Raw genomic sequence first — 70,578 nt, forward strand, 5'->3', positions numbered from 1 at the left:
GGATGTGCAGCCCCCGGGGCCAGGGCGGGCGGAGGGTGGACCCAGACGCCCACGGGGCGGAGGAAGCTGAGGCAGGAGACCGGTTCCAGGAGGAGCCCCTGGTCCAGGCGCTGAGAGGGCGGAACTCGGGGCTGCTGCGATCCAGGGAGGTCCTTTTATTTATTTAAAATACATTTTATTGATTTCAGAGAGGACGGGAGAGGGAGGGAGAGAGAAACATCCCTGATGAGAGAGAACCATGGATCGGCGGCCTCCTGCACGCCCCACCCCGGGGATGGAGCCCGCCACCCGGGCCTGTGCCCCGACCGGGAATCGAACCCTGACCTCCTGGTTCCCAGGTCGATGCTCAACCCCTGAGCCACGCCGGCCGGGCGGGGGTCGAGTTTCCGTTACGGTTGGAATGAAGCGCTTGCTTCTCCTCGTTGCCTGCAGGAACTCCCACTCACCCCGCCCTCCACCCGGCCCCGGGAACCTATTGATAGGACCCAACGCGTTCCCCCCGCCCCGTCGGCCTCGCACACCCAGAGGACGTCCATAAATTACTTTAAAGGCCTCATCGATCTCCAAGGCCCCCGCATCGATCGAGTGTCAGGGATGAAATACTGCATTCCAACTCCTCCGGCCTCTCGCGGGAGACGGGGGGGGGCGGTAATTGAGCCCCTGCAACGCGCAACGTAGGACCCCGCGGTTCCGGGGGCCACCCGCTTCCGGGAACCACTGGGTACGACGTGGGCTGGGGCCCCCAGAGTGGCCTGCGCTCCCCACCCTGTCAGTCACCCGAGGGTCGTGCCCCCCACAATCCGATTCCGTTTGTGAAGGCAAAGGGTTCGCCTCGGGGAGCTTGTCCTGCAAAATCCTCTCCACGTCAGCGAAGCCGAGTATTTGGCCAAGGATCTCAGCTCTAAATAAAAGGGTTCCTGCCCTGGACGGTGTGGCTCAGTGGGTAGAGCATCGGCCTGTGGACTGAAGGGTCCCGGGTTCGATTCCCGGTCAAGGGCACAGGCCTGGGTTGTGGGCTCGATCCCCAGGGTGGGGCGTGCAGGAGGCAGCCGATCAGGATCCTCTCCCATCATCAGTGTTTCTCTCTCTCTCCCTCTCCCTTCCTCTCTGAGATCAATAAAAGATGCCGTGGTCCATGTGGCACCTCGGATGTCACTGGGAGGAGGAGTCAAAGGAGAACCGAGGTCCGTGCCAAGCGCCCGCCCGCCCACGAGGCGGGGAATGGGTGCGTCTGCTGCACTGTCCCGTGTCCCGAATGCACAGCAGACAGAGCCCGCGGCCTCGGGCAGCGGGGGGCAGCGGGGGGCAGCGGGGGGCAGTGCGTGGCCTGTCGGGTCGTTTCTGCTGGAAAGGCGTCCGCACGGCGCTCGCTCGGGGGCGTCGCAGCTTCTCCCGTTTGGTGCGATTTGGGGGACCGTCCCCTCAAAGGCCTTTCCCACGCCGGCTCCGAGGGTGGGAGACGGGAGGAGAGGGTTTTCTTTCTTTTTTGTTATTGATGTCAGAGAGGAAGGGAGAAACCTCCATGAGAGAGAGTCATGGATCGGCTGCCTTCTGCACGCCCGACACTGGGGATCGAACCCGCAACCCGGGCCTGTGCCCTGACCGGGACTCGAACCCTGACCTCCTGGTTCAGAGGTCGCCGCTCCGCCCCTGCGATGCTGCCCAGGCCGATCATCCCTGGAGCCTCGCCGTTCGTATGCATTTGGGGGAAAACGGCTTTTATCGGGAGTTTTACTGGAAGAAATCCACCCCGGACGGATGACTCCACAGAAATACACGTTTAAAAAAACCCTCCTCCCCCCTCGCCACCACACACACAAGACGGGAGGGGCGGCCTTGAGGGCGCGGGCCAGTCTAAGCTCCTGCGTGTGACATCGCTGGCACGAGGGGCGCGATCTGCCATTTCAGGGACTGATCGAAGCTCTGACTGAAAACACGCCTCCCACTTCTAAGGGGCAGGGAGGGGGGGGCTTTCCCAATTCCTCGCTGTAAGTCAGCGGGTGAATTCCTGTGGTTTAACTACGGAAAAACTGGGTCTGAAGAGTACAACGCGCATAAACACGCACACGTGCACACGCACATTCGCACGCACACACATGCACACACATGCCTACACGCACACATGCATGCACGTGCATACTGCACACCCTTGCACACATACACATGCATATGCACACAAGCATGCACACTGCACGTGCTCACATGCATACACACGCATGCACGGGCACGCGCACACGCAGGCCACGTGTCCCCTTTGCCCTCAGGAAAGTGACATCTGATTCCCTGAGCCCGTGGACAGTTGGCAACGGACATCAAGCCGCTGTCCGCTCCCCAGCACCCGGCGGGAGGGTCGTTCCCGTGACTGGCCGCCCCGGAGCCGCGAGGAGCGGAGGGAGGACACGTGGTGGCCCAGCCGCCTGCGCCCCCGCCCGACCCAAGGTCAGGACAGCGGAGGGCAGGCTGGCGCCGACGCGCAGGAAGCGGAACCGTGGGAAGACGGGATGGTGGCCCCGTTTCGTGGTACACAGATCCCCATCCGCCTCCTGTGAACGCGAGAGCCGGCTTTCCACCTCGCCTGGCGGGGCGCGAGCGGGACGGGGCTCAGCGGTCTGGCTCGCCGACGCCCCAGCCCTGCTCCCGGCTTTGTAGTCAGGCCGCCGGCTCCCCGCGATGCGCCCCGTTCCCGGGAGAACGCGGTTTCCGTGCGCGCGCTTCTGTGACCAAGTGTTTGAAAAATCCACAGAAGCCGGAAAAAAATCCCACCACGCGGATCCCATCACCACCTCGTTATTCTGGGGGGGCTCAGCAGGGCTCCCCCAAACGCCGTGTCTGGCGTGCGCTGGCGAGTTCAAGGGCGCCGTGCTGGAGAGAAGGGGGCGGGAGGGCACAGCCAGGCTCTCCTGTCACCTGCACAGGCCCGTCGGGGGCGGCTCCGGGCTCCCCGTCTCCTGCACAGGCCCGTCGGGGGCGGCTCCAGGACGACAGAGCGAGGGGCTCGCGGAAGAGCCGTTTCTGGAAGTGGGACGGGCGGGCAGGAGAAATATCGGCAGGCGTGAGGGGGGACATCAGCTCCACAGACAGTTTACTGTGCTCGTCTTAACGGTACGTCTTTATTGATACGAGGGTATGATACAACGCTCCAAGCTAACGCCCGTTTCCTCAGTCTGTGTATCCGAAGCTTTAACAAAATAAAAGATTTTCACAGAAGAAGTCCGTATGACAGGCTGTGGGCATACGGGGCGGGGTGGGGGGGGGGATTATGCGCTTGCGGGTTAGACACATAATACATTCACTGTCGGGGGAAAACATCGCATATGAGTAACATTTTGGCCAAAATAAATATGTAAATGTGAACAGCCATACCTGGAGCACATCGATACAGGACGGGGCTTTGTAACGGGGACCGGGTGGGTGGGGACACACGGGAAGCGCTGTGACATCACTGAATTCACACCCATCGCCCGCGGGGGCGGGGGCGGGCGCTTCACTTCCACAGGGACGCCCTCGGCCACCCCCCGCCCCTCGGCGCACACCGGCGTCACCCACGTCACCCAGGGAACCGTGTCTCCACCAGGCTTAGGACCAGAGGCGCCTTTCATTCCACTGCCCCTCAAACCCAGTCAAACGTTTGGCTTGATCAATACGCAGCTCACCGAGGAACGGACGGCCTCTGACGGGCGGTCATAACACTGGAAACTCCCGATCGACGCTCGACATCACAATCTTTTTTGGACACGGTGGTCTCTTCAGGAGAAACACGGACGTGACGCAAAGTTCCCTCGTGTAGGAAATGACCACGGGTTTCCCTGACCGTTCGACGCCCCCCCTGCCCCCCGCCCCCCCCCCCAACCCCCACGATTTCCTCCCGCAGACGGAGTCGCTGGGAAGAGCAGCTCACACCTTCGCTCGGGAACTTTGAGCACCGTGAGGGCTGCAGCCGATGCGTTTCAGACCCGGGGGTTTAGAGACTGCAAGAAAAGGGGGGGCACGGGCTCCCAGCGAAGAGCACCTCATCTCGCCAACCCCGTCGCCTTCCAGTGAACACCAGCCCCTGGGGGACCAGAGCCCCCTCCGCCCCGTGGCGGGGGGACAAGTCTGTGGGCGCTGGGATCTGGGAAGCAGACAGCCGGCCCACCGGGCCCCGTGCACCTCTCCCAGGACCAGCCCCTCGCTTCCAGGTGAAGATGGGGGGGCTGGCACACTGGGGAGAGGCGGGGTGTGTACGGGGCGCCCTCTGCACAGTTAAAGTTCACACGTGACTTGAATGTATTCCAGCGGCCGCCAGAGAAATACTTACATGAAAACACGGAGCCAGCAGCTCCATCCGCTAGAGGGCGCTGTTCTCCCAAGACCGGGCAGGAGGGAGGGTCCCAAGGTCGCAGCAAGGTCGCAGGGTGGCACCGCGGCCCTTGGCGGTGACGGCCACTCTGGTCACCGCTCACACGGGGCACGCGGGGAACAGATGTGCCCGCACAGCACCCACGAGACCGTCCACGCCCTCGCCCTCCACGAAGCGCCGCCCTCGCCCTCCTCACGCCTGGATGCAGCACGCGCTCAGAGCCTCCAACGGAAATGTCCGCCTCCCCGCACCCATCCCACGCCGGCTCTCCTTCCTTCACACACATGCTGAGTTACCGCCTTGTCGCCCGCACACAACCGCACACGCCTCCCCCCCCCACTCCCCTCCGACAACCGACACACACACGTGCAGACAGGGCCGGCTGGGCGAGGTCCGGGGAACGTCCTCAATCCCAGGCAGGTGTGGGGACACCGAATGCTCTTGGGGGCACAGGCCGCCAGGATCTGACACACCAGGGTGAGAGGCACAGAGGACATAAATAAGAAAGCAACGTGAAGAATACGACAGGTTTTCCGACGGGGACGGTGAAGTGCCCACACAATCCTGAATAAACGTGTGCTTACGCTCCAGAGCACAGCTGTGGGCTAAGCCTTCGGTGCACAAAGGAACCGGAAGACAGCACTGCGAGCTCACTTAACGGATATCTTCCAACGTACAAACGATAATAAAGACACAGAGAACCCTCAGAGCACGCCCCCTCCGAGGCACCCCACGCCAGGCGCCGCTCCTAACCACTTTCCAATGGGCTCGGGGATGCCATGTGGATGCAGAGCGGACGCCACGGTGGGACACAGAACGCGGCGGGACCCTTCAGTGTCGGACTCACACTTTGTCCCCAGATGCTTTCCCGTTTCAGAGGCGCCTTTTGAATGTGTGAGCCGAGAACCTTAAATGTTTCCCCAACAGCCCACGTCACCGTTTCCCTTACGAACTGTATTGCAAAGACCACAGTGCGAAGAACGAAAACACACATTCCAACTTTTAAAGCGAAAACGGCCCCACACGTTCACAATCGTGTTCACGTCGACGTCCGCGGCTGACAGGCCCGCGGCCCCCGACGCCCGTGCAGGCGGCGTCTCCCGTGAGGGCCCGGGGCGCCCACAGTTTGGCACTGAGCGTCGATCCCAACACAATTCCTCACGAGACCTCTCCACGAGGCTCCGATCTTCGGCCACCAGAACCGTCCTGTCCCGTTTCCTCTCCCAACATGCACTCTGATCATTCCAAAGTCACCGGGTTTTGAAGGCGGCGGCGGACACGGGGACAAATGAAGCTTATCTGAAAACTGGGGAAGGGTTCCAAGCGCATGAGCTCTGAAGGAGTCACCTCGCCCCCCGGACGGACGCCGGGAGGTCTGGGCGGCAGGAGATGCTCTGGAGCGTGGGGCTGTCCACGGCCCGGGCGCTCAGCTGCTCGAGGCGCACGCGTGCATCCTCTTGGCCACGTCGTACACGTAGGTGACGTCCGGCCGCTTCTCGGGGTCGGGGTTGATGCACATGTTCACCAGCTGCCGGAGCTGCGGGGACAAAGGCAGGACACTGAGAAGCCGGTCCCTCACCGAGACGGACGGGGCCGGCGCGGCTGGACGCAGAGGGAAGCAAGCACGTGCGGTGGCTGCATGCTCATCTGACCCGAGACACACGTGACTCGTGGAAGACTTCACCGCAACCCGGCGGAGGGCCCAGGAAGTCCTTCCTCACTGGTGAGCGTCTGTGGCAAGCAAAGGGCACTTTCCACGCGAGGTGCTGCCCTCTGAGGCCACAGGATGGACCTTGAGAACATCATGCCAAGCAAGAGGTCGGACGGAGAGAGTCAAGAAGCGTGTGGTTGCCTCAGAGGTGGGACACAAAACTGAAAACTACAAATGAACGAAGAAGAAAAACAAACAAAAACCACAGACACAGACCACAGAATGCTGGTTACAGAGGGAGGGGTGGGGGCCGTAGAGGGTAAAGGGGGTCAAATCAACGGTGACGAAAGGAGACCCGACTTTGGGGGGTGGGCACGCAGTGCAACAGGCAGATGACGTGCCATGGCATTGCACCCTGGAAACCAAATGGCCGTCCTAACCAGTGTCGCCCCAGTACACTGAATTTTAAACGGAGGCCGTGTCCACAATCAGCAGCCAGGTTCTTCTGCCTCGTACATATGCCTTTAGGGATAATTCAGATTTTTCGAAAACTTGCATTAACTCTTTCTGGTCAGCCTATCAGCGCTTGTGAAATCACCAAATTACTATAATCTCTTCACAGTCATCACGTCTACCTCTCAGGAGCTCGGATGCCCACGGATGCTCCTGAGACAGAGCGGAGAACAGCACAGAAACCTTATCTTTTCTCCGCGGTCACCCTCCCCCTTCCTCCGTCTCCCCTGAGCCTCGGTGCCCAGGCCCTGCAGGCCCACGGGCGGGCGGCCGAGGCCGATGGCCAGCAGTGACCTCCAGGAGCAGGGCCAGCGGCCTGGAGGGGGAGCCCAGGAGGAGGGGCTGGGGGGCAGGCGGGGGGCAGGCAGGACAGCCTCCTGCAGGAGACACGCCCAAGTTTGGTTTAAAGGGAACCTGCTGGCCTGGTAAAGACGGGGAAAGCGTGTTTCAGAAAGAGGCAATGGTGCCCATAAACACACGGAGATCCACTGGACTCCTAGCAGAATCGGGGCCGGGGGGGGGGGGGGGAGGGAAGGGGGGACTACAGAGCCGTTACCGTTTAGCCGTAAAACTGACATCTACTGGCCTGGTCTGGATGACCAGCTCCGTTTTCATCCTGTCCGGCACGTTCCCACCCTGGAAACTACCCCGACGTGGACTGGACCGACCGAAAGCCCCATCTGCCAGCAGAGCCACCTCAGGGTGCCCCGAGCGTGGCTTCTCGGACAGGAAGGCGGAGTGACTATGGCACAGGCCGCGTGGGGAGCCCCCAGGAGGGAACACGCTCTGGCCCCCGCTCTGAGCCCCGCCCGGAGGACATGCCTACACGCTGCCCAGAGCCGGTCCTCCTCGGTCGCACCTCCCGTGTCCGGAAGGAGCTGGCGTCCGCGTTGACCCGGACAGCACAGCCGCCTGCTCACCGGGCACGGACCTACGGGGCCGCGGGAGGGACGTGCTGCCCGTGGGAAACCACGCGCGGGGACCCCCGTGGGAAACCACGCGCGGGGACCCCCGTGGAGTGAGGAGGGGGCCGGAGCCTTCCACGGGCAGACTCCGCCGACTTGGGTACCTGCCCCGTGGCCGGCGCCGGCCGACCTCGCACTCAGCGGCCAGAAGTGGCCCCGCAGGCAGGCGGCTCCCACCACCGGCTCCATCATTAAAATCCTGCTGGAGGTCACCATGGCAACCGCCCGCTGCGCCCGCATCTCCTCATCAGCAGCATGTGAAATGCAAATGCGGCGCGGAGATCAGTGCAGGAGGCGGCGGAGGAGGCAGGCGCGTGAAATATTCATGCCTCGCGGAGGGGAGGCAGCGTGAGTGACACAGCACAGGGCCGGCCCCGACATGCCGGCGGCTCCACCATCGCTGTGCCCACGGCCGTGCGGGCGGCGCCCCGTGCTCTGTGCCAAGCCGTGTTGATGCTGTTCCGGCCCCAGCAGCCATCAGGAGCAGCTCCCGGGGCCGCACAGCGTCCGACAGAGACGACGCTTCCCAATGAGCCTCACGGCCCGCACACGTGTGCGCTCCAACGGCCTCAACGCAAACGCTGTGGACACGAAGCAACGCCCGGAAAGGCGCCGCAGCACCGAGGCCGAGGCTCCGACGGCAAAGCCCCGGAGGGTTCCCCGTTCACGCACGCGGGCTCCCGTTCCCGCACGGACAGAAACGGAACGCTGGCGGCCCAGCCACCAGCGAGCTCCGCAGACCTCGTGCTGCTCCTGCCCCTCGGGGCAAACAGGACCCTGCTCCTGAGGAGAGGCCCTTGCGCGTCCTCGGGGCCCCCACCGGCTCCCGCAGGGACGGCAACAGGCCACACACCAGGCTGGCCGAGGCCTGCCGCTCCGTGTCTCCTTCGCGGGTGACATCACGCCGGGGCTGCTGACGTCATGCGGGAATGGCTGAAGCCGTCACGTATGAGGCTGGCATGGGAGGTGCTGAGCGGAGCCCCGACAGTTCGTTTACGGGGGCCCAGCCAGCAAGGCTCCGACTCGAGGCTCCGAGAGGGACCTTCCACGAGGTCCCTCCAGCCCCATCCACGTCTCACAGGGCCGCAGCGAGAGCCGACACCCGCCCGTGGGAGCCCGCGGGGGACGGGACGGGGGTGAAGAGGGGGGGAGAGCCGACAGCATGAGGCTGAGGGACGGGTGGCCGAGAGATGCCCGTTTCTGTTCTGGGAGGACAGACAGGAGGGGGTTCAGCCAAAGGGGGGCGTGCTGGCTGCCGGTAGCTCTGGGGGTGAGGAGGGCGGAGCTGCCCCTGAAGAGGGCCCTGGGGCCACGGGGACACGGGGACACGGGGACACAGGGACACGGGACCACCAGCCTGGGCCTGAGCGGGGGCTGAGCCCTGACTGCCCCTGGCGGGTCCCGTCGCACCCAGGTGGCCGCGTCTACACCACTCCATCCACGAATCGCAGGGCAACTGAGACAGGAGCCTCCGGGGAACGGAACGGGGAGAAGGGCCGCCCGGCCGCCTGCACGTGCAGCCCGTGCTTGGGGAAGGGAGCGCCCTCCATCGCACGGACGCTGGCGGGCGGACGGACGGACGGGCGGACAGACGCTGTGGGGGCCGAGCACTCACCTCCTCCGAGTAGTGGTCGGAAGGCAGCGGCGGGTAGTCGCACTGCTCGATCTTCTTGCACAGCGAGTACAGGTTCATCTTGTCGCCGTAGAAGGGGCTCTGCAGGGCGGCCATCTGCAAAAGGCCCGTGACACCGGGTGGTCAGAGGGCCGTCTCCCGGGACCCCTGCGCGTCCCCGGGGTCGGACAGTGACAGACCCTCACACAGTGCGCGGGCCTCGGGCCTTCACGGGGACCCCTTTCTGCCACTATCTGGGAACCTCTCAAACCTCACTTCCGTGTTTGGTTGTCAGTTTTCCACGTTTAAAACCCCCAAGAGGGAGAAACGGTTATCGCGTATTTATTTACGTACATACACAGCACAACACTGAGAAAAAGGACGTAAAGTAATTGAAATCCGTTGTAACTAGTTGTCATCAAAGCAACTAGTACTACCTCAGGACTAACTAGACCTGACGGTCTACACTGAGTGGCCAGATGATGATGATCTCTGAACGCATAATAATCTGGCCACTCAGTGTATATATATATATTAGAGGCCCGGTGCATGAATTCGTGCATGGGTGGGGTCCGGCCAGCCTGGCCAGGGGGAGGGGACATGGGCGGTTGGCCGGCCTGCCTGCTGGTCGAACTCCTGGTCGAGGGGACAATTTGCATATTAGCCGTTTATTCTATAGGATGTACACGGAGTGGCCAGATTAGTATGCGTTCAGAGATCACAATAATCTGGCCACTCGGTGTGTATGGAACACTAACGGCCGAACAGAGCACACGGCGCTATGGCTAACGCTGAACTGGCACCGGCCGCGGCTCAGGGACGAGAACGGGCGTACGGCTCTCGCTCACCGCTCCTGTGGGAAAGGCTCCCACCGCGTCCAACACCTGATCCTCAGGGCTGCAGGGACCTGGAACTTTCCTTCCTATGAAAGCAGCTCAAAAAACCACTAAACACACCCAAAAGCTCCGGCTCACAGGCACCCAAGTGAGGTTTTCAATGCAGGAAGAAAAAAAAAAAAAAAAAAACGACTCAAGGGATGAACACCTTTTAAGAAGACATTACTGAACTCACATCGATTCCCAGGAGGGCTCTAGGCTGGCATTTAAAGTGCACGCGAGGACGCGGCAGGCCGGTTACACGCTCAAACCCAGTTTCGAATGTTCGCGTCCCGTTCGACCCCCTGGCGGCTCGAGGCGCAGAGCGAGGATGCGGGCGGGCGGGGCTGCCCGAGCCAGTCACCCCGTTCTGCGTGTGCTAATCCGCCGGCGTTGGGGGGGGACAGTGTGCACGCTCCCCAGACAGGCGGGCGCGTGTGAAACACGCCGGTCCGTGCTACGCTGCTCAGGCGCGTCGGGGGACGGCCGCGCGAAATGCTCTCCTGCCTGCGGTGCCCGGGTTTAACCCCTTCGGTGCCTCGGGCAGGAGGCCCGGCCTGCATCTTACGTAAGATCCCCGCTCCTGCACGAAACACCTCGGAGCAGCTCCCCGGGGAGAGGAGAGAGGAAACCGAATGTCCCCGATCTCCGAGAACACTCCCTGGGGAGGACATTTCTAAAAGAGGAGCCCCAATCGTCATCACGTGTGTTTGTGTTCAAAGTGCAAGGACAGCCCTGGCTGGTGTGGCTCAGTGGATAGAGCATCGGCCTGCAGACTGAAGGGTCCCGGGTTCGATTCCCGGTCAGGGCACAGGCCTGGGTTGCGGGCTCGATCCGCAGTGGGGGGCGTGCAGGAGGCAGCTGATCCGTGATTCTCTCTCATCATGGATGTGTCTCTCTCTTTCTCTCCCTTCCTCTCCCTTCCGCTCTGAGATCCATACAAAGATATTTAAAATAAACGCAAGGACGCCGCCTGGTAAAACAGGACATCGCAGACGGGGCTGAGTATGCGAGCGGCTCCGTCCACGGGCGGGGCCCCCACACCTGCGCCAGGGGCTCCTCGCAGGACGGAGCGCAGGCCCTCAGGGGTTAACAGGGCCGGCGTGTTCTCACGCATCTCCTGCTCTGACAGATGAAAAATGTCAACTGTCCTGTTTTTATTTTCCAGCTCGTGCACTATTCATCTGGCTCATTAGTGCCGCTCGGCGCGGCCCTGACAGCTGCTCGCCCTCTCCGCCCGGCAGCTGAATTTTTCAGGCTAATTTGATCCTCCGCGCGGAGCCGGCCGCGGGGGTGATTGACGTGCTCCCTGACCTCCGGGGCCCGGCTCCCCTGATTAGTATTCCGGGGGCGTCGCGGGGACGCGGGCCCTGCCTGTCTCCGGGCTGGTGGCAGCTCTCTCTTTTCTGAACTGTAAGCCACCAACCTACAACCCGACGCGGGCGCAGCCGCTGAGCGGAACAACAACGGAGCTGTGTAAAACCGCCTTTTCCGTGTAAAGGTCCCTGTAGCCACGGCGGCATCCTGGTTTTAATTAGTCGTCTACTTTGTTGCATATCAATTAAAACGGTGCTGCGAGGTGTGTGGGTTTATTTATTTTTTTTTTTGAGGTCTCGGGAATATTTGAAAGTCTAATTTCCTGAGTTTTCAGACACATTTTGAGCGAAGGCTCCGACGCCTTCGTGGTGCCTTCGGAGTGGGACGCCATGTGAGAGACCCGTGTCATCGCACGGCCGGTTTTAGGGGCGCAGTCCCCGGGGTCTCCAGGGACGCGCTATCGGCACCTAGCTGGGAGCAGATGCAACATAATGTGGAGGAACTCTCTAGAAGAATGCCAGCTCTCCCGGATGACCTGCTCGCAGGAACTGAGCAAATGCACCGACATGGAAGCTGATGGCGACGGGACACACACCTCATTTCAAAATCGCCCACGGCCGAAAGCCAACGGGCGGAGGCGTGGCCACCACAGTCACCGTTCGTTCGGGTGGTGACCCTTCGGGACACAGAGGGGACACCCCCCGGGGCAGAGCCGGGTGCGGAGGAGGGCCCGTCCTGACCTGAGGGTCTGTGGCCCTAAAGAACCCTGCAAACTCCCCCCCCCCCCCGCCCCCCGACACCTCCGACTTCAAGCGAACTTTCCCGTTTTCACGGAGTCTCTTCGGGGCTCGCTTTGCTGCTCCTCCCGGGGGTGAAAGGAAGGTGCTGCTTGATGACACCCGGCGCTGCGGAAGGCGTCTGAGGTCGAAACGGGCATTAAAAGCATTCGCGTGGCCGTGACCGGTCAGTCACTTCCTAATCAAGCAGCTCTTGCTAACACTGTGCCGAACTGAACAAAACACCCCGAGTGTAAAGTAATAAGTATCACCTGCATACGTAAAATAACTGTTATTTCACCCACTCATAACTGTTCGTGATACACATTACCCGAGGGACATAGCTAAGAACATTTAAAAACCCTCTCTTTGTAAGTCATCATTAGTCACTTAGTAGGGAGAAGAAGACAGTCATCTCAAAACAAACCACCTCTCTAAAAGGGGGCTGTGAACCCGCCGTCAGTAAAACCACAATTAAAGGTCAGGATTCACGTTACAGGGCGGACCGTTAGCCGGACGCCTCGCCGAGCGCGCATCCCATTTAGGAGTGAGAGGTGCACCAGCTTCCCCGAGACGCTGACACGGGAAGGTGAGGCCATGGCTCCCCCTCGATTTGCTTTATTGCGGGAGGTTCTCAGCTGTGGGCTCGTTCTGAAACGGCAGCGCTGGTGCAAAGCCTTTGATCCTAGGAGATGTCTCTGCAGTGCGGGCTGAAGCCCCCTGGGCGCCCTTGCTCGGTGAGGGGAGGTGGGTCCACGCTCCGCCCCCTCCCCGCCTGGGTCCCGCCCGGCAGTGTGTGCGGGACGATCAGCCTGCACGACTCCGTGTTCCGCGGGGAACGGTCAGCGGCCGCCGGGCAGAGAGCATTGCGCCGAGTGGACCGATACAAACTGTTCCTCGTGGAAATGGAATCGAGAGAATGGCCTGTTTGCCTGCCATCCTTAAAGCCCAATTACTCCACATGGAAGGGAAAGAGAATGGTGATAAAGGTCTTTCCTGATGCTTCCATAGCTAAGTCCATCCCATTACCCCTCTCCTGCAATGCACAGATAAGCCAGTCTGTCACAGCTGTTCACATGTGTATTTTTACAAATAAGTTGTGCTGAAAACATCACATCAACATAAAGAAAAACATTAAAAAATAAAATTCTCATCAAAAGGAAGTAATCTGAAAATACATTAAAGAAGTGGATGTGCAGGAATGGACGGTCACCGAATTCCGCTATAAAAGCGGTTACCACACACCCGGATCCGTAATGAAACATTGGTTCTTACTCAGCAGCCAGGGCACCACCGGTGCCTCCTGTGCGGACAGGGGGTGCACGACAGCGAGGAAGACACGGGACACACGAGCGGAGACAGGACCTACCTCGTACAGGAGGCAGCCCAGAGACCAGATGTCCGACTTGAAGTTGTACCCGTTTTCATGTATTCTCTCGGGAGACATGTAATACGGGGTGCCCACTGCAAAACACACCAAACGAGACAGCATGGAGCGCGGGTGAAGGTGCAGCCTGGTCAGAACTTACACTCAAATGTCGGCATTAAACACGTCACCGGGACCTCTCACTACAGTCACAACTCGGCTTCTGAGAACACGCAACTTTCAAACCCCTCTCCTCCCCCCAGACCCGGGAAAGCAGAGCCGATTGGACTCGTCAGCTTTTAGAGAAACCTCCCTGAGAACACGATGGGGCCCTGACCCTACACGCCACCCCACGGGGCACCCTCGCCGCCTGCCCTGCGCCCACTCTGGAAGGACGGGGACAGGCGTGGTGCGTCGCGGGGGGCGGGCCACGCCTGTGCGAGGCCCCGGGCCCGGGAACGGCCGGCGTCACGCCTCGGAGACCTTGCGGGGACTGGAGCTCCAGGGGCCTTGTGGGTTGGCGTGCTCCGACGTGCTGATGCCGTTCTCTCTCTTGTGGCCGCTTCAGATCCTGCTGCCACAACCACCGTCCACATGACAAGTGAGCCTTCGTTAAACGTATTCTTTACAAAATACGCTGCTTTAGCTGGACATTTAAGTTACACGCATCTCACGTATGTGTTCACGTGTAAACCTGCGTGGGCTACTCACCTCTGATGCACACACTTCCAGTCACCTCGGGAGAAGTGGGAGGGGGGAGGTCAGTCACTGACGGGATAAATGCAAAGCTAACTGCTGGGCACAGGCCTGGGGGGGCCCTCGTGCCCTCTCGCTGCTGCCGATGTGTCTGCGTGGGGACCGGGCCGTGCCGGCCCAGGGCTCTCGGGGGAGCCGGGAGCTGGGCCTCCTCTCCCAGTGGGTCCATCCTTCCCTCTCGCCGCCCGGCAGAGGCCGACAAGCCTCAACGCTCAGGAAATCCCAAGCACATCCCACACCGCGATGGGCCTCCCACACGTCCAATGAGCGGACACGTAATTCCGCCCTGAGCCCTCTCCCCAAACCGCGGGCAGCTGTCCGTTACCGCCCCGCCCGGAGAGGGCTGTGACTCTGGGGACAGCTGGGCGGCTGGGCGGCGCCGGACCGGACTCCAGAGCGAGGGTGAGCGCCCGAGGCCGGGAGGCAGGAGGCCTCCCCCCCGTAGCGCGGGAATTCGTGGCTGGAGGTCAAGTGGGATCTATTCTACCCTCCATAGCAGGTACCTACGTCCTTTTAACCTCCCGCCACGAGTGAGAGGAGACATAAACGTCATCGTGAAGAACAGAGGGAGGCTAATGTAAGGGAAAATGGCTAACAACAGAAAACGCTATCTGGCCTTTTTTTTTTTTTAAATTATACTGAGACACTCATTCAAACGGTTTTTAAAGTGTTCATGACACGAACTGACTTATTCCAGCTCCACGAGCAAGTTTTACATGGTATACGTTCTCTCACAGCGATAAAGGCGTCCTAAGATGTAGGCTCCCCAAGATGAAGACGGACTTCAGGTCTACAAAACGTCAGAGAGACCGAAGAAAAGCCCGCCAGCACGCCGCTACGTGGACCGTGTGACTGCGTCGGCTTCCACGTTGTCAGAACAAGTTACACACCTGCTCGTGGCCAGGGAGGCGGGCTCGAAGCAGCTTCATGGGACGCCGCCTCTGCTACCTTTCTGCCGGGAGGAGGTGCGGGGGGGGGGGGGGGGGGGGGCCAGAGACACACAGCCAGCCCAGCGTGGGCCCGCGGGCACACCGGGTCGCTCTGAGCCTGGCACTGAACACACAGCCATCTCAGGCCCCGGCCCCGGAGACACGGCTGGGAAACCCGCGTCCTTCCTCCTGAAGCAGCAGAGGCGGCTCCCGAGTCGGAGCCTGCGAGCCAGGACAGGCCCCGGGGTCAGTGGCCCTGAACTGCCCGCTCAGCAGCTGTGTCCCCGTGAAGGGCTCACGCACAGTGTGAGTCACGCACCTCCGCCCAGCGCCGCCGCTTCCCTCCAGAGAGGACGCGAGTTCCAAACCAGCCCCTGGAAGGAGCCCTGGTCAGACTGCACATCCGCCTCCTTCGCGGCTGAAACCCCAGTTGCTGCAGAGCGCGCCACGGGGGGAGCTGGGGGGGGGGGGCGGGGGGGTGGCCGCAGAGCGCGCCACGGGGGGAGCTGGGGGGGGGGCGGGGGGGGTGGCCGCAGAGCGCGCCACGGGGGGAGCTGGGGGGGAGGCGGGGGGGCGGCCGCAGAGCGCGCCACGGGGGAGCTGGGGAGGGGGGGCGGGGGTGCGGCCGCAGAGTGCGCCACAGAGGAGCTGGGGGGGGTGCGGCTGCAGGCGGCCCCCGGCGCCCAGGATGAAGCTGCTCTGCCGCCTGCTCCAGGGCCCGACCCTCCCAACCGAAGCCGGGGGCAGACACGCCTGGGAACAGGGGGGCCCCGGGGTGAGACTCCGACTCTGGCCTGAGCGATGGCCACGCGTGCCCTCGGCTGGGGGGGTCTCAGCCAGCGGGCAGTCTGTCCTCTGCCCGTTCGGAGGACGTGCGGCGAGGTTTGCAGCCGGTGGGTTTTCCCGAGGCGGCTCTGCCAGAACCACTTCCCATCATCCCCTTCTCCAGTCCAGGCCACTGGGCGGAGGAAGCCGCTGGAAGCAGGACTGACCCGGAAGAAAGCCCGTGAGGGTGAAAGACACGTTCCCATTCAATAGAGAGAGAGCTCAGAATCCACGCACAGTGACGACAGCGAAGGGCTTCTTCACGGAACCTGTGCTACTTTCTCCCTTAAAACGGACAGCACGGCTAAGGCCACCACGGGGCTTCGGCCACAGGGGGTGCGCCACGTCTAAGGACCTGGGCACCCAGCACGGAAGGCCGACGCCTGTCAGCAGCCATTAACAGGACGGGGAGGACAGCATTGCAGGAACAGACCCGCCTCCCAGGGGACAGGTCGTCCGCACAGATCCATAGGAGACAATGGCCCAACAACACCACAGGCCCGACGGACAGAACCGACGGGCGACACACTCCCTCCGCAGCATCGAACACACGTGCCTTCCAACCACACGGGACGCCCCGGGAACCGACGGGCAACACTCTCCCTCCGCAGCATCGAACACACGTGCCTTCCAACCACACGGGACGCCCCGGGAACCGACGGGCGACACACTCCCTCCGCAGCATCGAACGCGCCTTCCAACCACACGGGACGCCCTGGGAACCGACGGGCGACACACTCCCTCCGCAGCATCGAACACACGTGCCTTCCAACCACACGGGACGCCCCGGGAACCGACGGGCGACACTCTCCCTCCGCAGCATCGAACACGCCTTCCAACCACACGGGACGCCCCGGGAACCGACGGGCGACACACTCCCTCCGCAGCATCGAACACGCCTTCCAACCACACGGGACGCCCCGGGAACCGACGGGCGACACTCTCCCTCCGCAGCATCGAACGCGCCTTCCAACCACACGGGACGCCCTGGGGTGCCTCCGGGCCGGGCACAGAGCCGTGCTCCGCGAACTGCAAGGCGGGCGTCGAGGAAGCATGTGTGCCGGCCAACACGGTACCCAACGGGAGATCAATGCCGAGAAGAGAAGGGCCGAGAGCGCCACGCGTGCGACCACGCAGAGGAACACGAGGAAGCCGGACGTGCCCGAGACCCGCGGCAGCGCAGCGCCCGCATCTCTGGTCCAAAGCGGCGTCGGTTCTAGGAGGGAGCCCATCGCGATGCGGCCCCCCCTCAGGAAGCACGGGACTCTCCAGCGGGCACCAAGGAGCCAGGAGGGGCCCAAGTCAGCAGAGGAAAGGGAGGGTAACGAGCGCAGAGGGGCAGGTTCGAGACCCGACCCAGAACAAGTGTCAGTGGGAGCAAGAGCCGTTCTTTGAACAGAAAAGCCAGATGGACAAGCCGTTAGCCAGACCTGCCAAGAAAAAGGGGGAGGAGGCCGAATAGAGAGAGCCAGAAAGGAACCGGGGAACTGCAGCGATGCCACAGGGACACCACGGGTCACAGGGTACCGTGAACAGTCAGGCGCCAACACAAGGACCATCTAAGAGAAATGAATCGACTCCTAGATTCATACCATCTTCCAGGATGAACTCCTGAAGATATCCCGGGTAGACTCACTAATAATGAAATTAGATCAGTAATAAAATAAAACAGAAAAACTCCCAACAAACACACATCAGGTCCAGATCGCTTCACACGTGACTTCTCCCAAACATTTAAAGGAGAATCACGTGTCCTCCAAACTATCCCCCAAATTACAGATAAACAAATGCTTCCCGACTCGCTCTACGCAGCCAGCAGTACCCTGTCACCAAAACCAGACAAAGACACAAAACACAGACATGCATACAGGCCCCGATTCCTGAGAAACATACATAAATGCAAAAATCTTCCACAAAATGTCAGCTCATCAAATTCGAAAATACATTTAAAAACCATAATCATGACCAAGTGGGATTTATTCCAGGGCTGTAAGGATGTTTTAACACCCACAGCTTGACACACCACAGCAACAAAACACGGGATTAAAATCCACACAGCACTTTAATAGATGCCGAGGAAAAAACAACCATTCACCAAACTCGACACCAATTTCTGGCAAAAAAAAACTCTCAACGAAGTGGGAACAAAGGAAACGCACCTCAACTTGACCGAGGCCATCCCACAGGACAGGCCCGCAGCTGATGTCATACCCATCCCCAGCTTTTCCTCCAAGATCAGAGGACGACAAGGATGCCCCCGTGGCCACCTGTCCTCAGAGCATTAGAAGTCCCGGCCACAGCCATCAGACAAGAAAAGAAAGGTGAACCGTCCCAGCCAGCGCGACACCCAGGAAGACAGGGCGGTCTGTTCAGGCCACATTCCTGGTACCACCACGACCGTCACCTACACAGCGGCCTGGCGTCTGCACAGCACGTGTTGGTGTTCAGACAACCGTCCACACACGTTACGCTGTCAGGTCACTCCCAGGTTACCGCGCTCTCCGTTCCGGGAAGGCCGAGGAACAACACGAATTCTGTCAGCGGAGAGTGATGTACCATCGAGGCGGACTCCATGGCGACAGCTACAACGAGTCTGCTCACTGGCCCTCCTTTACCAAGAGCCGCGGGAGTGCAGGGAGTGGGGTCCCCCGGGACCCCAGAGTATCACCAGTACGCTCAGGAGGAGGAGCTGCGTGTGGGCGGCGCCTGGCGAGCCCCCCCGGGGGGCTCCCCCCCCCCCCCCCCCGGCCTCTCACCTAAAGAGTGCGCCGCCGTGGTCTTGGAGCTGAAGAAGCGGCCGAGGCCCAGGTCCCCGAGCTTGACCACGCCCGTGGCCGTGATGAACACGTTGGCCGGTTTGATATCTGCGGACAAATGCAGGCGGGGGGAGAGGTGAGGCCAGCGGAGCTGCTTTCAAGGATCAAATATCTGTTGAACCCGGTTTGGCTCAGTGGATAGAGCGTCAGCCTGCGGACTGAAGGGTCCCGGGTTCGATTCCGGTCAAGGGCATGGACCTTGGTTGCGGGCACATCCCCAGTGGGAGGTGTGCAGGAGGCAGCTGATCGATGTTTCTCTCTCATCGATGTTTCTAACTCTCTATCCCTCTCCCTTCCTCTCTGTAAAAAATCAATAAAATATAAAAAAAAAAAAAGGATCAAATATCACATTTCCTGGTACAATTTAAAGTGCGCCCTGAACAGTCCGTCTGTCCGAATCCTGGACCGACCGCCTTATTTTGAGTAGTTTTTATACATCCTTGTGTTTCTGAGTCCTCAGTCCTCCGAGACAAATGACAATTAAGGCAGCATGATTCAGGTCACGAATAATTTTCATTTAGACACATTTTCCCCCTTTTCAAATACACTCTTGTGAAATAGAGCAGAAACAAACGTGTCCCTTCACGCCAATTTTAAATAAAATATCTGGCCACTTATTGAGATATTTACGTAAAATATGAAGTCACAGCTCTCCATACACATAACTTACGTGGGGTCTTTAGAACCCTGAACTCAGAGGCGCATCACTGACACTGTTCACGCCCCCCCCCCGCCCAAGGGGTCGATTCTTTCGTGATGGAGCCTTCACGTTATGCCCAACCACGTGACTCCCGGCCAAGACGCTGGGAGCTAGTGCTGCACCTGTGAACCCTGAGCGGCCATCAGTCTCCGCGCCTGGGGGAGACCCCCTCTTTATGCGCCCCACCCCCCTCCCCTGCCCGCACCTGCCTTGTTTCGCGCAGAAAAGAACCAGTCCCCATCCGGGCCTCCCTTACGGGCGCCTGGTCCTCGGGAGCTGTGACCGGCAGGTCAGTTCCTGCGAGGGCAGCCCCTGTGCCGTGCTGGGTGCACCGACGCCTAAATGGCGGGGCGTCCGGGGGTCGGGGGCGCCTACCTCGGTGCATGACGCGGCGGGAGTGCATGTGCTCCAGGGCGCTGCACAGCTGCACGAAGTACTTCCACACGGTCCTCTCCGGGATCAGCCTCTTCTGCTTCTTAAAGTGCTGCGGGGGGACGGGAGAAGGGGGAGAGCTGAAGGCCTTCGGCCCGATTCGGACCTGCTGACGCCCCTCGGGCCACGAACAGCCGGGGGCTGCCTGGGGGGCGGGGGGGGGCCCAGGGTTTCCACCCGCAGCTGTCAGCACAGCCGGCACCCGCCTTGGCGCTCACTGTGCACCCATTCAGAGCAACAGCATCTGCGCACACCGAGGCCCTCTCCTGGAAGGAAGACGTCGGCTTTGGCTGGAGGAAAAGCCAGAATAGAGTCGAGAACCTGGCGGTGATGATGTTCGCTAAGAGGATTCCTGTGCGGAGACAGGTCGCACTGCAGAACCCTTTTAAACAGACGCCGGACCACCTCAGTGACTGAAACCCGACTTCCATTATTAAACGTGAAAGGGGGTTGGGTTAAAAGCTTTCATAAATAGCCCTGACTGGCGTGGCCCAGTGGATAGAGCGTCGGCCTGCGGACTGAAGGGTCCCAGGTTCGATTCCGGTCAAGGGCATGGACCTGGGTTGCGGGCACATCCCCAGTGGGAGGTGTGCAGGAGGCAGCTGATCGATGTTTCTCTCTCATCGATGTTTCTGACTCTCTATCCCTCTCCCTTCCTCTCTGTGAAAAATCAATAAAATAATGTTTGTTGGGTAAAAAAAAAAAAAGCTTTCGTAAGTATTTCTATTGCACATTACAAGCCAGACTTGCAGTTCCCTTTGAATGAATGGAACTAAACTCCGTGAAAAAAGGGATGGAAGGTGGGGCCAACACTGAGCACCAATCGGGACGTGGGGGAGGGGGGAGGGGGGAGGGGGGAGGGGCCACGCATGAAACGAATTCCAAACCACAGGCCCAGGTGCCTGTCCGTTCTCCCAGGTGACTCCTGCTGGAAGAATACTCTAGAAAGACACCCATTCAAAAGCAAAACTGCCGTGGGTTTGCTATGTAACAGTATCCAGAGCTAGGAACGTTGGGTGAATCGTTACTGTAACACACACTGTGGCAATGAACTAACGTATCAGCAATGTCCGTGGCTATGACATCAGTAGCTAAAACGCATTAACAATCAGATGACCAGGCGATTAAGAAGGAAATCAGGGCGTTACTGCGATGATCAATGTCTCCCGTGTCGTGTCTTTAATTGGGGACTGTTGTCAGCATCAGTTTCGTCCTGAGGGGCCAGGCTGCAATATCGCTTCTACACTGATTTCCTCCCAGACCGGGGACGAGCCCAGAGCCGGCCTGCTGGGGCCTCCGGAGCGGGATTAGCATCAGGAGATCGGACGCCAACAGGAAGGTGGGACCAGGCGTCCTTCACCCCCAAACGAATGCCCGCAGCTCGCGCATGCCGGCCCACGACGGAGCGGCGGATGCTCTAACACAGACTCGAGCCCCTCATCACCACCACGCCGGCGGCTCCCTGAGAACGTCCATCACTGAGGAAATCCATCGCCTCCGGGAAAAGGCAGGACACGTGAAAACCGCCTGCGGACGCGCACGGGGAGCCGCTCCCGGACCCGGCGGTCTGGCTTCTCGTGGTTCCAGGAGGTTCTTCTCCGGGACTTTCTGTTCGAGCAGCAAATCCAAGAGGACGAAGACCCGGCGTCCATGGATGCCGCCCGGACAGGGACCCGGGGACGTGTGAGCATCGGGGTCAGGAACAGGCTGGGGAGGAAGACCCTGCTGAGTCTGGTTTGATCATGAGATAGAGCAGGGCCGGTTCATTACGTCACTGTCTCCCCCACTACGAGGTGTGTGCTCCTTTGAACGCGAGCTTTTCTTTAAACTTCCCCTGACGTTAGGAACACTTCCTTGGAGGAAAGCAGCCCTGACGATGGGAAAAGCTGTCTGTGCTGACGGGGCCCTGGCGGCCTCAGGAAAGAGGACGAGCAGGAAGAAGGCGGGAGCAGCTGGGTTCTGCTCACCCCGCTGAGATTTACTGTGCCGCTCCAAGCAGGACGTCCACAGGCCCCGGCACTTAAAAGAGAGGAGAACCACCTTTGCCCGAGACGCAGCCTAACGTCCGTACCTTTCACACGTTCATGCGCGAGTCCACGAGCATTCCGGCTCAAACCCTTTCCCGGAAAAAGGACAGCCCGGTGCGAGGAAGGACCCTGCGCTGCCGCCCGTGGCCAGGCCCCGGAGAGGCTCGTGGGGCTGAGCCCGAGAGAGAACCTGGCGGGGTCTCGCGGCCTCCTCTCCGCATCAGGTCCGAGCGGTGCCAGCACCTGCCCCCGGTGTGCCCGAGCCCCTGGGGTGTGACTCGGAGCCCCCGGTGTGTGACTCGGACCGCAGGGCGCAGGTCCCGGGCCTTGGGCAGGAGGGGGGCGCGCTCCTGTGTATAAAGTGCAGTTGTGTTTCAGACAGCACCACCACCGTGTGACCCAAGACTCCGGCACCATCCTGGGGTGACGCTGAGGCCGACGGCAGACCGCGTGGGCTCCCTGGCCGTGCTCACATGTCTGCCCGGCTGTCCACTTCTGCCTCTGGTGTGTGACTCGGAGCCCCCGGTGTGTGACTCGGAGCCCCTGGGGTGTGACTTGGAGCCCCCGGTGTGTGACTCGGACCGCAGGGCGCAGGTCCCGGGCCTTGGGGGGGGGGGGGGCGCGCTCCTGTGTATAAAGTGCAGTTGTGTTTCAGACAGCACCACCACCGTGTGACCCAAGACTCCGGCACCATCCTGGGGTGACGCTGAGGCCGACGGCAGACCGCGTGGGCTCCCTGGCCGTGCTCACGTGTCTGCCCGGCTGTCCACTGGACCCGGGGCCTCCCGGACGGTGGAGGACGCGGGCGAAACACAGGTCAGAGGCACGGGAGACGGATGGCACTGCTGGGAGCGTTTACTGCGTTCAGGGTCCAAGGTCAAGAGTGTGAGAGACGTCCCGAAGTGGCCCTATTTCCCGGCCTCCGCGCTTGGACAAGTGCAAATAAAGACGTGTCTGCAGATCTGAGAACCCGCCGCACCGAGGCGGCGAGCAGCAGTTATACGTTATGATGTCTGCGGATCATCCTTCTCTCCAAAACGCTGTTGGTACTTCAGCTAATTTTCCGAAGTCTGCAGTAACAGAAGTCTCCGCCCCACCCCCAATTCCCACGCCCGGGGTAACGTCCCCTCCCCCGGCGGAGCCGCCGCCAGGACAGCAGGGGCCTCCTGTGACGTCATCTCGCGGGCACAGGGGGCGCCGCGGGGGGGGTTGCTGGCCGAGCAGCTGCCGTGGGGCCGGCCCTGGCTGGGCCGACAGGAGCTCCGGCCGGTACGCCTCTGGGCGGGGCCCCGTCGCCTCCGTGCGAGTTGCCACCCCCGAGTCGTGTGCTGACAGTGGGGAGTGAGATGACGGGGCATGTGGCCCCCGGAACACGTGTCAGTCCAGCCCAGCGCACGACACGGAGAATGCACAGCACACCCCGCACTGGATGGGCGGAAATCAGCCGCACGCGTCCACTTGCCTGTGCAGCTGTGACCGCTGGTGAGAGAGAGACAGGTGATGGGAAACCCGGCTTCCTTTCATCCTGAACCTCATCTGGGAAGCTGCGTCTGACCGCAGCCTCGGGTACTCCGCGGCCCTAATTAGAGAAACACTGAGCGTCTCAGCTACACACGCTAATGCCACGTGTCAGCCGCTCCCGCCGTTAATTATTCATCGCAGGGATCTTTGATGCGCGGCTGCCTGGCTTCGCTCTGGAATCAGACCGGGAGCGATATTTCCTCTCCTCCCCAATTAGGCCGAGCCTGAGACACGGCCGTTCCACGGATGCACATGATTTACAGCTCTCCTCGCTGCGGGAGAGCGCGTCCCTCACGCCCAGCATCCGCACGGCCTCCATAAAACACTGTCACCGCCACCCTCCGCCGCCCCCAGCGAGATCAGCTCATGGCACAGACATGGGTGCTCAGAAAATACTTGGGGAAGGTCTCAGGGCCGAGAAGAAGCCACCTCCTCCTCTCGGAGCCGCGTCCTCTCCCGCCAGCGCCCGTGGGGCAGAGCACAAAGCAGCAGGAAACTGCCACGTCCCATGGCCACGTGGCCAGCCCGGGCCCCAGAAGTGCCGACAGGCTGTGAGACAGGCGACCTGCACACCCCCCGCCACCAGCCAGGCACGGCCCCGACAGCCTGGGGAGCCAGCGGCCGGCCCGGCAGTCAGTGAGCGCCACGTCCGGTGGGAAGCTGGGCCTCAGGGAAACCGTCACCACGGAAAGGTGGCCACTGCGCTGGGGCTGCGTGGCTGGGTCTGTGTGGCTGGGCCTGCGTGGCTGGGTCTGCGTGGCTGGGTCTGCGTGGCTGGGCCTGCGTGGCTGGGGCCTGCGTGGCTGGGGCCGTGAAAGGATCGGTTCCAAGAGCAGTAGGAGGTAAGGCAGTGTCTGGTGGAAAGGCCCTCCCTGGGGAAGGACGTGCGTGGGACGGAACGAAACGGACAAACACTCCAGCGTGTGGCCGAGACGTCGCACGGACGCCGGAGCGGGAGGAGGCCCACGCGCCAGAGCCCGAAGAAAACTGAGCCAAGAAACTCGACGACGGGCACACCCTCTCGCCCGCCCGCCGGCAGATCTACCCAGGGCGCTCTGTCCTTCCAGGCCTTCCGCAGGCATTTCCCAGCCCGGATTCACCTCGCGCCTCCCCGGGACCGGCTCCTGGGCCAAGGCTGGCGCACAGAACGCCACGTCAGTCCTGTCCCCCTGCGTCTCACACGGACGGCGGTTGTGCACAGTCCTGCGTCTGTGCGTCCGCGCTGCTGTCGGTGGTTGGCCTGCGGGGCGAGCTGTTGGCGCTGGGTGGGAAGTCCCTGAAACGGAGAATCAGCTCAGCCTCGGTGAGTCACTCCCCACGGGACTCGGGCCGAGTCAGCGCGATGGCATCCTGACAGCGAGAGCATCGCCTTCCTTCCTGCAGCGCAAACGGGTTCAGAGAGCAACTCAGAGCCGTCGGCACCTCGCGGATGGGGCTCTGACCCGAGGAGAGGGTGCCGAGCCGGGAGGGCCGGCGCTGACCTCTCACCCCAGAGCAGGGCCACAGCTGCGCCAGGTCTGCCCACGCCTCGCCCGGACCCTGGGCGGGTCTGGAATGGAATGCAAACCGCAGGCCGTCCCGATTTCCAGAGGGTCCTGGGACACGCCTCTGAGCGCCAGTCAAGGGGACACGAGGCTGTGCATCCGCCAGACCCATCAGAGGCAGAGCGGAGACTCCTCTTCGCAAAGGGCCAGGTCCCCCCCCCCCCCCCCCGCAAGAGTCCGGGGCGCGCTGACTTCCCGCATACGAAGCACCCGCGCTGCCTTTGACCCTCCTCCCCGGACCCTCTGGGTGGATCCCTGCTGGGCCCCGATCCACCGACATGGATATTCACCTCGGCCAGGCCACGGGTAACAAGAGGCTGAGCCTTCGCAGCCCGACCAGAAACCACCTCTTCTCGCCAACGAACACCCAGAAGCAGCCGCTGGGGCAGACCTGCAGGGACCACGTGCCACCACCCGGGCCACCCAGGCGGCTGCACAGCCTCGGCCACAGTCGGCGCCACGTGGCCAGGGGTCACTCAGCAGCCCGGAGCCTTTCCCACGGCTGTCCCTGCTCCCACCTCAGGACCACCCAGGGCCAGTCACAGGAGGCGGCGGCTTCCATCAGCTCCTCCGCCGGCCGGGACCCGGGCTGCCCGCCGCCCGCCGGGAAGATTCCCACCCCCGCCCCCGTGACCTCTGCCGAGGCCTCCATGCAGCACTGCCTCCTGCTGTCAGCAGCGCAGAACAAACAGCCTTCTTTTCTCATCTGCTTGTTCCCACCGATTTCCCACTGAGCACGTGGCCAGCCACACGCAGACAGGACATCCCAGCCTCCCTTGCAGCTAGACGCGTTCACGCCGGAACTCGGGCCACCGGGACGGCGCTGAAAGGACGCAGCCGGTGAGCGAGCGCTGTCCCTTCAGGCGGGGGCGACGTCAGCTCTGGACAGGCTGGTCTCCGGGAACCGGAGAGCTCAGCGCTGCACGTCAGCCCGCGTTTATGTAACAAGAAGCACACGCAACCAGGAGGGCGCAGTCCTGGCCACACCGAGGCACCGCGTGCTTTCTGGGGGGCAGGCCCTGTGCTAAGCTCTCGATAAACACCCATCGACTGTGACCTGGGGGTTCCTGTGGCTGTAGCTGATCTGCGACCCGAGCCATAGGCCTGCTGAAAAGAAGGGAAGTCACTGCGAAGGGGCTGAGTCGGGTCTGATGCACAGGGTCGAACGCAGAGCCCACGCGCCTCTCCGGTGAGTCGCCGGGAACGCCCGGGCTGCTGGACAGCCTCTCTCCGCCCCGGCGCTGGGGGCAGGGACCGGGACACGGAGGCCTCGGCGGAGCCCAGCCGCAGGCTCCAGCTCCAGTCACAGCGACAAGGCTCTGCGTCTGTTCCCGGGCGCGCCTCGGAGCGTACACGCACCGAGTGCCGGCGTGACCTTCCCCGGGTAAGCCAGCTTCAGCCACAGCCATGACCGCGGGCAGGCCGTGCATTCCTCTGGCACCAGGTCAGGGTAAAGCCCCTGACATACCCGTGCGTCCAACCGACAGCCGAGCAGGAAGAGCAGCCCTCACCTTTATCATCCTGGAGAGGTCGCCGGCATCGGCTAGTTCCAGGACTATGTTGAGTTCGTTATCTTCGATGAATGACGCATAATACTTAATCACGTTTGGGTGATTGAGTTGCTGCGGAGAAAAAACAGGCAAGAGAAGTTTTCTTCTTATAAATTCCCAATAGTTTGATAGCTTAAGAATACATCTAGCTAGCCCTAACCGGTTTGGCTCAGTGGATGGAGCGTCGGCCTGCAGACTGAAGGGTCCCGGGTTCGATTCCGGTCAAGGGCATGTACCTTGGTTGCAGGCACATACCCAGTAGGGGGTGTGCAGGAGGCAGCTGATCGATGTTTCTCTCTCATCGATGTTTCTAACTCTCTCTCCTTCTCCTTTCCTCTCTGTAAAAAATCAATAAAATATATTTAAAAAAAAAAGAATACATCTAGCTACTGCATTTCATCTCTAAATTACAGAACTTCACATGACAGTGTATTTTTCTTTAATCTTGTGAATTTTAAAGGAAGTGTAATAATTGAAAGTAAAACTGGGTATACATTTATTTTATTTTAATATTCTTTATTAGAAATAATAGAGTATACGAGGCACTCAAAGTTTTAAAAAGTATATTCTCTCCAAGAAGCTATCCATGCCTACAAAGGAATGACATGATGGGACTCATCAGCTGCTAAAAATTATTTCCTTCAAACTGAGCTCTGCCATGTTAGGGCGCTCAATGGTAATCGTCTTCTTCTTTTTACTCCTACTTTGAAGTTCGGGCTGAGCCCAGCATAGCTACGTCCAGCGGTTAAAGACAAAACAAACAGAAAATTAAGGAGTGTTAACAACTGTCATCTGTTATATTGCATTTAAATACAGCCTTTCTCTATTTCCCAGTTTAAAATGAGGGGGGAAAGCTAAGCCTGCCCAATGTTCCAGTTCAATTATTTCACAACGATTCCCAAAGTAACCAGACTCTTCAATACACGGAGATTCAAACGTATATCGTTCTTCGAAATTGGAGTGGCCTAAGTTACCCTAACAATCCTTTTGCTTGTGAGTGTAATATTTAATAAGCTGCTCATCAGCATATGCAGCTTGTGAGTGTAATATTTAATAAATTACTCCTCAGCATTGCAGCTGTGAGTGTAATATTTAATAAGTTACTCATCAGCATATGCAGCTGTGAGTGTAATATTTAATAAGTTACTCCTCAGCATTGCAGCTGTGAGTGTAATATTTAATAAGCTGCTCATCAGCATATGCAGCTGTGAGTGTAATATTTAATAAGCTGCTCATCTGCATATGCAGTGTGAGTGTAATATTTAATAAATTACTCCTCAGCATATGCAGCTGTGAGTGTAATATTTAATAAGCTGCTCATCTGCATATGCAGTGTGAGTGTAATATTTAATAAGCTGCTCCTCAGCATATGCAGCTGTGAGTGTAATATTTAATAAGCTGCTCATCTGCATATGCAGTGTGAGTGTAATATTTAATAAGCTGCTCATCAGCATATGCAGTGTGAGTGTAATATTTAATAAGCTCTCCTCAGCATATGCAGTGTGAGTGTAATATTTAATAAGTTGCTCATCTGCATATGCAGTGTGAGTGTAATATTTAATAAGCTGCTCATCAGCATATGCAGTGTGAGTGTAATATTTAATAAATTACTCCTCAGCATTGCAGCTGTGAGTGTAATATTTAATAAGTTGCTCATCTGCATATGCAGTGTGAGTGTAATATTTAATAAGCTGCTCATCAGCATATGCAGTGTGAGTGTAATATTTAATAAGTTGCTCATCGGCATATGCAGCTGTGAGTGTAATATTTAATAAGCTGCTCATCTGCATATGCAGTGTGAGTGTAATATTTAATAAGCTGCTCATCAGCATATGCAGTGTGAGTGTAATATTTAATAAGCTGCTCATCTGCATATGCAGTGTGAGTGTAATATTTAATAAGCTGCTCATCAGCATATGCAGCTGTGAGTGTAATATTTAATAAGTTACTCCTCAGCATTGCAGCTGTGAGTGTAATATTTAATAAGTTGCTCATCTGCATATGCAGTGTGAGTGTAATATTTAATAAGTTGCTCATCAGCATATGCAGTGTGAGTGTAATATTTAATAAGCTGCTCATCTGCATATGCAGTGTGAGTGTAATATTTAATAAGCTGCTCATCAGCATATGCAGCTGTGAGTGTAATATTTAATAAATTACTCCTCAGCATTGCAGCTGTGAGTGTAATATTTAATAAGTTACTCATCAGCATATGCAGTGTGAGTGTAATATTTAATAAGTTACTCATCAGCATTGCAGCTGTGAGTGTAATATTTAATAAGTTACTCATCAGCATTGCAGCTGTGAGTGTAATATTTAATAAGTTGCTCATCTGCATATGCAGTGTGAGTGTAATATTTAATAAGTTGCTCATCTGCATATGCAGTGTGAGTGTAATATTTAATAAATTACTCCTCAGCATATGCAGCTGTGAGTGTAATATTTAATAAGCTGCTCATCTGCATATGCAGCTGTGAGTGTAATATTTAATAAATTACTCCTCAGCATATGCAGCTGTGAGTGTAATATTTAATAAGCTGCTCATCGGCATATGCAGCTGTGAGTGTAATATTTAATAAATTACTCCTCAGCATATGCAGCTGTGAGTGTAATATTTAATAAGCTGCTCCTCAGCATATGCAGTGTGAGTGTAATATTTAATAAGCTGCTCATCAGCATATGCAGCTGTGAGTGTAATATTTAATAAGTTACTCATCAGCATTGCAGCTGTGAGTGTAATATTTAATAAGCTGCTCATCTGCATATGCAGTGTGAGTGTAATATTTAATAAGCTGCTCATCAGCATATGCAGTGTGAGTGTAATATTTAAGAAGCTGCTCATCAGCATATGCAGCTGTGAGTGTAATATTTAATAAGTTACTCATCAGCATTGCAGCTGTGAGTGTAATATTTAATAAGTTACTCATCAGCATATGCAGTGTGAGTGTAATATTTAATAAGTTGCTCATCAGCATTGCAGCTGTGAGTGTAATATTTAATAAATTACTCCTCAGCATATGCAGCTGTGAGTGTAATATTTAATAAGCTGCTCCTCAGCATATGCAGTGTGAGTGTAATATTTAATAAGCTGCTCATCAGCATATGCAGCTGTGAGTGTAATATTTAATAAGTTGCTCATCTGCATATGCAGTGTGAGTGTAATATTTAATAAGCTGCTCATCAGCATATGCAGTGTGAGTGTAATATTTAATAAGTTGCTCATCTGCATATGCAGTGTGAGTGTAATATTTAATAAGTTGCTCATCGGCATATGCAGTGTGAGTGTAATATTTAATAAATTACTCCTCAGCATTGCAGCTGTGAGTGTAATATTTAATAAGTTGCTCATCTGCATATGCAGTGTGAGTGTAATATTTAATAAGTTGCTCATCTGCATATGCAGCTGTGAGTGTAATATTTAATAAGCTGCTCATCAGCATATGCAGCTGTGAGTGTAATATTTAATAAGCTCTCCTCAGCATATGCAGCTGTGAGTGTAATATTTAATAAGTTGCTCATCTGCATATGCAGTGTGAGTGTAATATTTAATAAGCTGCTCATCTGCATATGCAGTGTGAGTGTAATATTTAATAAGCTGCTCATCAGCATATGCAGTGTGAGTGTAATATTTAATAAATTACTCCTCAGCATATGCAGTGTGAGTGTAATATTTAATAAGTTGCTCATCGGCATATGCAGCTGTGAGTGTAATATTTAATAAGCTGCTCATCAGCATATGCAGCTGTGAGTGTAATATTTAATAAGCTGCTCATCTGCATATGCAGTGTGAGTGTAATATTTAATAAGTTGCTCATCTGCATATGCAGTGTGAGTGTAATATTTAATAAGTTGCTCATCTGCATATGCAGTGTGAGTGTAATATTTAATAAGTTGCTCATCTGCATATGCAGCTGTGAGTGTAATATTTAATAAGTCGCTCATCGGCATATGCAGTGTGAGTGTAATATTTAATAAGCTGCTCATCTGCATATGCAGTGTGAGTGTAATATTTAATAAGCTGCTCATCAGCATATGCAGTGTGAGTGTAATATTTAATAAATTACTCCTCAGCATATGCAGTGTGAGTGTAATATTTAATAAGTTGCTCATCGGCATATGCAGTGTGAGTGTAATATTTAATAAGCTGCTCATCAGCATATGCAGCTGTGAGTGTAATATTTAATAAGCTGCTCATCTGCATATGCAGTGTGAGTGTAATATTTAATAAGCTGCTCATCAGCATATGCAGTGTGAGTGTAATATTTAATAAATTACTCCTCAGCATATGCAGTGTGAGTGTAATATTTAATAAGTTGCTCATCGGCATATGCAGCTGTGAGTGTAATATTTAATAAGCTGCTCATCAGCATATGCAGCTGTGAGTGTAATATTTAATAAGCTGCTCATCTGCATATGCAGTGTGAGTGTAATATTTAATAAGTTGCTCATCTGCATATGCAGTGTGAGTGTAATATTTAATAAGTTGCTCATCTGCATATGCAGTGTGAGTGTAATATTTAATAAGTTGCTCATCTGCATATGCAGCTGTGAGTGTAATATTTAATAAGTCGCTCATCGGCATATGCAGTGTGAGTGTAATATTTAATAAATTACTCCTCAGCATTGCAGCTGTGAGTGTAATATTTAATAAGCTGCTCATCAGCATATGCAGCTGTGAGTGTAATATTTAATAAGTTGCTCATCGGCATATGCAGTGTGAGTGTAATATTTAATAAGTTGCTCATCAGCATATGCAGTGTGAGTGTAATATTTAATAAGCTGCTCATCTGCATATGCAGTGTGAGTGTAATATTTAATAAGTTGCTCATCTGCATATGCAGTGTGAGTGTAATATTTAATAAGTTGCTCATCGGCATATGCAGTGTGAGTGTAATATTTAATAAATTACTCCTCAGCATTGCAGCTGTGAGTGTAATATTTAATAAGCTGCTCATCAGCATATGCAGTGTGAGTGTAATATTTAATAAGCTGCTCATCAGCATATGCAGTGTGAGTGTAATATTTAATAAGCTGCTCATCTGCATATGCAGTGTGAGTGTAATATTTAATAAGTTGCTCATCGGCATATGCAGCTGTGCCCCCCACAGGCGGCAGCTGGCGGCCGGTCACCTACCTTGAGCAGGTCTATTTCTTTGATGCAGTCAGCACGGGCTTTGGCGTCCATTAAGTCAAATATCTGAAAGCAGAGTCCAGAATTACGTAAATTAATAACCGGTTCGAGCTGCCTGGCGCATCCATTCCTTAGGACTTTGTATGGATAACTGCGCACACACTGAGCATGTCTTTCCCACCAGCCTGTGGGGCTGTAGGATCTGTAGGTGTGTGACTTGACGTTAGCCCTGGAGCTTCTGTTTTCCCTCCACAGGCAGCCAGCACTAACCACGCACGTCACTAAGACGTGGAAAATATGCCTCGGCTCGTATCCTGGCTAATGGCTCACAAGGAGAGACACACGGATGGCCGCAGGCTCCTCCCACTTCGTTCAAGTCACGGAAAAGGACGAGGTGCCGTCCGTGCGTGGGAGAGTGACTTCCCCTTTCTCCGTGAGTCTGACACCCACCCTGTCGGCCCAGGGAGGTGTCAACGCTAGGCTCTCCGAACGGACAGGACGGAAGGGAACACACAGCCCAGGGGAAGAACAGGATGGAAGCCGTGAGGGCAAACGTCAGTGAGACATTGCTCTGCGGCATTGAGCCCGCAGCCTGTCCATTGGTAACGGAGGGAACGCTTTTGTGTGCGTGACACGGCAGCGAGGCCCGAGCCACGGCCCGCAGGGCGATCCCCACCCCGACAGGACGGAGCCGCCTACCTGCACCTTCTTCAGAGCCACCGGGACGCCGTCCAGCAGGCAGGCCGCCCGGTACACCTCGCTGAACTGCCCGCGGCCGATCTTCTTCTCAATCCGAAAGTTGGCCAGAGTGTTGTAGCCCATATCCGGCCGCAAGGCCTTCTGGAAGCAGAAGATCAGAGAGGTTTTTCAGCCACCCGATACCCACGCCAATGGCTGCCGCCACACCAGCGGTGCTCAGACACCGTTCGTTCCACAGCACGGCTCCTGCTCCCGCCGAACCAGGAGGGAGCCGCACGGACGGGCACCTACGTCGTCCCCTGATGTCCTGCCACGTCGGCGTCACAAGCCCTCCACGCACAGTCCCTGCGCGCCTCCCGTGTCTGAGCACGGCCCGCACCGGGGCCCAGCCCTGGGACCCTCCGAGAGAACCCAGTTTCCATCTCCAGTCCCGGTGAGCAAACAGAACGGGGCACAGACACGCATGTTAGAAATGAGACTGGACACGCACACGGTCACGAGGAGGCTGAAACCCCGCACCCAGCCCCGGACAGCCCGTGCAATGAGCCAACTCCCAAGGTGCCGCTTCTCGGACGCCTCCAGGGCCGTCGGCAGCGTTTCCCGTTTCTTGACTTGAAACAAAAGCGTTATTTCGGGAGGGGAGGCTTCGTGAACGCCTGCGCTCTCGAAGGAACGCGTGCTTTTCTAAAGCGTCTGCAGCACCGAGGACGGGGCTCCTGCCTCCTCCGTGGGGACAGGCCCCGCGGCCTGCGGTGCGAGCCTGGCCGTCAGCAGGTGCAGCGTGGCCGTCAGCACCGCGCCCCGCACCGCGGTGAGACGGGAATCGCACCTCCGCCGGCGGGTAACTGGCAGGCATTAGCGTGACCGGCCGAGGCGCTGTGACAGCCGCCCGCTGGGACGGGCTCACTAATGTGCTCTGGCATGCAGGCCTGTAATCACGCATTTACATATGCAATGACCTACATTTGCATGTCAGATCGCACACTGTCTGGGCTTATTAAGCCGGGGCGCCTCCCGCACGGGCGGGCGGGCGGCCGGAGTGGCAGCGAGGCCGGAGGGCGGCGCGCTTGGCAGCTGAGGGACAGGCTGCCACCCAGGATTAGGCTGAGCGGCCGGAGCATTAGACACTTCACTGCACGTCATCTGCCGAACAGGCCGCGTGTAAACTGCCCGGCTCGTGTGCGGCGCCGCCCCCGCCCCCTTCACAGGGCAGCGGGGCCGAGTGACCGTCTCATCGCCGTCCTCGCCGCGCAGACGGGGCTGACACACAGGGGCCCGCGTCTCCGGCCCCATCGCCCTGCGCTCTGCACAGCACAGGCTCCTTAGCAGGCTCCCCCAGGTGACCCCGCACCTCGGTCTTGAACCTGACCGTCCCCAGCGCCCACGTCGCTGGCAGGCTTGCCCACCGCAGGCAGCGCTGTCAGTCCTCAAACGAAAAGCTGGTGTCGCCAGGAGGCCGGCGAGGAAGCGTTATTTTGGGAAAAGCCGAGGTCTCTCCTTTGAATGACGTCCCACGCCTCCATTTCTCCGTTTAGCACCGGAGTTACCCTGGGAATGAAATAGCTCCATGGAGTCCGCGCCGCCCCAGACAAGGCCCGGGCTCTGGAGTGGGGGATCGGAGCCCGGTTCTGCGCCCAGGACCCGTCTGAGCTGCCCCCCACTTCTGTGAGCAGGGAGGCCTCCCGGGCTGTCTGAGAGGTGGCGAATGCACGCGCCCAGGACGGAGCCAGGCACGGCGATGGCTGTGCCCTGCCCACGGCGCTCCGGGCTCACCCGCTCCCGTCCTCACGCTGGTGCCCGCCTCTCCAGGTCCTCCGGCTTCGAGATCGCAGTGCTGAGCTGCCTCCTCCACCTTCCCTCGGCCTCCTCCCTGGGCCCGAAGGGTGTGCTCCACCTGGCCCTCGGTCTCCCTGCCAACAGCCCCGGACTAGGAGGTCTAAGGACCCCGACCTGGGCTCTGCCTCCGGCCAGGAGACCCCACTTCCCTGCGGACCAGCTCCTGACTCAGGGATGAAGACGGCCCCGGTGCGGCTGGGGGCAATGCAGGGCACCTGACCACGGCTCTTCGCCAAAGCCCTTTCAGCCTCCTGGGGCGGGGCGAGCACCCAACAGAAAGCCACGTGGTGGCAAGTGGGCGCTGGCTGCAACAGGCTGAGGAGTTAAGACCCCAGGCGAACGGGACGACAGCCAGCCGGCTCCACGCCCAGCGCCCGGGGTCGGACACGCTGGCCCGAGTCGGGGCTGGTCCGCACACAGCGCCTCCTGACTCACCGCACGGAGACCGCGCCCACAGGGACGCTCCACGGGTTCCTCTTTGGAAGAAGTCTCAAACCTCACCAGCGCGCAGGGGTCACGCGGCCGATACGCTGTTTTCATGCGATTTTATTTCTTGAGGACCTGAGACCCCGACAAGTCCCAACCTCAAGGGCGTAACTGGAACTGATGTGGGGAGCATTTCTGTTCCACTCTGGGGTACATCACTATGTCTAATCTCTACAGATCTGCGTCTACATACGAGCAGGTTATGTTAGAAAGGCACCCTGACATCTCAGACACAGACAGCTGGTCAAAAGGGCGCACGACAGCCAGAAACCAGCCCCGAGCGAAGGAAGCCGTGTGTCCGCGTCCTCGGAGCGAATCTCTCGGCCACAGCGCCAGGCCTGCTCACCCGGTGGGATCGGCTGGCACCTGGCGCTCCGCCCGCTGAAACAAACCCGCTCTGCCGCCCGCTGCCTCCGGGGCGGCCTCCCGGAACAATGGCTTAGGACTCCATTAATTAATTCGCTCACAACTGGAAGCGAAGACACTCGCTAAGCAATGGGTGACGCAGGGTAACGTGCCGATGATGGCTCTCGGGGGGATTACACGAGTCGCAGCGCGGACTCCACGGCTCCCGGGGGAGAACATCGTGTCCCGGGAGGTCCCAGAGGGACTGTTACCAGTGATCGGAGACACAGGCCAGCACTCGCCATGCTCAGCATCGTTAATGGGGCTTCATGGCTACTGCCAGCGTCTCTGACTGATTTCCATATTGCCGTTTACACAAACTGACAGACTGCTTTATATCTGATGATACTATTGTGGCATTTTAACAGAATTTAAAGGTAACAAAACGCCTTTCCATTTTACGGCAATAAAACTCATTCTGTGACCCTGGAGGAGACACTGCTCACCTCCAAGCGACACCCGTCAGAATGTACTGTGACATCTGGCACAACTCCGCCCTGTACTGGCCACAAACCTCACGGAGCCCATGAGCACAGCCGCACACGTGCACACGCCAACGCCACGTGTGCCGACCCAGTCTCACTAACTGTGCTTCTTCCCGTTGGAAAAATTATCTCCGAGATCGCTTGGAATGTTTCAAAAGTAACCTGTTCATGCATACAATGTGTTGGCGATTTACACCCGTGGGACAAGGCGCCACTGACCATCACGCCTGGCTTCTATCAAACACAGGAAATCCTGCGGCCCCTTCTCCTGCCGCCTAAGAACAGTGAGTGACCGACCCCAAGCAATTACCTAGCTGCACACTGAGAAGCCGCTGACGTCTGTGTCCCTTCATCATTAGCGCCCCCACCCGCGCAGCAAGGCCCCCTTCCCTCCGTCCCATCACGGAACCGGTAACACTGACCGCCGGCCCCGCTGACCATGCCTGTTCCTTCATGACAGGACTCGGGTCTCCCACGAGCACCACGGGCTCAAGGACCCGGTAACATTACACCTGGCGAGACAGAGCCTCTCAGAGACGCACAGAGACAGAGATGGGGGGGGGAGGGAGAGGGAAAGGTTTTCTAAACTGGATCCCTTTATTCCAAAACGCTAACTGGGGGAGGGGTTCAACACACACATACATGTGTGATAACAGGAAAGGGACAACGTTCACATACACAGAGTATCCACCATTATTCTGCAGACTTAGAACTCTGCAGGAGGGTGAGTGGATTTCAGTTGGGTACAGATTGGGAGGTGGTATTGTAGATTGGGTATGGGTTATTTTAGATTGGGAGGTGGTATTGTAGATTGGGAGTTGATTATTGTAGATTGGGTATGGGTTACTTTAGATTGGGAGTTGGTATTGTAGATTGGGTATGGGTTATTTTAGATTGGGAGCTGGTATTGTAGATTGGGTATGGGTTATCTTAGATTGGGTATGGGTTATTTTAGATTGGGTATGGGTTATTTTAGATTGGGTATGGGTTATTTCAGATTGGGAGTTGGTATTGTAGATTGAGAGTGGGTATTGTAGATTGGGAGTTGGTATTGTAGATTGGGAGTTGGGTATTGTAGACTGGGAGTTGGTATTGTAGACTGTGAGTTGGTATTGTAGATTGGGAGTTGGTATTGTAGATTGGGAGTTGGTATTGTAGATTGGGAGTTGGTATTGTAGATTGGGAGTTGGTATTGTAGATTGGGAGTTGGTATTGTAGACTGGGAGTTGGTACTGTAGACTGGGAATTGGTACTGTAGACTGGGAGTTGGTACTGTAGACTGGGAGTTGGTATTGTAGACTGGGAGTTGGTACTGTAGACTGGGAGTTGGTACTGTAGACTGGGAGTTGGTACTGTAGACTGGGAGTTGGTACTGTAGACTGGGAGTTGGTACTGTAGACTGGGAGTTGGTATTGTAGACTGGGAGTTGGTATTGTAGACTGGGAGTTGGTATTGTAGACTGGGAGTTGGTATTGTAGACTGGGAGTTGGTATTGTAGACTGGGAGTTGGTATTGTAGACTGGGAGTTGGTATTGTAGATTGGGAGATGGTATTGTAGATTGGGAGTTGGGTTATTTTAGACTGGGAGTTGGTATTGTAGACTGGGAGTTGGTATTGTAGACTGGGAGTTGGTATTGTAGACTGGGAGTTGGTATTGTAGATTGGGAGATGGTATTGTAGATTGGGAGTTGGTATTGTAGACTGGGAGTTGGTATTGTAGACTGGGAGTTGGTATTGTAGATTGGGAGTTGGTATTGTAGACTGGGAGTTGGTATTGTAGACTGGGAGTTGGTATTGTAGATTGGGAGTTGGTATTGTAGATTGGGAGTTGGTATTGTAGATTGGGAGTTGGTACTGTAGACTGGGAGTTGGTACTGTAGACTGGGAGTTGGTACTGTAGACTGGGAGTTGGTACTGTAGACTGGGAGTTGGTACTGTAGATTGGGAGTTGGTACTGTAGATTGGGAGTTGGTACTGTAGACTGGGAGTTGGTATTGTAGACTGGGAGTTGGTATTGTAGACTGGGAGTTGGTATTGTAGATTGGGAGTTGGTACTATAGACTGGGAGTTGGTACTGTAGATTGGGAGTTGGTACTGTAGATTGGGAGTTGGTACTGTAGATTGGGAGTTGGTACTGTAGATTGGGAGTTGGTACTGTAGACTGGGAGTTGGTACTGTAGACTGGGAGTTGGTATTGTAGACTGGGAGTTGGTATTGTAGATTGGGAGTTGGTATTGTAGATTGGGAGTTGGTATTGTAGATTGGGAGTTGGTATTGTAGTTTGGGAGTTGGTATTGTAGACTGGGAGTTGGTATTGTAGACTGGGAGTTGGTATTGTAGACTGGGAGTTGGTATTGTAGACTGGGAGTTGGTATTGTAGACTGGGAGTTGGTATTGTAGACTGGGAGTTGGTATTGTAGATTGGGAGTTGGTATTGTAGATTGGGAGTTGGTATTGTAGATTGGGAATTGGTACTGTAGATTGGGAGTTGGTATTGTAGTTTGGGAGTTGGTATTGTAGACTGGGAGTTGGTACTGTAGATTGGGAGTTGGTACTGTAGACTGGGAGTTGGTACTGTAGACTGGGAGTTGGTATTGTAGACTGGGAGTTGGTATTGTAGACTGGGAGTTGGTATTGTAGACTGGGAGTTGGTACTGTAGACTGGGAGTTGGTATTGTAGACTGGGAGTTGGTATTGTAGACTGGGAGTTGGTATTGTAGATTGGGAGTTGGTACTGTAGACTGGGAGTTGGTACTGTAGACTGGGAGTTGGTATTGTAGACTGGGAGTTGGTACTGTAGATTGGGAGTTGGTACTGTAGATTGGGAGTTGGTACTGTAGTTTGGGAGTTGGTACTGTAGACTGGGAGTTGGTACTGTAGATTGGGAGTTGGTATTGTAGATTGGGAGTTGGGTATTGTAGATTGGGAGTTGGTATTGTAGATTGGGAGTTGGTATTGTAGATTGGGAGTTGGTATTGTAGACTGGGAGTTGGTATTGTAGACTGGGAGTTGGTATTGTAGACTGGGAGTTGGTATTGTAGACTGGGAGTTGGTATTGTAGACTGGGAGTTGGTATTGTAGATTGGGAGTTGGTATTGTAGACTGGGAGTTGGTATTGTAGACTGGGAGTTGGTATTGTAGATTGGGAGTTGGTACTGTAGACTGGGAGTTGGTACTGTAGACTGGGAGTTGGTACTGTAGACTGGGAGTTGGTACTGTAGACTGGGAGTTGGGTATTGTAGATTGGGAGTTGGTATTGTAGATTGGGAGTTGGTATTGTAGATTGGGAGTTGGTATTGTAGATTGGGAGTTGGTATTGTAGACTGGGAGTTGGTATTGTAGACTGGGAGTTGGTATTGTAGACTGGGAGTTGGTACTGTAGACTGGGAGTTGGTATTGTAGACTGGGAGTTGGTATTGTAGACTGGGAGTTGGTATTGTAGACTGGGAGTTGGTATTGTAGACTGGGAGTTGGTACTGTAGACTGGGAGTTGGTATTGTAGATTGGGAGTTGGTATTGTAGATTGGGAGTTGCCGACGTCCACTCCACCTTCCTCACCAACTCCCAGGCCCCTGTCCACGCAGCCTCTGCTCCACGCGAGGTCGGGGCCCCCGCGGGAAAGATCAGGAACACGCCCACAGGACAGGACACGCAGGCGCGGAAACGCCAGGAGAGACACGGAGAATGTGCCGTCAGGGTCCCGAGAAGAGAGGTTACCGTGGAAAGTGGGGGGCTCTCCACGGGAAAGACACGGGTTAGATGCTCTTTGAAGGCCGGTCAGGTCTCAGGAGCCAGAGAAGATGGAGGTGCACGGGACCCAAGCCGCCGAGGCTGGGGAGATGGTTAAAACCCAACGCTGAGACCTTTGTCCTTATTTGTGCGTGAGAACTACGAACTCGACATGAACACTCAGTCCTGACAACACCGGGCCATTCCGTGTTAGCGACCGGCTGCTGCAGTCCCTAAGGGGCTGTCTGTGCGCGTCTAAGTGCAGGGGTGTGAGCCCGCCCGGGAGGCCGCCTTACCTGTGGCTGGAACTGGGGGGCAGGGGGCCCCTGCAGGCCTTGCGGCTGCTCCTCCATCATCCGCAGGAAGGACCGTCAGAGCGCTGCGAAGGCAAAGACGAGATGTCAGCGGGACATGCCACTCACCCGCATCGTCACCACCGGGACGGCCCAACGCTTCCGAGGAGCCACGAAGCCCGCCGCGGGGCTCAGGGGCGAGCGTCGCCCTGTGAGCCAGGAGGTCAGGGTTCGATTCCCGGTCAGGGCGCAGGCCTGGGTGGCGGGCTCCATCCCCAGTGTGGGGCGTGCAGGAGGCAGCCGGTCCATGTTCTCGCTCATCACTGATGTTTCTGTCTCTCTCTCCCTCTCCCTTCCTCTCTGACATCAATAAAAGTATATATTTTTTTAAAAAGGAGCCCATTAAGACAGCCACACTCACATCGGCCAGCTGCTCAGCACAAGTCTGTCCACCCCACACCAAGCGTCGCCGTCCCACCACGCGCTCAGCAAACCCGGCAGCGAGGGGGACCCTCTCCTCCGACAGGCCTCAGGGGCCCCTCTCTGCACCGAGAAGGACACTCAGGAAGACCCCGCGACCGCGCTCAGGCCTGCCATGCCCGTCCCGCCACGCACCCCGGCGTCATGTTCTACCAACGGTGGCCCGGGTCCCGTGTGTCCGACGACAACGCCTACAGTGACGTCTCACGGAGGGTGTGGCTCCCTCCCGCACTCGCCGCTGTAATTACAACGTCCCTCCCATTCATTCCGGAAACACAGGCTGAACTGTCAGGTTCCACTGACAGCACTGACGACGGGAAACCAGAACAATCTGCACTTCGTTATTCCCTTTAAAGCCACAGAAACCCCCGGACCGGGCCCCTTGTCCTGCGAATAGCTTCTCGTAGCCGGAGTCCCGTCCCTTTAAATCCTTCCCGGTGGCATCTTTGCCTGATGAACGGACACTCATCATTTGAATTCGGCCTCGCTAACCGATCCTCCCCTTTGTGACCAGCGCTCTGAGTCCCTCTGAAGACTCTTCGCCCTCCGTCTCCTGCAGCTCCTTCTCCTGCAGCTCTATTGTCCTCTGGCCCGGGGTCTGCACCAGCCTGGGGTGCCCGCGGCCGGGGGCAAGGCCGAGGCTGCAGGGAGCCTGGGAACACCGCTCTCCGCTCGGTTAGAAGGTGTGCTCAGAGGCTGACAGTGAAGGACACACCCCAGGCCCGGTGTCACGCTGCCCTGCGCTCACACAGTGTCTCCGGTTTGTCCCCGGGCCCATCCCCACCGCCACAGGGCCCGGCAGGACCGCGTTTCCATCCTCCAACAAGACTGAGGTCACTGAGCAGAGGCGGGCATCGACAGCTCCTTCACAGGTTTCCCAGTCGTCATGGGTCAGGCCGCGCCAGCTGAGGTGACCACGGGCTCTCCGAGGAGGGGTTGATGCTGGGAGCCAGCGTTGCCAGTGAAAACCAGGAAGGTCCTCTAGCGCCCGAGCTCCGTTCCCAAGCGCCGTTCCCCCCACCACACCCCCCAGGAGCGGGGCTCCGCGGAAAGTGCAGCCGAGCGGGCCGGGGCTGGGAGGGCACCGAGCCGGAACCCCCGACACCCAAGAGTGTGCCAAGGGCCTGCTGCAAGGCCACCCCTGGGGCGATTCTAGAGGAACACCGACACCCAAGGACTCACACAACAGCCGGAGGCAGACAGATACGAACCAGGACACAGTGGACGCGGGACTGTTCTTACAAGATGACGTCACCTTATAAAGAAAGGGGGGGCGGGTCTGAAAAATCACTGTTTGCCAGTCTTCAAGGAAATGATTGATTCAGGCAGGAATCATCGTGGAGGGTCAACTAGCGGAGAAAGTTATTTACGGTGTCCCCAAGCATCCCCCCCACACACATTCTCAACCAACCCCAAAGGGAGAAGGCAACCCGAGAGCAGAGACCTTGGCAGCCCTCCCGAGCCACAGATCCAGTGAAAGAGACGCCAGGAGCCTCTCAATAGGATGCACCTGGACCAAAACACCAGGCTGTTCCTGCCCAACTCGCAAAGCCCGATGCACGCGAGGAGACACGGATGAACTACTAAGCTGTACGGACGCCCCTGCCTGTCGCCCACCCTCCCCCTGAAGTTCACTGCCATGGGCTGCAGTCTGGGCGGTGACAAAGCCCCGGGAACAGTGACACGAGTCCTCGCCTCCCCCGAGGAGATGGCGAGGGATGGGACTGCGGAAGAAATCGATCCCACTCCGTGACGGACGCGTGGAAAGCAGGTCATTGCGTGGCCCGACAGGAAATAAGATGGAAGTAGCTGGGATCGCCCCGGACCCCCACCCCTCCCGAGGCCTCTCAAGATCTCCTCACTCACACTCACTGCTCACTGCTCCGCCGAGGCTACACCCGAAGACTGCATGTCACTTCTGCGACTGGACCTGTATGTCTGCCAAGTCATCGCGGGAGGAGGGAGGCAGGAAGAGCTAGCATTTCCAGTAACTGTCACGAGAAACTGAGAAATGTAATGAACCTTTCCATTTTGTAGGAAAGTAGACATCACCTTCCCGACAATGCACCGAGATAAAGAGCTCAGGCATGCGGGAAGAATGTGAAGGCCATGTTGCCACTGGAAAATGATGATAAGGGAGGAGGGGGAGGGAGCGAGAGAGAGACTGATGGGCTGCCTCCTGCACGCCCCTTACCAGGATGGAACCTGCGAGCCAGGCCGGTGCCCTGACTGGGCATCTACCCGGCACCCTTCCGGTGCGGGGACCATACCAACCGGCGGCCGGCGGGGCCCAGCAGTGCTTGCTTCTCTCCCCATCTCCCCGCCTGGCCCGGGGGTTCAGCAGGCGCAGCAGCCCCAATGAGGGCCTCCCCGGGAACGGAAGGAAGACCAGGGAGCCGAGCGCCCGCTGGCTGTGCGCACAGCATGGAGGCCGACCTGCTCCCAGCCCCCAAGCACCCCTCCCCGGAGCCAGCGCCCACGCGGTGTGACTGACAGGCGTCCCGGGCAGGGATGCCCAGCGGCCCTCCCCATCCTCCTCCTGACACCTCCCCAGCAGCCAGCCTGGCCGTGATGATGATGGACGCCCCGAGCCGGAGCGGACGTGGACTCGGGTGGCTGAGGCCGCGCGGCGTTATTTCTGGTTTGCAAACGGGCTGGCCGCGCACCTGACCTTTCAGGCCCAGCCCAACGGCGTCAGCAGCGGGCCTGGCATGAATGGTCGCGCCGACCGGTCCGCGCAGGAAACGCCAGCTCGGTGCGAAGTTCAAACGCCGGTGCTCCCCGGACCCCCGTTTATCACAGCCTTTGCCGAACAAAGGGCTCCCCGATTCCGGGGCTCTGAGCCAGAGTTTATGTCTCCAACCCACCTGACCAGTCAGTGCTCCGCTGGGAACTGACCCCTGAAGGTGACCTTCAGTGCTCCGGTTCAGGATCCAGTCCCAACTCCTCGGTCTGGAATTCACGCCACGGAAATGCCCTCATTCCTTCCTGGCAGAGGGCAGGCCCGGGGGAAAGGGATGAACAGCGAAGGGCCTGGCATCGGGGCGCTCGGCGGCTCGTGCGGAAGGTCAGGGCCACGGCCAGGGTCGCGGCCACAGCCGCCAGGGAGCGGCTCGCGTTTCAGGCTGGTCCCGGCGCTGCAGGTGCTGCGAGCCCGCAGCGCATCTCACAGACCCGGGGCAGCTACGGGAGCGGCTCACAGCCTCACGGCCTCCTCTGTTCCAAACTGGCCCATTTCTGAGCTTCGGACGCCTCGTTCCCGGCCCAGTGCTCCCCTGGGCCAGCACAGGTCCCCTGCGGCCGGGCGTGCCCCCGGTGCCCCGCAGCAGCCGGCACCACGCGCGGGCACCAGGCCTTCCTGGGCTGCAGTGCACCACGGCCCGATGCCAGGCCCTGGGGACAAAGGCGGCAGGAGCGTCCCCAGCCGCCCGGCCCATCACAGGCCTCCCGCCGTCCGTGTGCCTCCCAGGCTACCAGCTGGTTCATTCCATCGGGGCTTTAAAGGCACAGGCGGGCCGGCAGCAGGAACACCAACCAGAACACTAACCTCCACTCTTAATTCGTGACCATGACCTTGGGCAGTAATGAGAGCAGGCTCACTCTCAAACCAGCTTCTCCCCCCCTCCCTCCCTCTCTCTCTCAATCTCTCTCTCTCTCTCTCCCTCTCTCTCTCTCTCTCTCTCTCTCTCTCCACACACATACACACACACACACACCCTTGTCCACGGAGAAGCAGGGGCTAAGGAGACCACGTATTTAATATATGATTAACCTTCAGCAAGAGAAAAACCCAGGATGGGACGGTGAAGCCATGACGGAGCACGCCCAGAACCCCTCCTGCTGACAGCGGACGTCAGGCCACGCCCGGCTCTAACGCCCCTGGGATGAGTGTCCGTCAAACACGCTCATCACGGCCAACACCGCTGGACTCCCCGCCGTGGGTCTCCTCCCTGCTTCCCTCTTTTCTCCCATCGAACAGGGGAACCTGAAGGACACCCACCCATCCTCAGCGTGCGACTGTCACACGTAACGGCATTGTAAAATGACACTTTTCCGTGTGTGTGGTTTCTGTATTAGAACAAAACTCGATGTCCTAACAACTGCTTTCACCGTGTAAGGAGGTTCTTTAAGGAGGTTAGCGAGGCCGCTGCTTCAGCTCAAGCACTGACCCTCCCGTGCCAGTGAAGGGGCTGCCGGGTTGCTTTATGCTGCTGCTGCGTGCTAACATGTTCTGTAAGTTCAGCCTGTGAGTCCGTCCCCGCTCTACATGCAATTTCCCAACAGCCATTTCTTCTGCAGGAAAGCTGAGCGCCTGGACCCAGCCCCACCGGTTAGAACTCGGTTTGCTTCGTGGCTAACCTTACCCACGTCTCGGAGGAGGGTCCAGGACAAATCATTTGGGGGAGCAGGGGAACGCGAGCCGAGGGCACAAGTCTTAACCCGCTTGGACCCAGAATGCTCCTCAGGACGACCACAACGCCCGAGCCCCGGCACCTCACACAGCCAACCAAGGTCCCGATCGCGTCTCCACAGCCCCTTCGGTCTCAGGAGTCCGCGCGGCTCCCATTTCCTCCGAAGCCAGTCAGCGGGGCAGGCCCGCTGCGCACACTGTCTGCTGGCACCCGTTCCCGGAGCGGCTCCAGGCTGGGAGGTGGTGCTCCCCTGGGAGGTGGTGCTCCCCTGGGAGGTGGTGCTCCAGGCAGTTGCCATAGTGACGACCCAGCGCCAGCCCAGCGACATCGCAGGACCAAGCCCTCCCGGACCCCTGGGCAGCCCGGGAGGAGCGCGCCCTGCAAGCCGTCCAGGGCCGGTCACGTGGGGCCCGCACGGCAGGCGCACGAGGCTTGTCCTGCTCCAACGACCCCGCATCCACCGCTGACCGCAGAGGGGAAGGCGCCGCTGACCGCGCAGAGGGGAAGGCGCCGCTGACCGCGCAGAGACGAAGCCGCCGCTGACCGCTGACCACTGACCGCTGACCGCTGACCGCAGAGGGGAAGGCACCGCTGACCGCAGAGGGGAAGGCACCGCTGACCACTGACCGCTGACCGCTGACCGCAGAGGGGAAGGCACCGCTGACCGCAGAGGGGAAGGCGCCGCTGACCGCAGAGGGGAAGGCGCCGCTGACCGCAGAGGGGAAGGCGCCGCTGACCGCAGAGGGGAAGGCGCCGCTGACCGCAGAGGGGAAGGCGCCGCTGACCACAGAGGCGAAGCCGCCGCTGACCACAGAGGCGAAGCCGCCGCTGACCGCGCAGAGGGGAAGGCGCCGCTGACCGCAGAGGGGAAGGCACCGCTGACCGCAGAGGGGAAGGCACCGCTGACCGCAGAGGGGAAGGCGCCGCTGACCGCAGAGGGGAAGGCACCGCTGACCGCAGAGGGGAAGGCACCGCTGACCGCAGAGGGGAAGGCACCGCTGACCGCAGAGGGGAAGGCACCGCTGACCGCAGAGGGGAAGGCACCGCTGACCGCAGAGGGGAAGGCACCGCTGACCGCAGAGGGGAAGGCACCGCTGACCGCGCAGAGGGGAAGGCGCCGCTGACCGCAGAGGGGAAGGCGCCGCTGACCGCAGAGGGGAAGGCACCGCTGACCGCAGAGGGGAAGGCGCCGCTGACCGCAGAGGGGAAGGCGCCGCTGACCGCAGAGGGGAAGGCACCGCTGACCGCAGAGGGGAAGGCACCGCTGACCGCAGAGGGGAAGGCACCGCTGACCGCGCAGAGGGGAAGGCGCCGCTGACCGCGCAGAGGGGAAGGCGCCGCTGACCGCGCAGAGGGGAAGGCGCCGCTGACCGCGCAGAGACGAAGCCGCCGCTGACCGCTGACCACTGACCGCTGACCGCTGACCGCAGAGGGGAAGGCACCGCTGACCACTGACCGCTGACCGCTGACCGCAGAGGGGAAGGCACCGCTGACCGCAGAGGGGAAGGCACCGCTGACCACTGACCGCTGACCGCTGACCGCAGAGGGGAAGGCACCGCTGACCGCAGAGGGGAAGGCGCCGCTGACCGCAGAGGGGAAGGCACCGCTGACCGCAGAGGGGAAGGCACCGCTGACCGCAGAGGGGAAGGCACCGCTGACCGCAGAGGGGAAGGCACCGCTGACCGCAGAGGGGAAGGTACCGCTGACCGCAGAGGGGAAGGCACCGCTGACCGCAGAGGGGAAGGCACCGCTGACCGCAGAGGGGAAGGCACCGCTGACCGCAGAGGGGAAGGTACCGCTGACCGCAGAGGGGAAGGCACCGCTGACCGCAGAGGGGAAGGCACCGCTGACCGCGCAGAGGGGAAGGCACCGCTGACCGCGCAGAGGGGAAGGCACCGCTGACCGCAGAGGGGAAGGCACCGCTGACCGCAGAGGGGAAGGCACCGCTGACCGCGCAGAGGGGAAGGCACCGCTGACCGCAGAGGGGAAGGCACCGCTGACCGCAGAGGGGAAGGCGCCGCTGACCGCAGAGGGGAAGGCGCCGCTGACCGCAGAGGGGAAGGCGCCGCTGACCGCAGAGGGGAAGGCGCCGCTGACCGCAGAGGGGAAGGCGCCGCTGACCGCAGAGGGGAAGGCGCCGCTGACCGCAGAGGGGAAGGCGCCGCTGACCGCAGAGGGGAAGGCGCCGCTGACCGCAGAGGGGAAGGCGCCGCTGACCGCAGAGGGGAAGGCGCCGCTGACCGCGCAGAGGGGAAGGCGCCGCTGACCGCGCAGAGGGGAAGGCGCCGCTGACCGCAGAGGGGAAGGCACCGCTGACCGCACAGAGGGGAAGGCACCGCTGACCGCGCAGAGGGGAAGGCGCCGCTGACCGCACAGAGGGGAAGGCGCCGCTGACCGCGCAGAGGGGAAGGCGCCGCTGACCGCGCAGAGGGGAAGGCGCCGCTGACCGCGCAGAGGGGAAGGCGCCGCTGACCGCGCAGAGGGGAAGGCGCCGCTGACCGCACAGAGGGGAAGGCACCGCTGACCGCACAGAGGGGAAGGCACCGCTGACCGCGCAGAGGGGAAGGCACCGCTGACCGCACAGAGGGGAAGGCACCGCTGACCGCACAGAGGGGAAGGCACCGCTGACCGCGCAGAGGGGAAGGCGCCGCTGACCGCAGAGGGGAAGGCGCCGCTGACCGCAGAGGGGAAGGCGCCGCTGACCGCAGAGGGGAAGGCGCCGCTGACCGCGCAGAGGGGAAGGCACCGCTGACCGCAGAGGGGAAGGTACCGCTGACCGCAGAGGGGAAGGCACCGCTGACCGCACAGAGGGGAAGGCACCGCTGACCGCGCAGAGGGGAAGGCACCGCTGACCGCAGAGGGGAAGGCACCGCTGACCGCAGAGGGGAAGGCGCCGCTGACCGCGCAGAGGGGAAGGCACCGCTGACCGCGCAGAGGGGAAGGCACCGCTGACCGCACAGAGGGGAAGGCACCGCTGACCGCAGAGGGGAAGGCACCGCTGACCGCGCAGAGGGGAAGCCGCCGCTGACCGCAGAGGGGAAGCTACGGCTCTGGGTGTGCCGTGTCCTGAACCCGTCAGAGAGGCAGCGATGCCCCAGGATTCCAGGCCATCGTTATCTGTCTCATCCACACAGCACGGGAACTGCCGCGTTTAAAGTTCATGGAAATCGAGGCGACCTGCTCCGTGTCGTCACGTGCCTCCCCTGTCACCGGGCCCACACAGGCCTCTCGCCCACGAGGAACGCATGCGCCCGTTTCCCGGGGCGGTCACACCACCTTTCCCCTTCGCACGCCCACACGGAAACTGTGTGAGTGGCAAGCCCGCTCCTTGTTCACACTTTTATGTTTAGTAAATGACTCCGGACCGTTAGCTCCGTTAAGAAACCGGAGGTGTGCTCTCAGAAAAAAGAACGTCCCTACGGGAACTGCTCCACCTGGGCTCCCGCTGCGGCTTCCGCTCCACAAGCAAAGCCACACGCCACGACGGTCTTCCTAAGGCATTATGGTTATCACAAGTTATTTCAGGGTCATAATTATCGGGGGGGGGGGGGGAGGGGGCTATGCCAAAGGGGGCAGAGTGCTAAGTAACAATACAACTGAGTCCTGGCCCCGACCCCGTCACTCCTTCTGGGCGCCGGTCCACGCCCGCCTGGCGAGCCAGGGCAGCCTGCCTTCCCCCAGCAAAGGGCAACCCCCCCAGTCCCCGCCACCACGGTCCACCGGGAGCTCAGGGGCACCCTGACCCACCACTTTAATGAACGGAACGTTAGCAGCGTCCCAAGGCTTTTAAGTAGCAGTTAAAACTGCACGCTTAGAGACATATGTACTACTATTTGTAATACTTCAAACAATTAAAAAAATTTTAAAAAAACTGCACGCTTATTGCTAAACTACAGACCCACACGAAAAGGGGGGGGGGGACCTGCAGGTTTCCCTGTGCCCGTGGCTTCCAGGGTTTCCAAGTTCCATGTTCCTATGAACTCTTCCAGCAAAATGCCAGCGACCGGCTCCACCAACATCTTCACGTCTGAACGGGATCTTCTCAGAACATCCCGGCGGGGAGGGGGCGTCATTTCCAGATTACAGGTGAGACGACTTAGGGGCACGCTATGTCCCTTACCCTTGATGGCACAAGGAGACGATCCTGGAGCTCGGTTTCCGGAAGTCGGTAGATCAGTATTAAGTCCAGCCTGTTTGTATGTGCGTGCACACATGCACATACATGCCAAGCCCCGTGACTGCATCTCTTCCAGGAAACGGGCGATTCCTGGAACGGGACGGGATGATTCTAGGAAAAGCAGAAACCTGCGCGTGCACGAACGGACTCCGTCCGCCCCGTGGAGCCGCGGGCCGGGCGCTGGTTTCGGGGGCCTGAGGCGTCCTCAGACCACAGGGACGGGGACGTGTGTGCAGCTCAGAGCTGCCCCATCCTGCGGAGGTCAGAGCCGCCTCGTCCCAAACCCGACTGCGTGCTGGAGCCCTTCGTGCTTCCCCAGGATAACCCTCCGGCCCGGGAGCCTGCCCCCCCCCCCCCCGTTGTGTTCCGGAATAGCTGACCCCACCCCGGCACACGTTGAGGCACAGAGCGGCAGCTGGGTGACAGGGAAACAGCCTCTGCGTCCCGTCCCCAGCTCCCGGCCTTTGCCACGGCACCTCTTCAAGGGCCTTTCTGAAGGGCGCCCGTGGGATGGGTGTTCCCTAACCCTTAACAACCCGCAAGCATGTTCCATGTCCGTCACACGTGAGCGGTCCGGTGGCCGTGCGTGCAGCGCGGTGGCCACGGCCTGTTTGTTCTCCGCAGGCCCCGCGTCACTGTGCCCCGGCTCCCGGGACTCTGTGGCACTGGAGAGCGCACAGGGCCTTTCCGGTGCCCTGGGCGAAGGACCAGCTCCAGCGGCTCGCTTTTGCCGACGACGGGTGAGGGGCTGCGCGTGCAGCTGTCACTCCTTAGCCCGGTGCCCGCGTGAAATGAGCCGAGCGAGCCACGGAGCCCACCAGGAAGAGCGCGTCTCAGAGGAGAGCCCTCCCTGCTTTCAGCTCCACACAGACGCAGCTTCTGCTCCACGGTCCGGGAGCTTTCTGCTGGCTCTCCTGCTCGAGGTCTGTTCCAGGGCAGTCCCTGCCTCCTGCACACACCTATCTCCTGCACACACCTATCTCCTGCACACACCTATCTCCTGCACACACCTATCTCCTGCACACACCTACCTCCTGCACACGCCCGCCTCCTGCACACGCCTATCTCCTGCACACACCTACCTCCTGCACACACCTGCCTCCTGCACACGCCTGCCTCCTACACACACCTGCCTCCTGACGCTGAGGCTATATGAACCAGGGGCTCCAGGACCACCCATCACTCCCTCCGCGAGGTCCACACCTCAGAGCCCCTCTGCACCCCTTTCCCAGGGCATGGCATTGCCACCAGTCACCCCGGAGGGTTCCCAGGTCACACCCTCACCTCCACAAAGTCCCCAACTCTTAGTCTACCTCCCAACCCTCTCTCTGCTTATCCCAGACCTCGAGATTCGAACTGCCAGCTGCTGCTCCTGACTTCGGTCGTTCAGCTCCTCCTCTATGCTCTCACCGTAATCGCCTGTCTAACACGGAAACCTGAGACACGCTCCTGCTGAAAACCCTTCCCGGGGAACAGCCTTCTCTCAGCCTTGCCCCTCACTGCCCGCACGGACCCAGGAGCCCCTCCCCGGGCCTCAGTGACCACGCACACTTCCTCCAACGCCAGGCCTTCTGCACGTCGGCCCTGGGCTGCAGGCACGGCCACCGGGCAGCCAGCGCTGACAAGAATGCCGTGAGGAAACACAGCGACGCTCAGGGCGTGACTCACACCTCCCAGAGGCTCAGGTTCCAGGAAGGAAGCGGGGACAGCACAACTGTGGGCAGAGGCCACGGAGCCGGAGGCCTCAGGGGCCAAAGCAAGCCGTCAGCGCACCCCCGGGCGACCGAGCCGCGCCTTCGAGGATGCAGAGGATTGTCATCGAGAGGGAAGGGCCCAAGTGCAGGAAACAGTGGATAGAGCATCAGCCTGCGGACTGAAAGGTCCCAGGTTCGATTCCGGTCAAGGGCACGTACCTTGGTTGCGGGCACATCCCCAGTAGGAGGTGTGCAGGAGGCAGCTGATCGATGTTTCTCTCTCATCGATGTTTCTAGCTCTCTATCCCTCTCCCTTCCTCTCTGTAAAAAAGCAATAAAATATATTTTAAAAAAAAACGCGTAAAGCTGAGCCAGGGAGGCCAGAAAGGGCAGTGACCAAGAAATGGAAGGGGTCAGCTGTGAGCGAGCCGAGGGGGTGCAGGGGATGGCCTGGGAAGGCGGTCAGGGTCAGGGTCAGGGTCAGGTCAGGGTCAGGGTCAGGCCTAAAACCAAACCACGGCTGGAAGCACCAAGCGGGATTGTCGCGCAGACTGTTGACTTGCTTCCCACGACCCGCCAACGCCCAGGTTTCTTTCTTCGACCCGCGACCTGGGGGACAGGAGGAGAGCGGGGAGAACCCAGGACCACGTGGGCGAAGAGGAATGCAGAGCACGCGGGACCCCACGGCTGCGGGAAGCCTCCGCAGCCCAACGCTCCACGTCCTGCGTCCAGGCTCTCGGGCCTCCCCAGGTCACAGAGAGCTGACCTCGACGTGAAACTAGCTTGAACCCCGACACCGTGCCGTCAGCTGGCTCACCCGGAAGAACACGGGCCTCCGTGGCTCAGTGGGGTGGTGACCACCCAACGCACGAACAGAACAGCTGCATCAGGGACCGCCCGCAGGAGGCCAGGGTCCCAGCGTCCCCACTCAGCACCGTGGCCCCCTGCAGCCGGGCTGGCCCTCTCCCCACAGGCAACGCCCCCCCAGGCCAGGCGCTCGCCTCTCCACCCAGGCCCGGGGTCAGCTCAGCTCCGCAGACCTGGGGTTGGCGTGGAAAAGACAGAAGGTGAGCCCAGGCTTCACCCCGGACTTCGAGACCGCCTCTTCCTAGCGCCTCTGCTTCGTGCATCCTGTTGGAAGGTAGGCCTAGGAGTGGGCATCATCAAAACGCCCAACCAGCGAGCAAGGTGAGCAGATGAGCCCTGGCATCGGAAGCGGTCGGGCAGCTTCCTGGCACAGGGCGCCCGCCTGGCATGCGAAGGCCTGTCTGGGTCCCTGACGGGAGGGCAGCTGGAGGGGCCGAGGGCCGGCGCCGTTATCAGCGGAAAGAAGGCGGTCACGGAAAAAGGAACCTGTCACTCATCGTGACGTTCTTGAACGCCGTCCACACGCCAGACAGGCAGGACGGAAAGCTGGGTGCAGCCGGCCCAGAGCCAGAGCTGCCGGCAGCCCTGGGGGTGGGACTGCACCATCCCGGGGGCACGGGACGTGGTGAGCCTGCACGCCCGGCTGAGAGACACCGCAGAGCCGCCACCAAGGAGAGAGCAGCGCCCACAGTGTGGGGGACCCCCCCCCCCCCCCGCCGCCGGGGCTGGATGGACCAGAAATGCACACTCAGGTACACTGCTTCCCCCACTGCGCGAGGTGGCATTTTCCCGTCCGTTGTTACTCAGTGTCACTCATAAAACAGCTATACTCCTGCATCCAATTGGTCGTGACTGAGTGACAGCCGTGATTTAAAGAGCAAGTGCCCAGGCATCTGAGCTGAGGCGCTGGCTACCACGGCCGGGAGAGGCGGGCTCAGGCCTGAACCCCACGAAGCTGCGCCTGCTCCTGGCCAGACATGGTGGCGGCAGCGGGACGGCCTCTACAAACCAATCCATCAATCGCTTTCCAATGAGATAGCAGTGTCTCCCTTTAAAGGCCGGGTGGCATCCCCCAGTGCGGCCCGGGCAGCGCCATCTGTGCTACTTACGGTCAAGGCAGGTCCCATCGCGGGCCGGTCGCTCCCGGACCTGCACATAAAACCACTGGTGCCTGCTCCCCCACACGCCTACCTGTCAAACCCGGATCTGACAGCACTCTGGGGGTTCACAGCCGGGCCCACAGCACCCACTTCCTGGGCCACCGCAGTCAAGGTTCGGGTCTGGGGCCCCCAAAATAGCTGCCCCTTCCCTGCCGGGGCTGTGTCCAAGGCCTGGCTGCGCGGTCCCGGCTGGTGGCTCCCGGATCACAGACCGCACACTCAAACTCCCTGCCATCCATCAAAGAGCATGTCATAACCCTCCTGCTCCAGCGGGAGGAGGACTCCAGGAGCAGTGGGAGAACTGCTAATAAGACACGACTCCTTTTCATCGGGGTTCAGACTCTAGGTCATCGAGTGACAAAGTGAAGCTAAAACAACATGCCATCAACGATCAAAACACTCACTGAACGTGTAAGCTTTATTAAAACGTTGTTTTAGGTCTACACGGAAAACGTTCACGTTAAATAAACATAAATGCCGGTTCTTACTGAACACTCCACCTGCCCACATACCATCCTGAATGCTAACACCGGCCACCACACTATTTTAACACCAAAGACTATAAAGGACACAAAAGAAGTGAACTTGTACGTTGCTATTAGAAACTGAGAATAGAACATGAATTCTTTCCCACAAAATTAACCCATCATAAGCACTCTTGGTGTACAATGAATATCTTTCCATTCACCTCTGTTTGTTGAATAACAAAGCATGCCTGGAAATAAACTGTTCGGAATAAGGACACGCCCTCTGCGGAGATAAAGGACCTGCTCTCCCCCGCACACACACCCCCACCCCCCTGTCTGTGTGACAGTATGCAAACGTACCGCATTATTTGACTACAGGTCCAGCAGGTAGATAGGAAAGACAGTGGAAGCTTTGCAATATCTTACGTGGTACAAGTTTAACCATTTTTCATAAGCGTATCTATTTGATTTTCCTAATCATGATATAGTATCGTTACAACCACGACAAAAATTAGAGCAATTTTTCAAGTAAATATGAGGAAAATATTTTAACAATTGAAAAAAAATGATTACGAGAATACTGAAAAGGAAATTTTAATTTTGCCATTTCGCACTCAGTTTAAGGATATTCTGCAGCTCCCATTTCCTGCTGTCCAAAACATCACCACCCCCTCCCCCCCGCCCAGCCTCTAGGGTCTTTTTCTACCCCAGCAGCTAAGGATAACTGCCCCTCAAACCCACAGAAACACTAACTCAAATAGGGAGTCCGTGACATCATGAACAGGGAAATCACAGAGCCCAGGGCCACAGGGGAGGCAGGAGGGTCCCCACAGCGGAGGGAGGGTCCTCAGAAGGGAGAACCGGGGGGGGGGGGGGGGGGGGGGAGACGGACGCACACCTCGGGGCCCCGCTTTGACAAAGACGCTCTCGTGGCTCCTCTGAGCAGCCCTCCCCGAGCTGAGACAACTGGGGTCCCGGCACCTGGAGCAACTCCACAAGGTCACAGGGCAGGAGACAACGTGGGCTTCTTAGCTTCTGGGCGGCGGTCAGAGGGGAGGGTGGTGTGCGCCCTGCCTGCAGGACGGACGGACGGACGGACGGACGGACGGACACACGCACACGCACGCACCCCGCACAGTAGTCTTTGCTGTTGGTTTAACGGGGGTGGGGAGGGTCTTTTATAAAAGCCTCAGTTTTGAGAAACACAAAGCAATCTGCCCCCTCCTGCTCCTGCCAGAAACCCCCTCTGAAAGCAGGAGGCGGTCGCCGCGGTAGGAAACACCGCCCTAGGGACTTGGGTTCTGACATTTGGGGGAAACTTCAGGGCAAAACCCCATCAGTCGCCGCGACCACGTTCAGCTTGCCGACCAGCTCGGTTTCCCGCCGACCCGAACGTTTCCGTCGCAGCTGGCACTGGGGGGCCGGGCGCGGACGAGGGGTGAGAGGACAGCGGAGCCGCCTCGCCCTCCTCTCCACGTGCGCCCCGCGTCCCAGCGCGCAGCCCTTCCCTCCACTGGAACTCCGGCCCCGCCCGCCCCGCCCGGGACCGGAAGTCCCGCCCCCGAGCGGGAACCACGCTGTCCTCGCCGCTCATTGGCTGCGGGGGCCGTCAGTGCCCCGGGGGCGGGGCCTCGCGCGGCGGGACGGAATCTCAGGCCCGCACCTCCCAGGGCGCCCGGGCTCCCCAAGCCCGGAGTCTTTCGCCACCAGCCTCCACCAGGGGGGTCCTCCGCCCTTTGATCTCGACATCTCGCCTCCCACCGTCCCCACGCGGTTTCTGCCCTTGGACTCCTCCGGGAAGCCAAGTTTTCCAGCCCCACCCCCTCGCCCCCGGCCCAGCACGCTCCCAGGCCGCGACCCAGCAGAGGATGCTGCGGTTTTCGCAGCGAACCAGCTGCGGGGCCGATTCCTTCCCCGGGAAACGAAACGACTAAACGTTTACGTAAACCGTCTTACGTGCACGGGCCTTCACCCAGCGGTTCCGGCCAAGACTACCGAGCGCCCATCCGGCAAGAGTTGCCACAAAGCCGCCGCAGTTGGCTCAACTGCACCTCTGGTTAGGGACGCGCCGTGGTCGGTGCCTGTCGGGTCGCCCCAAACGTGCCGCACACTTTCTGGGTGCAAGTCCTTAAGGCGCTCGCTCTCCCACCGACGCAGCGGCCGCTCAAGCCCCCCCCCCCCCCCCGCCCAGCACAGGCTCATCGACACCCATTCTGTCCGTCGTTCTGTAATGCGCCCCCACCACCACCCCCGCCCCGGCGCGACCCTGCTGTCGCCCGCAGGGAGGGCGCACACTTCCCGAAACTCAAAACTCCTCGGCGGGGGAACGAGACACCACCACCAGTGGTGGCAGTAACGACGGGTGCACAGTGCCCTAAGAACGAGGGCGTCTGATGGCTCCGATCGCATCCTTAGGGTCCCTGGTCTCAAAGGAGCAAGAAAAATCCCTTCGTTCATGTCACGTGTTGGGTGGGGGCATATCCTAGGGTAAGCCCTGACTATTTACCCCTGTCAAGGACTACAGCCGCGCGATGGCGGGTCCACTGGATGGCTACCTCCTGGCCCGAGGCCTGCGCTGCACAGGGGGCGACCGCCCGTAGCATCCTCTGGGTTGCGATCGCTTCCCGACACTGTCCCGGGCAACGTGGACCCCCGCCCCCCCCGACCTTCCTCCTTTTCCCTTTGGGCTCCCCTTCGTCTCTCTGGCTTGGGCCTCCAAGTTCAATGTCTTTCTTTACCACTGCCAGCGTCCTCCTCCTCCTCCTCCTCCCCCCCCTCCAAGGGCCCGCTAGGGCCTTGCCATCCCTCCCTCTCTGCCGTTCTTCGCCCTAACGGCGCCCCACGAAAGCTCACCGTCCAACCGGCCGGTGGTCCTCCCCGCGCCTCCCAAGTCACCGGGGACTCCCACCCCCCCCCCCCCCCCACCCTTCGCCACGGAACTTCGCTCGGCCGAGTCTGGCGGCGGCCGAATCCTGACAGCTGGGCCCCACCAATCAGAGACGGATAAATAACCGGTGCGGCCAATCAGCACGCGCCGGGCGGCAGGAGGCGGGACTTCGCCCAAGTTCCTCCGGTCCTGAAACTGAAGACCTGTTGCAGCCGCCGCCGCAGTGGCCGCGCAGTTTCTTAGTTACCGCGGCCTCGGCCGTCGGAGCCGGTGTTGGGCGCGGAGCCTCGGCCACTGCCCACGAGCGGGACCCCACCCCCAGCTTCAGCGCCGCGCGCCCCGCCCCACCTCCCGGCCGGCCGCGGGGCCCGGAGGCCGCCCGAACTGCCCCGACTCGCCATTCCAGCCCGGCCCCGCCGCCCGCGACCCCGCAAGCGACTCACCAGGAAGTTGGGAGGCGTCCGTCCTCCTGCCCGCGAGGGGCCCGGAGCGGGCGGGCGGCCCGGCCAGGCGGCGCCGCGGGAAGGCCCGCTGGGCCGGGGGCTGTGACCGGTGCCCGGAGCCGAACGCCACCTCGCGCCGCGCCGCCCCCGCGGACGCTGCAGGCGCGGCCACCCCGCCTCGCACGGCCCCGAGCTTCCCGAGAGCGAGCCTAGCGGCGGCCCATCCTCCCGCGGCTCCCGCTCCTCCTCCCGCGGACGCCGCTGTCAGGAGTGTAAACATCCCGGCATCCCCGAGGAGAGGGCGGGGCGACGAGGCCACGCCCCTGTGTTCCTGACCACGCCCCCGTGCCGCTGGCCACGCCCACTCCTCCCCGGAGCCCCTTGCCGCGCATCCAGCGCGCAGACTCCCCGGTGGTCCCCGCGGGCCTCCTCGCGGCGCCCTGCGCAGCGGAGGGACCCCCGCAGCCTCCCTCCGGGGCCGAGACCGCCCTGGGGGACCCCCCTCCCGGCACATCGCTGCTGCTGCCCGGCCTGGCTGTGCGGGGCGCGCCGTTCTGCACGCCCCCCAACTTCCCTCCCAGCTACACAACTTATGTTTTTTTTTTTGTTCCCTTATATTTAAACGCGCCCCACTAGCAAGGGATGAGCCGAGTGGGTGACGCCCCCTTTCTTCTGGGTCACAGCGTGGGGAGCCCAGCCTCTCTCACGAGGGGGTTTCAACCACCTGTGCGCGGAGGGAACCTGCGAATGAGTTGAGTCCCAGCCTGGACGGCAACGGCGGCTCTTGGGACGTGTCGGCCAAGTGAACAACCTGGTTTGCACCGGCCATCTCAGCTAAGGAGGAGGTGATGCATATATTATAATATTATATTATAATATAATTGCACACACATACACACCCCAGAAGCCTAGCACTGAGGCCCCGTTGGGAATGCCCACCCCAGCCCCTTCCACGCCTCAATACCTAGACGCGCATTAGCGGAGGTGGCCGCTAGGAGGCGGTGTGGAGTGCACCGCACCTTGATTTCTAATCTCAGCCCAGCGATCAGGAATACTGTGACCTGGCGGCAGCCAGGTGTGTGTCCCCTCCGGCAAGCGTGAGCCCCTTCGTCAAAGGAGAGCAGGTAGTCAGAGACGCCTATCTCTAGGCCTGGGGAGAGAATGAAAGGAGATAAGCAGTCCTCATTCCACAGTTATCGCCCCCACCCCTTTTGGGGTCTTTTCACTGGTGGGACTTCCCTACCCCTGGGGATTCCAGGCAGGCATGAATAGATTACAGCTCACATATTTCAAATGCGAAGGCTACGCCCGGAATTAAGATTTAGCAAGTTTATTTTCAGAAAGAAAAAGGAATTCAAGATCTCCAGAGGAGATGTGGCTCCCAGCCGCTCAAGAAGGGTCCATGGAGTAACTGGAGAGCATTGTGCTAAGCGAAATAAGCCAGTCGGAGAAAGATAAACATCACAGGATCTTGCCAAAACCGGTGTGGCTCAGTGGATAGAGCGTAGGCCTGCGGACTGAAAGGTCCCAGGTTCGATTCCGGTCAAGGGCACGTACCTTGGTTGCGGGCACATCCCCAGTGGGGGGTGTGCAGGAGGCAGCTGATTGGCATTTCTCTCTCATCGATGTTTCTAACTGTCTATCCCTCTCCCTTCCTCTCTGTAAAAAATCAATAAAATACATTAAAAAAAATCACAGGATCTCACTCATAGGTGGGATATAATGATCAACATAATTTGATGAACAAGAATAGATCCAGAGACAAATGGTAGGGCTGGGGGACAGGGGGGGTTAGAGAGCAGGCATATTAGCATCACCAATGGACACAGACACTGGGGCCGTGGGGGCTTGCCCGGGGTGGGAATGGCTGGGGGGAGTGGGGGGTCAGTTGGGGGAAAAGGAGACATATGTAAAACTTTAGACAATAAAAAAAATAATTAGCCCTCACCGGTGTGGCTCAGTGGATAGAGCGTCAGCCTGCGGACTGAAGGGCCCCAGGTTCAATTCCGGTCAAGGGCATGTACCTTGGTTGCGGGCACATCCCCAGTAGGGAGTGTGCAGGAGGCCGCTGATGGATGTTTCTAACTCTCTATCCCTCTCCCTTCCTCTCTGTAAAAAATCAATAAAATATATTTTTAAAAAATAATAATAATTAATTTTAAAAAAGAAGGCTCCATCAATGTGCTAGACACGGTTCTAAGGAACGAGGGTACCACTGATACAAAGTCCCCACTCTCCTGGGGTTCACATTGTAGTAAAAAAGGCAATCATACAAATAGTAATAAGCCTGCAGCCCGGCTGGCGTGGGCCAGTGGTTGAGCGATGACCTAGGAACCAGGAGGTCGCGGTTCGATACCCGGTCAGGGCACATGCCCGGGTTGCAGGCTCCATCCCCACTGTGGGGCGTGCAGGAGGCAGCCGATCAACGCGTCTCTCTCATCATTGATGCTTCTCGCTCTCTCTCTCTCTTCCTCTCTGAAATCAATACAAATATATCTTTAAAAATAAAATAAAATTTTTTTTAAAAAAATTAGAGGTTCGTGTTGATTTTCCCAACCATTTTTTTTTTTTTAAGTCCATCGGCTCACCCAGCCCTGGTTCGGTATAAATACGACTCCCTCTGTAAGGAGAGAGGCTTGCTGGAAGCATTTTTTCCCGACGAAGGACAGTGAGGTAATATTCAAAATCATTCCCCTTTGAAACAGAGCCTCGCCCCCACGGAGGGTGACAGCAGACTCCAGGCCAGAGCTGGCACCGATGCCTTTGAGAAGCTACTGGCGCTCTGTTGGCAGCCGCCGGATCTGGCAGTGAGCGGGCGGGAGGCTTAGCCAAGCTGTTGAAATGCCTGCAGGAGCCCCAGCCAAGGGGAGGAAGTCCAGATGCAGACGGCCAGCCACCCCGGGGAGGTCACCGCTGTCTGGCCCTGGCGGTGGTCACCGTGCGGTGTCTGGAAAGAAATCTTCTTCTCTCGCTTCGAGAACCCCCGGGAAAGACAGTAGGAAGCCGGCGATCACCGTGGACGGGTCACCCGCAGACACGCTTCCGATGAAAACAAATCAGCCGGCACCGGGTCCTCACGTCCAACCGCTGGAATGCAAATCCCAGAAAGACAACGAAGCCATGGCCCGATGAGCTGGCCGTGGTCCTTTGAGCATCGTCCGGTTGTGGATAAAAATAGTAGCCACCCTCCTGGCTGGTGTGGCTCAGGGGTTGAGCATCGACCTATGAACCAGGAGGTCAGGGTTCGATTCCCCGTTCGGGGCAGCCGATCCATGATTCTCTCTCATCATTGATATTTCTCTCTCTCTCTCCCTCTCCCTTCCTCTCTGAAATCAATAAGAATATATTTTTAAAATTATTTATAAATATATATATATATTTAAAAAAATAGTAGCAACCCAATGGTGGCTGTTTCTGACTATTTTTCTTTTTTTGCGGGGGGGGGGCGCTTCTGGTTACCTCACAATTTCTTTTCTATTTTTATTATTATTTTTTTATTTTATTATTTTTATACATATGTGTCCTTATTCCCCCATTACCCCCCACACCCCACTCATGCTGAACCCACCTGTTGTCTGTGTCCATTGATTAGGCTCATATGCATGCTGGCTATTTTTCTAGTAGTTAGAAAACTTAATAGTTTTCAATGCATTCTATGTATATATTTTTTAAATATATTTTATTGATTTTTATTTATTTATTTTTTTACAGAGAGGAAGGGAGAGGGAGAGAGAGTCAAAAACATCGATGCGAGAGAAACATCCATCAGCTGCCTCCTGCACACCTCCCACTGGGGATGTGCCCGCAACCAAGGTACATGCCCTTGACCGGAATCGAACCCGGGACCCTTCAGTCCGCAGGCCGATGCTCCATCCCCTGAGCCACACCGGCCAGGGCTCTAGTATATTTTTTAAATGTCGGGAATGTAATGTTTCACACCGGCTGCACCGGTATAGGAAGGAAAATCCCACCAGCAGTGTAGATTTCTCTCCCGATTGTCTTTGGTGAACAGAACCCAGCTGGCCTCGTGCGTTCTGTCTCTTGGTAGGAGAGCCGAGGCGAGGGGCAGGAAGTCAAACCACTGGAGGAGATAGACGCAGAAACCATTTCCCTTCTCACGCGCCCACATGCCATCCCTGATGCCCCGCCAAACCGGGGGGTCATTTCCCCGGACACGCTGTGCTCGGCGACACGGCCATCCGAAGCCGCAGGTCATCCAAACCACTGACCTCCCCTCGGGATTCGCCTGGAACACTCTGTGCGCGCACCTCCCCTGCAAAGGGGGTGCCGCCAACACCCTGTGATTTCCCACCTGGCCGAGGCCTCCCTCCCTCCCGCCCCCTGTGCCTCGGGGGACTCCTCACTTCACCCCGGGATGCGGGAGCCCAGCCTTTCCTGTCGGAGGGGCCGCCGAGGCCGTTGTCCGCTTCCTAAGGAGGAAGGAAAACGGGAAAGCAGAAGGGTTCCTGTCTCCCTGTAGGGTTATTTCTTCAGCAGTTCAGCCGCACTGCCCACATTCAACCCGGCTGGAAGTTCGGGATGTGAGTGACACCAGATTCAGGGGCTCGCCACCCCAAACCAAAGACAGACCCAGAGCAGGCTCTGTCCGGAGGGCAGCGAGCCACGTTCATCCAGTGGCCCCCCACGCCCCCCACGGCCCTGCCACCCGATTCACCCTGGGGTACCCCACGCCCCCCACGGCCCTGCCACCCGATTCACCCTGGGGTACCCCACGCCCCCCACTGCTCTGCCACCCGATTCACCCTGGGGTACCCCACGCCCCCCACGGCCCTGCCACCCGATTCACCCTGGGGTACCCCACGCCCCCCACGGCCCTGCCACCCGATTCACCCTGGGGTACCCCACGCCCCCCACGGCCCTGCCACCCGATTCACCCTGGGGTACCCCACGCCCCCCACGGCTCTGCCACCCGATTCACCCTGGGGTACCCCACGCCCCCCACGGCCCTGCCACCCGATTCACCCTGGGGTACCCCACGCCCCCCACGGCCCTGCCACCCGATTCACCCTGGGGAACCCCACGCCCCCCACGGCTCTGCCACCCGATTCACCCTGGGGTACCCCACGCCCCCCACGGCTCTGCCACCCGAGTCACCCTGGGGCTAAAAGTCACAGGACGGAGACCTTCTGTTTCTCTGTTTCTTTTTTTCCTGTTTGTTAGTCCTCACCCGCGGATACCTTGCCGTTGATTTTCAGGGAGCGAGGGGAAGAGAGAAGGAAAGACAGAGAAACAGTGATGTGAGAGAAACACATCGATGGGTTGCCTCCTGCACGAGCCTCTACGAAGGGGAGCCTGCAACCAAGGCAGGTGCCCTTGATGGGAATCGAATCCGGGACCCTTCGGTCCGCAGGCCGAGGCTCTATCCACTGAGCCACACCGGCTAGGGCCCTGCTAGGTCTCTGCTCCCTCTGTCCTGCCCGCTTCTCCCGGGGCCAAAGGCAGAGAGAATGCTGTGGGTGAGGAGCAGCTGGAACAGCACTGGGCAGCAACAAACAGGGTCACGTCTAAAGCTGGGGCTCGGGGGACAAAGGTCGGAGACGTGGCCGCCCTGGAGCGTCAGGGCGGGAACCTTTGGGTTCATAAGCCATTCAAGAGCCGGAGGAGGCAGGTGAATATTTAACTACAGGCGGAGGGGCTAATCCGTTCTTGGAAAGAATGGGAGAGAACCAACAGCAGACTGTCACCATGGCAACTGCGGACAGTCCCGACTGGACAAATATTATTCTTTTTTTGCCCATCACTGGGACGAATCGCTCTGCGACTGAGTGGTTTATGGAATCTGTAGAATGTTTAAATCATTTATATACACTATATAATGGAGAAAATAGACTAAGAAACCATACGTAATTTCTCATTATTAAATATTTATCTTCGCCCTAGCCTAGCCGGTTTGGCTCAGATAGGGGTCCTCAAACTACGGCCCACAGGCCACATGCGGCCCGCCGAGGACATTTATCCGGCCCGCCGGGTGCCGCTGCCTGTCCTGCTTAGCAGCCGACTCGTCCCGGGCCCGCAGTGCGCATAGGAATTTGTTCATAGTTTTTTTTTTTAAACTATAGTCCGGCCCTCCCACGGTCTGAGGGACAGTGAACTGGCCCCCTGTTTAAAAAGTTTGAGGACTGCCAAAACCGGTTTGGCTCAGTGGATAGAGCGTCAGCCTGTGGACTGAAGGGTCCCAGGTTCGATTCCGGTCAAGGGCATGGACCTTGGTTGCGGGCACATCCCCAGTGGGAGGTGTGCGAGAGGCAGCTGATCGATGTTTCTCTCTCATTGATGTTTCTAGCTCTCTATCCTTCTCCCTTCCTCTCTGTAAAATATCAATAAAAAAATATATATTTAAAAAAAGTTTGAGGACCCCTGGCAGATCATCCGCCTGAGGACTGAAAGGTCCCGGGTTCGATTCCTGCAGGAGGCAGCCGATCAATGATTCTCTCTCATCATTGATATTTCTATCTTTCTCTCCCTCTTCCTTCCTCTCTGAAATCAATAAAAATGTATTTAAAATATATATATATATATATTTATCTTCGAGGTCGAAATTACTTCTAAAATTATCTAAATGTCAATGATGTTCATCCATCATTTCAAAGGACACGCATACACACACATCATGTGTCCTTTGGCCAAGCAGCGTATGCAGCTGTTTAACCCCTGTTTTGTTTTCAGTTGCCATTGGCTTGCTCGGAGATAATTATCATGGTTCTCTGAAGACAAGGAAGGAATAAAAATATTACTTCTTCGTCTTCTGCGTTCAGCAAAATGGACGCTTCATCGAGTCAACCTCCTCCTCCTGCAACATCTACCTAAGTCGTTCGGCATGTTTTACTATTTCACGGAGGGAGTTGGTAGGTGAGGCATAATGGTTTTTTTTTTAAAAATATTTTATTGATTTCTTACAGAGAGGAAAGGGAGAGGATAGAGAGTCAGAAACATCGATGAGAGAGGAACATCCATCAGCTGCCTCCTGCACACCTCCCACTGGGGATGTGCCCGCAACCCAGGTACATGCCCTTAACCGGAATCGAACCCGGGACCCTTCAGTCCGCAGGCCGACGCTCTAGCCACGGAGCCAAACCGGTCAGGGCGAGGCCTAATGTTTTAATACCTGATGCGAAAACAATTAACGGGAAGATAATTTTGACCAGACCTGAAAAAGCTCTGATCACCATGGGCTGTTATAACTAAAGCACCTATCGCCACCGACTGGCTTGATGGCTAAATTGCAGGAAGGAGTACATTTGGGGGGAAAAAAAGAAAAATCTGAGTGATGGCCAAGTATGAGGGACTGGGACTCGCTGTAACATGCATGTTTCCAACACGGAAATTGAGAAAGAATAAGAACTGCCAGAACAGGGGTGAGTCACACAGAATTGTGACTCCAGCTCGCTCTATGAGCCTAGGCCTCCCGGCTTTCGCCGGGACCCTTAGGGGCAGAATATCATCGCAGGCGGCCAAGGGCTTTCTCGGCCATAGAACAGGAAGCCAGCGCACAGGAAGGCGGAGCGGAGAAGTGGAGGAAGACCGACGCCTGCCCCTGGGTGCAGCTGTGCCTGAAGCCGGCCTCCAGAGCGCTGCTCGGTTACGCACCTCCACACCTTGGTTTTCGACTTTGGTTGGCCCTCGTCAATCAAGTTTCTATCGCTGTGATCGAAGGGATCCCAGCCGGCGTTTCATCCCAGGACGTAGCATCCCGGGGAGACCGAAGGGTGAAGATGCCATTGTAAACGCTGTACCCCACACCTCCGTTTCCCCGGAACGTTTGGAGATAGGGCCTTCAGCGAGGCGACTACGTTAGTAGAAGGCTGTGAGCACGGACCCTCGTCCCTCCTGACTCATGTCCCTTTAAGAGGAAATTTGGACCCACCCAGAGAGACCCCAGAGAAAGGGTCTTGTGAGAACACAGCAAGCCCAGAAGACGGACCCGAGAGGCAGCCAGCCCTGCAGACCTCTGACCTTGGCAACTGCTCTCCCTGTCCATGTCTATTCTTTGGTGCACAGGTGGCTTCGACCCCACAGGCGCTGGGGTGGGGAGGGACCCAAGAGAAAGACAGGTGAGTGACAGATGGGGAGGGGCAGTTCTGATAAGGAAGGGGACTCACAGGCTGCAGTATGAGTAGGTCTCCACGCCCGCCCGGCAGAATCCTGGGAGTTTACGGAGAGTCCTCAGGCGGGTCCCGTCACGCACCCGGGGCGCCTGAACTGGGCCAGACCCGCACCCAGTCCCAGGGCTATGTGCTCGGAGCAGCTCCTGGGAGCAGGGAAGACAGGGGAGGGCTCATTCCCAAGCACAGGGCAGGGGGCGGAGCCTCGATGACCCAGGTCTAGCTCATGGGTCAAGCAGTGGTCACATCTTCCCGTTGACCTTGCCCAACAGGGGAAAGAGACAGGCTCCCCCCGGGGCATCTGTGGGTGTGTCCCAAGAGCAGTCGTGGGCTCCAGGGTCCTGTGACCGAGTCCCCCCACCACCACCACCCCCACCCCCCACACAGTCTGTGCTCGGTGGGGGCCACAGAGGCGGATCTGTGGAGTGATGGGCGGACAGCACCAAGGGCCTTGTCATCAGACCTGTTCTGTGACATGCTTTGGCTCTGACTGTCTCAGACGACCTTGAGCCTTTTTTTTTTTTAAAGCCCTTCCAAAGAGAAGTCGTATTTTTAGACTCAGAGGGAGTTTGAATGGCCTCCTCTTTGCTCAGGAAAGTCCCCGTCACCTCCCACGGCTCGCATCGGAAGGAATGCCAGCAATTGGAGTTGTTCTCATCCCATTCCCCGGGGGTTGTAAGATGGGGTGCTGGGCCCCCTTCCTTCCTTTTAATTTTTTAAAATATTTTTTTTATTGATTTTCAGAGAGGAAGGGAGAGGGAGAGAGAGAGAGAGACATCCATGAGGAGAGAGAATCAGGGATCGGCTGCCTCCTGCACACCCTCCACTGGGGATGGAGCTTGCAACCCGGGCCTGTGCCCTTGACCAGGCATCGAACCGTGACCTCCTGGTTCCTAGGTCGACGCTCCACCCCCTGAGCCAGGCTGGCCTTCCTCAGTTACAAAAACATAAAATCATCTGAACAATATTTTATGAGAACTGGACCTCCTAACCCAGCGGGCAACTAATTACCAGAAACATAACCTGACCCAGCGCTGACTGTTATTATTAAAAAGAGGCTTAAAATTCATAACGAACATATTACATAATCAACGTGTGTTTTTTTTTTTATGTGTTGAAACGCGAGACGCTCAATGGTCCTTAGCCAGCAGACTCTGAACGGGTTTGGAGTTCCCGTCATATTTTTTTTTTTTTTCTGTTTAAAAGTAGTTAAAAGAGTCCTCGAGCCTCCAATGGGGAGGTGAGTTTTAATCCTCCACATTCCATCAGGTTTATAATCTACAATAAACCTCGGGGCTCCCAGCTTTCACTAGCTCAGCAAATTAGCCTGTCTACCTGGCGGCTGGACGCCGGGCCAAGAATGCCGTGTGTGAAGGAGTCTCAAACGGTCCCCGTTTCATCCCTAATTTCTGCCACGCACCCCCAGTTCGGCCCACAGAACCCCACGGGGCCCGGCGCCACCCCATGCCACGCGTTGCCCCGGGAGGAATCTGACATTGACATTGAAGAGTGAGCATCAATGTCCCGGGCCTGTGGCGGCGGCTCTGGGGAGGTGCCAGCCGCTAAAGTCCCTGGTATTTGAAGCTTAGCCCGGCTGAGCCCTCTGCACGCAGACCTCTCGCGAAAGATGCAGGAACATTTTTGCACTCGGGGCTGCTGAGAGCGCGGGCGTGATTTATGGCTGCGAGAGTTCCGTGTCGTCTTAGCAGGATAGCTCCTGGATGGAGACATTCAGCGCCCTGCATGCTTTTATTCCGGGCCACCAGCCCTTGCTAGACGCGGTGCCCGTGAAGTCAGCGTTGGGGGACAGCGCGAGAAAGCCAGTATGAACGGTCTGTGGAAGACAACGTGTGGAATACGGAATGACGAGTTGATACCCAGTGCACACGTGAATTGCGAAAGTCTTCTTATTTTTTTTTACTTTTTTTTTTACTTTTTTAAATATATTTTATTGATTTTTTTACAGAGAGGAAGGGAGAAGGAGAGGGAGAGGGATAGAGAGCTAGAAGCATTGATGAGAGAGAAACATCGATCAGCTGCCTCCTGCACGCCCCCTACTGGGGATGTGCCTGCAACCAAGGTACATGCCCTTGACCAGATTCGAACCTGGGACCCTTCAGTCCACAGGCCGACGCTCTATCCACTGAGCCAAACCGGTTAGGGCTTTTATTTTATTTTTTAATATATTTTATTGATTTTTTTACAGAGAGGAAGGGAGAGGAATAGAGAGTGAGAAACATCGATGAGAGAGAAACATCCATCAGCTGCCTCCTGCACGCCCCCTACTGGGGATGTGCCTGCAACCAAGATACATGCCCTTGACCGGAATCGAACCTGGGGCCCTTCAGTCCGCAGGCCGATGCTCTATCCACTGAGCCACACCGGTTTTGGCAGGAAATTCTTCTTATTTACACATTTCCATCCCTATAAAAGCATTCAGATTTTTGATATTCTGACTTACACGTAACTCTGTTAAATGTAGCCTTTCATTCAACTACTCTGGACTGAGTTCCTATTTTTGCCGAGTGCTTTTTTCACGAGACAGACGAGGAGCTTATGCGCTAGTAAATAAAAAAGGTATGTCCTAGGATGGAAGATGACCAGTCATGTGAGTGAACTGGTTAAAATGAGTCATCTTAGCCCTCACCGGTGTGGCTCCGTGGATAGAGCATCGGCCTGTGGACTGAAGGGTCCCGGGTTCGATTCCGGTCAAGGGCATGTACCTTGGTTGCGGGCACATCCCCAGTGGGAGGTGTGCAGGAGGCGGCTGATTGATGTTTCTCTCTCATCGATGTTTCTGACTCTCTGTCCCTCTCCCTTCCTCTCTGTAAAAAAATCAATAAAATATATATGTTTTTAAAAAACGAGTTGTCTTAATTGGGAGTAAAGATACTTAGGGGAATGAATATCAAAGGAATATGGCCCTTGTTTGTAAATAGACAAACTTGATATTCACGTACAAAGTACCCATCGCTGGCCCTGAATTTGAATATGACATGTCCTTTTGTTTTTTTGTTTGTTTGTTTTGTGTTTGTTTTTTTAAATATTTTCAAAATGCCTTTTTTTTTCTTTTTTAATATATTTTATTGATTTTTTTACAGAGAGGAAGGGAGAGGATAGAGAGTTAGAAACATCGATGAGAGAGAAACATCGATCAGCTGCCTCCTGCACACCCCCTACTGGGGATGTGCCCGCAACCAAGGTACATGCCCTTGACCGGAATCGAACCTGGGACCTTTCAGTCCGCAGGCTGACGCTCTATCCACTGAGCCAAACCGGTTTCGGCATGACATGTCCTTTTGATTGGCTAAGAAGTGTGGCTACCCATCCGCCACCATTGTCATCATTTCAGTGAAACCGTCCTGGGGAAGGGGGTTTTTGTCCTGTTTGCCCCTCAGAGGAACTGACTCTTGTTTTTAAAAACCCAGACGGAGCCTTCTGAGCGTGATCTTGGATGGCCACGCTCCAGCAGAAACTGCAGAAAGAATGAAAGGTGACGCCTTCGTCGCCGGTTTAAAGCTACTAAATATTGCCATGGATTTCCTTGGAAATATCTCGGGGAACTTCCTCAAAAAGGGACGTTTGCAAGAACAGGGTGTGCAGTGTAGACTCAGTCCCTTAAACGTGATCATCGCCTGTTCTAGTAACTTCTACCGGCTTGCCCGGTGCCTCCCTTAAATAGATGTTCAGCCCTGAAGGGTGTGGCTCAACGGGTTGGGCACCATCCCATACACCCATCGGTCGCTGGTTCGAATCCTGGTCAGGGCACATGCCCCGGGGGTTGCAGGCTGGATCCCCGGTACAGGTGGGTATATTGCTCTCACATCGATCTCTCTCTCCCTCTCTCTCTGTCTCTCTTTCCCTTTCTCTCTCTCTCTCTTTCTCTCAATCTGTCTATCTCTCACATCAGTGTTTCTCTCCCTTCCTCTCTCTCTCTCTCTAAAAATAATATCTTTTTAAAAAGAGGACGTTTGCCGAAACCGGTTTGGCTCAGTGGATAGAGCGTCGGCCTGCGGACTGGGGGGTACCGGGTTCGATTCCGGTCAGGGGCATGTGCCTTGGCTGCGGGCGCATCCCCAGTGGGGGGTGTGCAGGAGGCAGCTGATCGATGTTTCTCTCTCATCGATGTTTCTGGCTTTCTATCCCTCTCCCTTCCTCTCTGTAAAAATATCAATAAAATATATTTAAAAAAAAAAAAAAAAGAGGACGTTCAAGTTACCGATTTTGTAAGAAACGAAGAGCCGTCACCGCTACGACCATCCTTTTTCCCGCAGTGAGTATTGGTCACCGCCTTAGCCGTGTTTTCGGTGTCTGGAGAGAATGCCTGATCCCTACAGCTACCCTGAGCCACTGGTTTAATTAAAATCTACAAGTCTAATCTTGTTACATCTGCTAAACGCATTCGCTCCCACGTCAATTACCAAAAGGCGGGCGTTGCATGAAAATAATGCTCCCTCCTGACGGTGCCTCCGTGGTTTTAATTATTTATTTTGTTGGGGGAAATGTTCGAGAACTGCGAGAGAGACGAGACTAGGAAGTCAAATTGGAAAAAACGAGAGAGAAGCAAAACGTGGCAGGAGCACGCCGATGGCTCCGATGACAGCGGCTGGATCGGGCTCACACGCCTTCTTCCGGTATTAAAGGAAATGTGTCCCCTCTGCCGTCTTGCATCTGAAACATGTCTTAGGGTAATGCTTCCCCCTTTTGGAACGAGTTTATGGGGAGAACGCTAGAATTCACGCCTGACCCCTCAATTCTGAATACACGGAGTGGCCAGATGATGATGCTCTCTGAACGCATCATCGTCTGGCCACTCGGTGTATTTGTATCTCAGATGGGTCTCCAAAGGATTCTAGACTTTGGCTGGAGATCAACCACCTATTTGCCCTGAGCTTTCTATCAGCCAGTGCAAAGGGGAACACTGATCAGGGGCACGATTGATAGTATCTTTGATATCCAATCAGTGAGGTGCTCAGGAGAAGTACACGGAGTGGCCAGATGATGACGTGTCCAGAGATCATCATCATCTGGCCACTCCGTGTGTATGACACTGCACGCCGGCCGGCTTGCCTGTGGGTTTTATTACTGGGTAGTCAGCGCCTAGAACTGAACCGACTGTATGCTTGGCACTCAATAAACATCTGATAGTTGATCCAACGCCTCTTTATACTTATTCTTTATAAAATGTTATTGTGTATATGTATATATATTTTCCTTTGGGGATCTTTCTGTGTGGCTGCGTGATTTATTTAAATAAAAGTATAGCTCTATACATGACTCTTTCAAAATAAAAGGTAGTCAGGCTCGGCTGGTGTGGCTTGGTGGCTGAGCGTCAACCTAGGAACCAGGAGGTCAGGGTTCGATTCCCGGTCAGGGCACAGGCCCGGGTTGCGGGCTCGATCGCCAGTGTGGGGCGTGCAGGAGGCAGCCGATCCATGATTCTCTCTCATCATGGGTGTTTCTCTCTCTCTCTCTCCCTCTCTGATATCAATAAAATATATTTTTAAAAAGTAAGAAGTAGTCAGTGGTATACAGGGAAGAGTTTCTCCTAAATGCTACTATATACAAGCCAGGTGAAGCTGATTACATGGGGGAAATCCCACAAAATAAATACCCTTCGATATAAGAGCAGTCAATTCGTTTTAACAATAACAAGCACCCTGCCTAAAGCAGCGGTCCTAAAGGAATGAGGAATCCCAACTTTTCTAGAATTGCCGAGTCATGGCCCCTCTGTTTATGTCAGTCCCACCCTTGGGTGTCGCCCAAAGTCTAGATGGGCCATCTGAGGGCTCAGTCTAGTTCCCCAGTCCTTTAGTTCCCCCGGACCTGAGACCGAAGGCTGGGCTGGAGGGCAGCTGCAGAAAAGATTCCAAGTCCTGTATTTACCTATTTACCACCTTATGTTTGCACGGTTGCTGGGGTAGACTGAAAAATGTTCCTCGGACACTATCTCCAGGTCGAATCTCGCTCCACAAAGGACCGGAAGCATTCTACTGAAAACCTACGCAGAATTCAAAACTGGACCCACCGAGGGAAGAAATGGAATGGAAATGGAATGAGGCGGTTAAGCCCCAAGAGAAAAGACGACAGACAGATAAGCCTGGAGGTCCTGGCCGAGCTGAAATTTGGCCCGAAGCATCCAGGATGACTAAGCGAAGTTGCAGTGATAAGGAGTGGGGTTCTCCCCGGGGCAGACGAAGGTAGGAGATTCCCAGGAGCCCCCAGGCTGTTCTACCCTCCCGCCCCAGGGTCAGGAGATAGAGGTCACAGGTGGCTTTTTCTAAAGGGAC

The 70,578-nt window shown here is 57.7% G+C and overlaps 1 protein-coding gene across 7 annotated transcripts; it reads right to left on the reverse strand.

Moving 5' to 3' along the window:
* Nucleotides 1-3,084: 3,084 nt before the first annotated feature.
* NEK7 (NIMA related kinase 7) lies at nt 3,085-56,457 on the reverse strand. Of its 7 annotated transcripts, none has more exons than XM_080650973.1 (10): nt 56,166-56,457; nt 39,582-39,664; nt 32,345-32,485; nt 31,649-31,711; nt 26,476-26,586; nt 19,816-19,924; nt 18,681-18,788; nt 13,418-13,512; nt 9,084-9,197; nt 3,085-5,876 (listed from the first exon to the last, which is right to left on the reverse strand). In XM_080650973.1, exons 2-10 carry the CDS (start codon nt 39,639-39,641, stop codon nt 5,766-5,768), a joined length of 912 nt encoding a protein of 303 aa, XP_080507099.1. In that variant the 5' UTR covers nt 39,642-39,664; nt 56,166-56,457; the 3' UTR covers nt 3,085-5,765. The 7 variants fall into 7 exon arrangements, with proteins under 7 accessions (XP_080507099.1, XP_080507100.1, XP_080507098.1 ...); XM_080650974.1 differs by lacking the exon at nt 56,166-56,457 and adding an exon at nt 55,689-55,762 and having other exon boundaries at nt 4,984-5,876; XM_080650972.1 differs by lacking the exon at nt 56,166-56,457 and adding an exon at nt 54,792-54,826 and having other exon boundaries at nt 4,984-5,876.
* Between the last annotated feature and the right edge of the window lie 14,121 nt (nt 56,458-70,578).

The sequence above is a fragment of the Plecotus auritus genome, assembly GCF_963455305.1.
Source record: "Plecotus auritus genome assembly, chromosome: 14".
Lineage (NCBI taxonomy): Eukaryota > Metazoa > Chordata > Mammalia > Chiroptera > Vespertilionidae > Plecotus > Plecotus auritus.

What these genes read in the sequence shown, in the direction of transcription:
- NEK7 (XM_080650973.1), bottom strand. Translation starts at nt 39,641, where the DNA reads ATGATGGAGGAGCAGCCGCAAGGCCTGCAGGGGCCCCCTGCCCCCCAG. An exon ending in AAGAAATAGACCTGCTCAAG is followed by an intron (nt 26,587 to 31,648) that starts GTAGGTGACCGG and finishes TTTTCTCCGCAG; the next exon opens with CAACTCAATCACCCAAACGT. An exon ending in ACCTCTCCAGGATGATAAAG is followed by an intron (nt 19,925 to 26,475) that starts GTGAGGGCTGCT and finishes GTCCCCCCGCAG; the next exon opens with CACTTTAAGAAGCAGAAGAG.